This window comes from Apis laboriosa, unplaced genomic scaffold (genome assembly GCF_014066325.1).
Source record: "Apis laboriosa isolate Shangri-la unplaced genomic scaffold, ASM1406632v1 scaffold78_cov150, whole genome shotgun sequence".
NCBI classification, from domain to species: Eukaryota; Metazoa; Arthropoda; class Insecta; order Hymenoptera; family Apidae; genus Apis; species Apis laboriosa.
This window is the reverse complement of record NW_025224442.1, coordinates 463,949-536,037: the sequence shown is the minus strand read 5'-3', so window position 1 is coordinate 536,037 and position 72,089 is coordinate 463,949. Positions and strand designations below refer to the sequence as shown.

At 30.4% G+C, this 72,089-nt stretch overlaps 2 protein-coding genes across 4 annotated transcripts in view; both read left to right on the top strand.

The window, feature by feature from the left end:
* The window catches only part of LOC122719466 (prisilkin-39-like), a 15,948-nt gene extending 9,549 nt beyond the window's left edge, over positions 1–6,399 (top strand). The window contains exon 5 of one of the 2 annotated variants that reach the window (XM_043945287.1): positions 5,164–6,399. In XM_043945287.1, coding sequence (XP_043801222.1) covers positions 5,164–6,206 — 1,043 coding nt within the window. In that variant the 3' untranslated portion in view covers positions 6,207–6,399. Of the gene's footprint in view, positions 1–5,145 lie in introns of both variants that reach the window. The other variant, XM_043945286.1, reaches the window with a different exon arrangement.
* Positions 6,400–11,869: 5,470 nt separating this feature from the next.
* On the top strand, positions 11,870–44,070 carry LOC122719467 (allatostatin-A receptor). 2 transcript variants are annotated; one of them, XM_043945289.1, is made up of 5 exons: positions 11,870–12,593; positions 13,565–13,694; positions 16,444–16,710; positions 19,557–19,805; positions 43,926–44,070. In XM_043945289.1, exons 1-4 carry the CDS (start codon positions 12,154–12,156, stop codon positions 19,803–19,805), a joined length of 1,086 nt encoding a protein of 361 aa, XP_043801224.1. In that variant the 5' UTR covers positions 11,870–12,153; the 3' UTR covers positions 43,926–44,070. The 2 variants fall into 2 exon arrangements, with proteins under 2 accessions (XP_043801224.1, XP_043801223.1); XM_043945288.1 differs by having other exon boundaries at positions 42,478–44,070.
* Positions 44,071–72,089: the final 28,019 nt, after the last annotated feature.

The following is a 72,089-nucleotide window of genomic DNA, read 5'->3' as shown; positions in this document are numbered from 1 at the left end:
AGGAATTCCGCCGTTATGCACTCGCCGTGTTTCGCGATCGTTTATTTGGCGAGTTTAGTTATTGCATTCGCGAACAGATCGTGATCGACGAAATGGATGGATGATACGGTAATGGATCGAGGTCGGACAATCTTTTCCATCGTCTGATGATTCGTAGATAATTTGAAAATTTTAGCGTATCGATTATGCGAAAATTATTAATTGTGTATATTATGTGTATGGTAATTTTTGAGGATTTTTTCTTTAATTTTTTTTTTTTTAAATTATTCGTCTAATCTGTATTTTTGTAATTAGTTAATTGTTAGTCTCTTTGATTAAACGTGTTAAGGGGGAATAATTTTTAAATGTGGAGAAATGTCTTCTTGATCGATATACAAATTTTTCTAATATATTTTATTACTATTTTATTATTGATAGAAATAGATATATATATATATATTTTTATTTTAAAGTCAGTGTAAGAGATATTCTGGACAAATGTTATTTTTCTAATACTCAGTATTTTTCTTTCTGCTTTCATAAAGATTCCATCTATTCTTTAAGATTATAATTATCACACACTTTGTATAATGCATTATACCGTGCCTTCCAACGTGTCTTTCATCGCAGTGATGGTTCTTTTGTATTTATGATTAACAGAGGGGAAATACAAAAAAAAAAAAAAAAAAAGAATTTTTTTCCATAGAAAGTAAGATTTTTTTAAAATATGTTGGATGCTGATTATGCATTTGACCAGCATTTAAAATCGTGCTTCGAGATAAAAGTTCTTCCATTTGATGTTATCTTTACTCGATATTCGATGACGTATATTATTTCATCATAATTTTTACTGCACGACAAAATATTTTACGCTTCTAACAATAAGAATTGAAAATAAGAAATTGGACAGCTTCCTGGAACAAAGACTTATAATTTTTCTTCTTAATTCTTCTTATTAGAATACGCAACGCCATGAATAATGTATGAAAAATATAATTTCACCGACCACTTTCCAGAAAGCTTTTCAATTATACGCAACAAAGGATCATCAAAAACTATCGAGCCTCCTCAAGCGCACTAATTGCGATGAATTGATTAACTTGGGTACCTGAATCGATAAGAAAGATCGTTACTTTATACGTTTCTTTCAAGGAAAAAAAAAAAAAAAATGAAATAAAAAAAATAATACGTGCATGTTTTATCATCCATTTTCAAGCGAGTGCACAATTAAGTATCGCGATGACACATTTTTCGTTGCGAGTAAAAATATTTTCGCCGTCCAAACACAATAATGACAATTATTCTTTAGCGTGAATAAAATGTTATCTATATGCCCATGTACCATATATCTATTCTAGCTATATGGATGTATATTTATATGATGTACGATTATCGTTTCGAAGTATCGTGGATACGAAACGATCGATGCTATTTATTAGGGATCTTGACTCGGAATAAACAAAAAAAAAAAAAAAAATAATATCATTTCTATCCATAGATTTACTGTATAATACCCTGCCTCTTCCGCCCTCGTTACGTTAAGCTACAGCCGCCTGCAAATAACGTTTTAGAATTAATTTCTCGAAGACGTGGCAAACACCGACTGATCTCGTTATCGTTTCGAACCCTGACACCTCTTATCTACTTGAGCGAGCGACGTAGAATTACACTTTGTAGGTCACAGTTTCTTAACTGGTTAATAGTTATTTCCATTTTATTATGGCAGTTTCTTTCCATCACTATTTCTCTTCTTTTTTCTTCTTCTTCTTCTTCTCTTTCGTGATTTATTTCTTTAAACAAAATTATAATTATTAGCTAATTTCAAGATTTCTTTTACCTTTCCTCTTATATTTTGCTTTAACGTAATTTTGCTTTTATCTTATATAATGGGAACTCTAGAAGCCAACCAGCCTTTGAAAATAATTTACATATTTCAATAATGTTTTCATTAATTAAACTTTCAATTGACAAATCAATTATTTCAGTAGTTTAATAGTGAGAGTGAAAAGAAGATTTATTAACATTTTAAAAGATGAATAAATAATCTTTTGCAATAGGTTTAATTCACAAATTGAAGAGTGGAAGTTCAAAGTACAAAAAAATATAATAATATAAAATAATTAACAATTACAGAAATTGCATGCTTATAAAAAGCAAATTTAAGATAACTTTATCTTAACACCAGCTTGTAATAATAATATAAACTAACAATAAACATCTTACTTTCAATAAAAATAAGAATATTTTAATCCACAGAATAATTTAATCCAAAATAATTTATACGTTTCAACAATTCTTAATTCGAGTAGTTTATTCAAAGTTGAATGATAGTTGAATTTCGAGTTTGGTGTAGCTTTTGACTACCACTCTCCAATTTGACAGCAAACCCAACACGAAGACCAGGAAAGATTAGACCAACTCCACCCACACCTCCACCCAGGTCTTCTTCCAATGGATATGGAGGAAAAGTGAGCGGTAACTCAGGATCAAGGAATACTATTGGAAACGGTTCTATTTTTAATCGTTTGTTTGGCAATGATCGTATTTATGGGTCTAATGGTGTGACCACGCCTAAGAGCAGTGTGTATCCAGGTGGCAATGGTTATTACAAGACCCACACCTCTGTAGATGATCAGGGGAACAGAGTTTGGAAATTTTTTGGTTAAATTCATTTGTTGGTTAAGTTAGTTGATGACACAAATGATCTTTGTCAAATTGCAATGGTCAACAATTTTGAATAAATTTATAGTTCTTTTAGAATGTGGTTGAATTGAAGTCATATCTCATCAATTTTTACTTTTCATAAATTTCTGAATTATGAATTTTTGGTGAATATCATTTGTCTTTAATTTTTCAAGAGTCAATTTATTTATTTTATTTATTTATTTTTGTGGGATTAATCGCAAAATTAAATCTTTCCATTGAATAGAAATTAGAGGGACAAAGATTGACGAAGATGGTTTTTGTTATCAGCCTTTCGATTTATAATTTACTTATTATTTTATATATAACTCTAATTTTGGAACCAGAATTAATTTTTTTTAAAAATAGAAACTGCAGTTATTGTAAAGCATGTGTGTTAAGAAAAGCGTGTGTAAATTAGGTCAATCTTCCATTTAATGATATTTCATGATTTGTTTTTATACTTGTTATATTTATCATGAAACTTGATAAATATTTCATTGTTTTATGGATAACTGTGGTTCTTTATAGTGCTATGATACAATTATGAGATACATTTATATAATACTATTAACATATAGATGTATTAAACTCATAGTACTTAATGAACAGTTTAAATATTTTTCTATATAATGAACAAATGTATTAAAAAATATAATATATGCAATTCTTCAGCATTTTCTTGGATTTTCCCAATTTCAATAGATATTTCCTCCACAAATGTTAATTATTAATTAAATAATAAAATAACATCAGAGGAATTACTTTGGATTAAAATAAACTATAACATTAGATACATAATTTTAATAATGGATAAAAGATTATCCATGTGTTTAGAAAAGTATCATACATTTATATGAATCATTTATTGTATCATATAATTATAAACATATATTTTAACATCACTTTTAACAAACAAAAATGAATACACATGAAATAATATGATTACATAACTTCAATGCTATTAACAAAACAACAAAAATAATCTTATCACAGAAATAATATTGACCTTCATACCATTACAAAATTTATTAATGTTGCAAGTTTAATAAAAATGCAGCTTAATTAGAAGAAAATAATTGTCCAATATATATTGGCAATATATACATTATAATTATGGACTATGTTAATTTGATTGAGCAACAGGGAAGCGATAACAATTGAATTGGACTTGGCATGAGATTAAGAACGAATATTTCTGAATAATTATAAGATAGATCAACGAATTGTTCGCAGAATTTGATGGAGATAACAATTTACTGAAGAAAACGAAGAGTTTAAAAATATTAAATCTCCTGAAACCAAGGATCTTCAATACTCATTTGGAAAAAAATTCTGAATCATTATCAGAAAGTTATCATTAGAAGTTCAGAACATATCTATGTTTTTGGATCAGTGTTTATCGTTTTGAAGTGATTATCCTTTTCTTCATCAGATTCTGATGAATCCTACCCATCTGATTCTATCGTAATAAAGAAAGTGTTGAAACAGTGGATTCTAACTATATGAATGATAATACTTGAGTTGATGAGAGGCAGTGATTGAAATAAGAATTCTGGACAATCTGCATAGTCTGCACATTTATTCTTAAACAACTTGAAATTCAGACTTAAATATTGTTGCCTATATTTAGTGATATGTTTATGAGATGGAAAATATTAGACAAAAGATATAGGAAATACTGATTTTATTATGATATTGAACTCTGACACTTCTTATCTATTTCAGCAAGCTATATAGAGTTATATTTTGTAAATTACAATTCCATTGTATCATTTTATCGTTTTCCCTCGATATAATATTTTTCTCCTTTACAATTTTCCTTATTTTATCTTTTTTATTACAAAATTACAATTCACAATCTAAGAACATATCAGGTGATAAAGATAGATGATCAATGGAACAAAATTTGGAAATTTTCTATTTTAAATTCACCAAATAATATACGAAATATTTTTCTATGTAACGAACAAATATATTAAAAGATATAATACAATTTTTTTCGATTTTCCTTAATTTCGGTTAATTCCAAACAAATATAGTTCCACCACAAGAATTACAACGAATAAAACTTAACAATAAACACGAAATCACAAAAATTGCCACGCATACATCATTTATTACACGTACAGCACATCTGTAATACTTTAACATAAACTTTTAACAAATGGAAATAAAAACACAATGAAATTGCATGATTTGAATGCATAGCTTAGCTTCGGTACTACACATAACACAAACGAACAAAGCAATAGAAATAAACCTAATAGTAAACCTCGCGCGAACAAATGCCGGCCATTATAATGTTACAAAATATATTTACATTATTATGTCTATTAGCTTAATAACATACTAATTGGAACAGTATAATTGGGCAATAATAATACAGCGTCAGCTTGATTGAGCAACACAGGAACAATTGGACATTAGGCATGGCATGGAACGTGAGCCGGAAATCGATATTTCTAAACAATTAGGAGGCAGATGACGAATTGTTCGCAGAATTCGATGGAAACAGCAACAGCATACTGAGAAAACGAGAGACCGGCAGTGAAGTGGATTCCACATCGGATGACACGCAATCGATTAAGACCACGGATTCTCGATACCCATCCGGAAGTGGATATCCATCCTCCGAAACTCGACCGAAAGCTGACTCCTCGGTCAAATCATCCGGTTACCCATCCAGTTCCGGTTATCCATCGAACTCTGGTTATCCCTCCAGCGGCTCATCCGGTTATCCATCCAGTTCTGGTTATCCATCCAGATCGTCCGGATATCCTTCAGAATCGGGAAGTTCCGGTTACCCGTCGAGAAGCTCTGGCTATCCTTCTGAGGCTGGATATCCGTCAAGAAGCTCTTCCGGTTACCCATCAGAGTCTGGATATCCTTCGAGAAGCTCTTCCGGTTATCCATCAGAGTCTGGATATCCTTCGAGAAGCTCTTCCGGTTATCCATCAGGATCCGGTTATCCATCTCGTGGTAGTTATCCTAGTGGCTCGTATCCTTCATCAGGTTCAAGGGGATATCCATCGACCTCCGTCGATGAGGAAAGTGTGAAGAGGGTGGATGCAAACTCTGTGAATGCTGCTTATCCCAGCCAAGCTGGTAGAAGTAGTACAGGATATCCCAGCCAGGGTAGCAGTTATCCAAGTCAGAGCTCTGGATATCCTAGCCAAGGTGGTAGTTATCCGAGTCAGAGCTCTGGATATCCTAGCCAAGGTGGCGGTTATCCGAGTCAGAGCTCTGGATATCCTGGTCAATCTGGCAGAAGCAATTATCCATCGCAGTACGGTGGATATCCTTCACAGTCTAATCCATATGGTAACTATTATCCTGGGTATAATCAAGGTTATCAACAGGGGTATCCTGGAGGGTATCAACAAGGATATCCAGGGGGATACCAGCAAGGATATCAAGGGGGTTATTCTCCTCCTTCTACTACTAGGAAACCTAAATTTACAGATCAGTTGGGCAATATAGCCAAAGATCTTGCTGGGAAATATTTGACTCAGGCTATTCTAGATAAAGTTACCAGATATTAGTGTATTACAGATTTTTGAAATAATTTTTAATATAATTATTAATTAATTTATGCTTTCTTCTAATAATCTCTGCTCACTATGAATATCAATTGACATTAATTTTAAGTTATGTTATTAATGAATTTATTCATGAATAAAAGTTATAATTTACTTTGTTTGTTTTTGTTCTTTTAATAAATATATTTTTCTTGCAGCTTGCAGTAATATTATTTGAATCATTGTTTATTTCTATACTTTCTTTCCTTTTCATAATTGAAGAAAAAAAAAAAACAGACTTCTGTCTGTTGTTCTGAATAGAGATGTTTTTTTACAAACAGCCACTTACATCTTGTTTAATTATCATGCAATAGGTGTTCATGACACGTAGCATGAGGACAACTTGTCTAATTAACTAAACTATTTTAGTCATGTTTAACAACTGATCGATCGTTGCTATGAAACTGCTACTGCTTCTATGAAAGTAGCACGAAATTCTGGTACAGAATTCAATAGGAGGATCAGTAGATATATAATTTTTAAATTTTTTAATATTTCTCGATTTGATAATGCTGAAATTTTTAAATTATATCATAATTAACAATTATAAAATAATTTATCTTGGAAAATTAATATAATTTCTAAACTTAATTTAAGTGATTATGAAATATATTTAAAAATTTTGCTTATTTCATATGTTTTAATTTACAGTGTAATACTTATTTATTATAAACAATAAAAAGTTTTTAGATCATATATCAATTATATCATCGATAATCGTAATATAAATAAGCATTTAAGTATAAAACAGATAATAGATTTTATTATAAATAAATTTCCAAATTTTATTTAAATCTAATTATTTCGTATGACTTAAAATTATAGAATTATAAAACTAAACTTAAAATATTATTATTAGAATTGTAAAATTAAAATACAAAGTATAATCAATAAATTTTTCCAATAATTTTTTACTTATCAAATTTAATAAAATTACTTTAACATCAATCATTAAATCTATTACACAATTTATACTTTATTCTCCAACATTACTAGTTGATAAATTACTTATGGTACCATAATTTAAATACCAATTTAATCGATATTCAATTCGAACTTTACCAATCTACTATTACTTTGTTCTCCATTATTACTAGTTGATAAATTAATATGAAAAAATTGTTTCACGAAGGTACAATTAAATTAATCGATATTAAATCCAAACTTTTACTAAACCTATAATTTCTTCGTTCTCCAATATTACTAGTTGGTAATTTACTGTGAAAGAAATTTACTGTATGAAGGTACAATCGTGACTCGATGTTAGCGGCCGAGGAGAACGGATCAATAAGTTCGTGGAGCGAACTACGAAGGGTGGTAGATGCCTCTTGCACCCTTTCCACGAGGATAGTCTTGCATCCCTATTTCAGGTAAACTCGTCGCCGATATTTCTTCGTCTCTGTTTCTGCGATCTGCACAGTCGTGTCGCATCCACCGCTGGTTGCGTACCTCGCGAATCTTCAAAATACTTTAATAGTTACGCTTCCTCCTATAGAAAAGTTCTTTGAATTTTAATTTTATTTTAAATAAAAATACATTTACACGATAGAAGAATTTTTTACCGTAATAATTTTCTCGTTAATCGTGATAAATAAAATTGAAAGAGGGAAGAACGAAATAAAAAGTAACGGTGAAAGCTGTTATCGTGCGAATGAAAAATAAAAACTGATAAATAATTTTCCAGGATGTGAAGTGCTTTTAAAAATTTTTTTCCAATCAAAAAAAAAAAAAAAAAGAAGAAGTATATACATATACATTTTTTTTTCGCTTCGGTATTAAGTTAAACACGTGTGCCGTGTTGCATTGTTTCATCGATCTTTCTTTTCTTTTCCTTTTTTTTTTCTTTCTTTCTTCTTTACTTTTCTTCTTCAAGAAATCACTCGGCAAATTTTAACTTCGAACAATATTTCACACAAGTGACCCGCTTTCGAAAAATCGGGGAACAACATGATTTTCACGAAATTCAAGCGGAAGCTGAACACCCCGGAACCCGAACAACTAACTTTCTGAAAGTTGTTCCCAACTATTTTGTTTATGTGCCAAATCCATCACGAGCCACCAGTGCGTTAAACGCTATTTACCCCGCCGTGTGGATATCTTTCTTGTGTGAAATGTTCTCCAATTGAAAAAAAAAAAAAAAAAAAAAAGAAACTATTATTTCCCAAGATCGCGAGTGAAATAAGGAATAGATTGGTGCAAGGGGGTGTGAATAATTTTCTACGAGAAATATCGAAATAATTATCGGAAACATTACGACGTGATGTTTCTTTTTAATTTCCATATCCATCGTTTGTAACGCAAGAACGATCACGGAACCGTGACCTAGAAAAGTGCGAGATTCAATGCGACTTGCTTGATATTCCCGTGTTTAACGTGCTCATTAAATCCAACCTCTTTATTAACGGAAAAAAAAGAAAATTATCGATCGAAATTTATTACCGATCCCACTACACTTTCATTTAAAATCTTTTAAAAATCAAATATTAAATATCGAAGTTCTAAAAATATCATTAAATCTCGCGCACGTTAAATACACGTGACGAAAATTAAACGCGTACGTCACGATCTCTTCATCTAAATTATTCTCCCTAAAATACATACATATATATATATTTTTTTTTCGTCGTGCGTGAAGAATCGAGTGTTGTGAGTGGGTTGAGAGATCCGTTGGTCCATTTGTGAGATGGAACAGTGTAATAATCGGTTCGCCATGACACCGGTCACAAAGGTTGGCCGGCGACGTTCATCAGCAACACATCTGCGAAACCAGAGTTGCATCAATTAGGAGCCGTTCGACGAGCAATCATGATTCGATCTATCTGCATCAGTTACGCCTTAATCCGGTAAAAGGAAGGGCGGACGATCATTAAATCTCTCCCCATCTCTCTCTCTCTCTCTCTCTCTCTCCGTATCTGGTGGTGGTTCGAGAGGTGGCAGAGGTAATTAAACGAAAATGTTGGTAAATTTTGAAAATAGGCAGGGGGAAGGGGAGAGGGGAGGCTGTTATACAACGTTGTATACCAGGAGAGGAACATCCACGTGTTCCGTCGACCCGATCTCCTTTGGAAAACTTTTGTCTGTCGGCGGTTGACGATTATTTCATCTCGTATCGAATCTTTATTAAATTCCAATTGGACTGAAATTTCTGAAAATTTTGTCGCAAATGAAACGAATTCTCGTTGCGGCTTTATTGAATATGATATTGATCGCGGTTCGACTCGATAAATTGGATACGATCCACGATCGGGAAGGATGATCCTCGATCATCCTTCGAAGTAGAAATGATAATTTTTTTTTTTTTTTTGAAAAGTGGATCGAAAGTGGATCAAATTGGACTTGAGTTTGTTGACGTAGAAATTGAAATTGGGATTTTTCTTTTGGAAAAGTTAGAAGGAATTGTTGAATGATGAAAAAAGAATCTTCGAAGTGATAGAGAGTGGAGGAAATAGTAAAGAGTTTTGCAATTTTTTCATTTATGGGTTTGTGTTAATCGTAACGTGTTGGAAAAATTTATAGATTTTGAGAGATGAATCGAATCTTCGTCCATTGAAAAGGAAGTATCCGTTAATCGTAATTTTTTTTAACGTCAGAATAAAAGATCGTTTCTTCCTTTGGCAAAGTTTAAAATTGACAAAATTATCTAAAATTATTTAAAATAAAAGATAGTAAGTTTTGATAAATTCTGTTGTAACAATAAGCATGTTTAATAATAAAAGAAAAGAAATTTACAAACCTTTGATTCTTTTTATGTAAAATTATCATAATTCATATATCTTATCAATTCACTATTATTAATTCACAAATTATTGTCAAAAAGATTAAAAATTAAAAATTAGATGTTGAATAATATTCGAAAGAACAATGGCATTTCTTAAAACATTTTTCATACACATGTATTCTTATCAGAATAAAAATGAGACATATATCTTAAATAAGAATTAGAATATAAAAGTTTCTCATACTTTTTCCAATATTATCCAAACTCAAAATTATTACAATACAAAAATTTCAATTCACATAAAATATTATATTACGTTCAATTTCTTTTAATAATTTTTTAATAATTATTGGAATCTGAAAGGATAATAATGTTAATATCCTTCACATAAATTAAAAAAAAAAATATCTTGATATCTCTTCATTATCCACACAATGACATTTATCTTATTTTCTTTAATCTTTTAGATCTCTTTTAAGAGATAACATTTCATCTCTTATCTAAGAGCATTTCGATATTACACATAATTGGTTGTTGTGTAAAGTGAATAACTCTCGTCATAAATTTCCAACCACTTTAGAGCACTTAACCTCTCAAATTTAGCCTATAATAATATTTTGAACAACCACTTCTACATATCGAGTTTATATTATTTATATTTCTCTAAAGTAAGAAAAAGGAGGATAAATAGAACGTTCTCCTCTGTCTTTCTCTCTCTCTCTCTCTTTCTCTCTCTTTTTTTCAACGAAGAAAAAAGAGGATACCGCACGTGTTTTCAACGTGACCTGAATTTCGATAAGGCATTGGCTACCAGTCAAACACGAGTCAAAACGTGTCAATTTTTATTTTTATTTTTTATTTTTTTTTTTTGCTTTTTTCATTTTGATCTCCGCTCAGTGATTTATTGACTTTTGTCACGGTTGAAGATTGAAAAAAGCAAGGAAAGAATGAAGAAGAATCAATGGAAAAAGGATCTGTGCTTCATAACAGAATTTATGAAAAATTTGGGAGGAATATGAAATATAATAGCAGTGTATTTTATTTTTAGAATGGGAAAGGAACGAAAAGAACACGTGGAGAGTTATTATCAGAATTGGTGAGATATGAATCCCTGTATAGGGAAGATAAATTTGGAAAAAATATGGAATAAAATGTGCATAATATAATGATTGGTAAAAGAATTAAAAATGGCAAAATTAATTTAACATGGATTTATCACATGTAAATAAATAAAAAGCAATATATACAATGTGAAGATCAAGAATCATTTCATTCAGAAACAAAAGATCTTTATATTATGATACACAATGTAAAAAATTATTTGATATTTCATTCGTATTATACTCAAAATAGCAAAAGTTCAAGCAAGATAATGAAAATAAAGTAAGATGAAGAATGATAAGAATTTGTTAATAACAAATGTGATTCATCGTTTCAATTTGAGATAGAATTTGAGATAGAATATCTTAATGTAATTTAAGCTCCATAGTTCTGATTTAAGCTACCAATTTAATCGCTTCAATTACTAAACATTTCTGCTTTATAATAGGAATTGTTACTTACCAGATTTCAATTTAATCCTTTATAATTGGAATATTCTCCTAGATAGGAAAGAGTGGAATTAACAGTTGTTAACAAGCAGATTAGAATCGATACTAAAAAAAAAAAAAAAATATAACCAACAATACGAATTGTATTATTTTAACTTATACACAGATCCAATACTTCATCTTTATTAGATCAAAAATATTTGTATTTCATCAAAATATGTTTCTTTTTTTTTCAGACGTGCCTGAACCCTCGTCATCCCTACTTTCTCGAGAACGAAGGGAAGAAAAATTTCAACAATCGTATCGATATCCCACGAGCCATCGAGCATCGTGCAACAATAAGAATAATCGAGAATAATTTTTCCACGAAATATTCGAGGATGAATATCGAGGAACACGATGTCTGAAACGATCTTCCCAACCGCTGTGCCACAATTCGCACCGTGAACGAGCGTCGAAAATGCTCGCGAGCTTCCTGTCGAGAACGAGAGCGAAAATTGAAAATGAGAAACTGGTGACTTTGTTGAAAATTTGATATGATTCGGATGAGGGTGGAATCGATGGGCGAAGAAGCAGCGTGAGGAAGAAAACTTTGCTCGTTCCAAGGCAAAGGGAAGGTGTTACAAGTTAGTGCGATCACACGATGCTTCAAGAGATGGAGATCACTTCGGAGAGGGTGATCAAAAATCTGACCAACGTCTCGAACTCGATGAATAACAACGAAACACTGAGGTACAACGAGGAGTTCGATTACAGCTTCGATCGCGACCAAGTGGAGAAGATAGTGGTTGTGGTCGTTCCAATATTTTTCGGCATGATAGGTATATTGGGACTGGTTGGGAATTCGTTGGTGGTGATCGTGGTGGCGGCTAACCCGACCATGAGATCGACCACGAACATCTTGATCATCAATCTGGCCGTGGCAGATCTCTTGTTCGTCATCCTTTGCATACCGTTCACCGCCACGGATTTCGTGCTACCGTTCTGGCCTTTCGGCAATTTTTGGTGCAAGATGGTCCAGTACCTCATCATCGTCACTGCCTACGCCAGTGTTTATACTTTAGTCCTCATGAGCCTTGATAGGTGAGTCAAATGATAAATCGTTTTTTTTTCTTTCGAAGCAAAAGCTAGGATCGTTTGTCGATTTGATAAATTAGAATTATGGAGATACGCTTCATCCTTGGATTATTGCATCGTAGAATATTTCGATTTCAATATTATAAATATTGTAATATCGTAACAATGGAATATCGATTATCAGAATTTTGGTTTTATCCTTTAGATGTAGATGGACGTCCATTATTCGAATTTTATCCTTTAAATATCGTAATCTGTAGAACGTCAAATATTCGAATTTTAATTATCCACCAATCAATTTGATCGCTCCAACACAAAGACACGTATTTTGAAGAATATTTGATATTGCTTAATTTCTTTAATTATTTCGCGATGCATTCACAAATTTTGCATTTGTTCGAACAATCTTTGTTTTATATTATATAAAAAAAAATATATTTAATATATTAATAATATATTAATTATTAATAATTAAATATATTTTTTATATATATATATAAAAAAGAAAAAGAAATCGATAATAATATTGCACGATAAAACACGGTTGTCGATATTTCTCAGATATAATCCATTCAACTATAAATATCAGTTATGTCTCGAGATATCGTATGCAACGATGCACTAACAATGCTCGTTTCTCGAAATGTCACACGTGCGAAAGGATCTTGATTTTCTCACGAAATACGCGATTTTCTATTTCCTCCAAGTTTACGTTACCCTTTTTTTGAGTTATGCGGATTTATACGTGATCGGATTTCCGATTCCATCGATATTGCTTCAGCATTTTTCGAAACTTTTTCGAAATAATTCGCTTCGCAGTATCATCGCGTGGAATTTTCCAATAATTTTTATTCTTCTCGATACTGTTCGAACGGATATTTATATATATAGAAATATATATAGAAGTTTTTTAATCAGTGGGGATAAAAAAATTTTTCAGTTTTTGAATAAGATTGTTGGATTACAAATTGTTACAGATACTTGGCCGTGGTTCATCCTATTTCCTCGATGTCGTGGAGGACCGAGAACCACGCGATCGTCGCCATTTGCATCGCTTGGGCGATGATATTCGCGATATCAACCCCTGCATTCTTCGTCCACGGCGAGGTAAGTCCAAACTCTATAATTGATTAAAACACCTTTCAAAATTGATGATTTTCTTCCTCTCCGATGTATTTTCATTTTCAATTTTTTTCATTTAATTTTTATTTCATCGTGCCCACTCCCCCTTCCTCGAGCTCCTTTGCAATTTTAATTTGCATATTTACACACTTCTTCGATTCAAAATAGCCTGAAATGAAAGATGTTATACATATTTTTCATACAATAAATTATCAGCCTATTAATAAACAGACCGAGAATAAGAGCAATAAGATTCCAAACTTCCTAATAATAATAACAACGAAGCTTCTCCAAAAATTCCTCAAGTTTTTCCCCGAAATTAAGATTGGAAATGAAATATTTTCAGTTTAAAATATATAACAAAAATTCTGATTCCCGTGGATCGGCAGAAATCTAGTTTTCCTTTTGATTTTTTCAACCCGATTTCTCGTTGTCACTCGCATTGTTGTCGCCCCCATTCAATAGGCCAATATCTCGATAAAAATGATCAACACCGGATACACGCATTGCTATCCAGATTATTTACAATTCACTTGCGATTCGCTGTTCACTAGTATTCGAGGGAAGGAGGAGGTGGAGGGGGAGGAGAAAGACGGATAATAGGGGACGTTCGTTCGTGTATTTAGCGGGAGGGGGAGAGGATCAATTCGATTCGAGGCGCGAGAAAAAAAAAAAGATTGAAAAGAAGATAGGGGGCGAGGGGGAGGGGGATCGAAGTTGACAAAAGGGGGTTGATTAACCCTTTTCAAATAATGTACCGGTAATGGTGGTGGAAAATTGAAGTGGGAATGGGAAGGAAAATTCGCCTCATCTATCCGGTAATCTCCCTTTCGAAGTGTTCTCACTCTTAATTAGTTTCGGGTGAAATGAGCGTAATCGGCGGCGTGGCGATTGACGGTACGTTTCCTAAAAAAAAAAAAAAAAAAAAAGAAAGGTGGATAAACGTGACATTACAAGGTGGAGTGTACAGAAAAGTACTTACACGAAGTGGTTCAATTTATCGTGACGTTTGAATGTTTCTGATTGATCGAGGCTCAATTATAATTTATAAGTTTTAATAATGTATTATTTTGATATGGAAATCTTCGTGATATGATGCTTTTTTAAAACTTTGTGTTAGAATTGTCAATGATTGTACAGAGACGAGTATTGTTGTTATGAAAGTAATTACAATCTGTACAATTGTATTTTTATTTTTGAATATAAATTAATATTGAGCCGATATAATTTATTATTTATATGTGTGTATGGGAAAAAATATCTTGAAGTTAATTATCCAAATTGTTTAGAGCGCAAAGGATCAATTTTGTCAAAAGCACTTGCATAAAAATCCATAGCTATTACATAATCAACTTGGTATTAATTATAATTACTAGACATTTGAGAAAAATCTGTGGAACGTGCATGACAAAAAAAAAAAAAAGAAAAAAAACTCTGAACATCCCTTTAGAAGCTAAGATTTCTCCGATTACATTCGCAAACAAATTTTATTATTTTCGCAAAGAAATAAATACGCTTAATTATTTCTATCATTACAGTACAGTATTTATTTTAATCAATTAATCACCAGACATTTCAATGGCAATAATTCAATTCATATTTATCCGTTACTCGAACACACGATAATCTCTTATCAAAATGTAATTGCCGGAAATATATTTTTAAATCACGACCACGCACGATAATCCCATATCGTCAGATTCACACGATATCGACGTGCACACACACCTACACACATACGTGGACACGAGAATTATCCTCAGATACGTTTTGCGCAAATTTCGTTGAATCATTCCAGACACACGTAGAGAGAGCTCATTGTCATGCATTATACGATTTTCCGCGACTCCACCAACGGAAATGGGAGAAATAACCATTCCTCTGTGATCGTTCGATGATTATACACCCCGATTTTAGGTATATAACAGGTGCCATTTGCGAATCATAATATCCGAAAATGTTGTCGTATGGAATAATTGGAATCGAATCGAAGGAGGGAAGGCTCGAGGCAAGGAAGAAATTTGTTGTTGCGTGTTAAATTGTGGCGCAATTGTGCGTCGTTGTATATAGTAATTGCGGTATTTTGCATAATGGAATCGTGGTGGTGAAATTCGAGCTGTCATGTTGTGTCAAAAGTGTACTTTATCTTTGATTGCGATTAATCATTGTAATTATCGTGTAATTGTGGCGTGTGATTATGTGTTTAGAAACAGGAAACAGTCGATTTAATGATTAATTATAATAATAAACGTCGATGAAACGAATTCATGGTTTTTCTTTCTGTTATTTTCGATATTTCATCTTTAATTCGCGATGTTTAAATTTCCATGTTATTATTCAATAATAATTTGATTAATTTTCAGTAATTGCTCGTTCAAATTTTATTGTGCTTATACATGTTTAATATTCATTGATCTGGAAAAGAAGTTGATATATGCGTTAACTCTTTGAGTATTAAACACTGAATACATACCCATATTTGTAACAAAATATCAATCTCTCGATCTTGATAGATGAAGTGGCTATTGAGTTTTCAGTTTCCAGAATGGAAAATTCAACGAGATGACGAAATTTCGTAATATCTTTCTCGCGAAAACTATTTTAAAAAAATTAAAATTTTTGTACATCTTGAAACAATTCGTGTTTCCTCGCGTGTATTTCGTATATATTTTTTCTCTCTCAATACGATATTGCGGCCAAGAACTATTCTCTTACATATGTAGATTCACTTTAGTTTCAGGACATGGATGGCTCGTCGTCGGAGAACCTGACGGCTTGTCGAATCCTACCGCAATATAATTGGCCGTTATTCCAGATGTCGTTTTTCCTGATGAGCTACCTGCTGCCACTGATGCTGATATGCTTCTTTTACATTTGCATGCTCATCAGGCTCTGGCGCACCGATCGCGTCAGTGCCGAAAGCCGTCGTGGAAGAAAACGAGTCACGAGGCTGGTCTTCGTCGTCGTTGGCGTTTTCGCCTTTTGTTGGTGCCCTATACAGGTTAGTGTCACTTCATTTCCCACGACCAGCTCTCCATTCATATTTTCTCTCTCCCTTTCTGGTAGTAGTATTACAGAAAAATTTATTCAATTTGTATAATCAATTTGAATAAAATATCGTACGTTTGATTAGAATGAACAAATGATTCTACGAATTTTTCTTTTAGTAAGTGATCCTTTTCTCGATTGAATCGTTTACGAATAAAATTTTTGTTGAAATTTTGTCTATGTCGATAATTTACAAATGATTTCGTGTTCTTTTTTGCATGTATTTTTGATGTATCTATTTTCAGTAATTTTTGTGATACTTTTTCCAATTGTAAGTTTACAAGTCGTAAAAGAATCATCGTGATTATTCATCGTGAAAGATTGTAATAATTTTTTCTTATCACGAAATTTGTTAAAATATTTTTCAAATTCAACAATTTCTAATATACCTATCGTTATGATTAAAATATCATTATGATGAGAATAAATTACCATGCACAATTATTTTCTTTCTTTCAAATGAAACGAAATAATCAATCCAACAATTGCAAAGAGGAGAAGAAAATCTTTACTTTACTCTCGAACAAATTAATTTATATTTTTCAAATTAAAAACTTTGTAATTTTCAATTAAGAAAAATATGTATGTAAATTACTTCGATTCAATTTATTATATATATATATATATATTCCCAAAAATTGTTATTTTATTATCTACTTTATACACATCAGATTTACATTTATGAAGATAAAAAAAGGAAAGGGGTGTGATTTGTTATAATTTGTCGGAACGTGATTTTGCGCACGGAATGATATCAGTCGTAAATGGTGGCCAGTAGAATTGAATGGTATGTATATTTTGGCACGGCATTTCGGGGCGAGACCCTCGATGGGGAAAAAAATTTACGATCGTTTACAAACGCAATGTAATTAACTGGTACGTGGGTATTCGTGGTAATGGAGATGGAAGATAAATCGCGAAAGGAAATTGTGCGGTGGAATTTGGCAATTTCGTGTGGATAATTGGGAATATCGAGATGAGGTTTATCGATCGATGATATGGATGATATGGATTCATTTTTTTATTATTACTGTTATTATTTTATTTATCATTACGAGATAGGTAAAGTCGAAATATATCTTTTTAAAATTATTAATCGTATGTTTTCTAAATTGGCAATAATATTGCCATCATTACATAATAATTATATCATTTTATAAGATATTTATTTGTTAAAATTTTTTTCTTAGTGTTTCTTTTCTATTCCGCTGTATTTTTAAGTTAGAAGAATTTGTTCGTGAATTATTCTCGTGGTTTGTACAAGGATATTTTGCACTTGATAACGTAGCGAAATTTATAACAAAAATATTGGAATAATCATGGAGTATTTGTCGTGTGAGTTAAAACTTTGAGAGAAAGTTATTGGAATTATAAATCTACCATGTTGAAAGTTACACGTATGCTCTACTTTTAGATAATTTATTAATCAATTTGTTCTGAATGAAATTTGAATAACTTTTGCTTCTTGATTCTTCTCAATTTATGAAATAGTAATACCGTTTAATCGTTGGAACAAATCTATTTTATTAATTAATATTAGTCTTATTTCATACACGCAACCCTTTCGAATATAAAAATAAAACAAATAAAACAAAATAAAAATAAAAAAAAAAATAAAACAAATTTTCTTTATTTTCTTTATTCTTCTTATTTCTGTTTCACCATGGATTATTGCAGATTGGAAATAGCAAAGCAATGCAAAAAAAAAAAAAAAAATTGCAAAGCTGTGCCATTCGTATATCGAAGTTTTTAAGACCGAATAGCACGTCGATGGTTCTTTTGTGTTTTGTGAATTTTTACCTTTCTCGCTTTTCTTCCATTCCATGGACATTGGGGGAGGGGACGATGTGTCCCTCGCTTCGTTGAAGATATATCGGACACACACGCATGCGTTTATTGAATTTCTGGTGCAAAATATTCTTCTTTGAAAATGTGTCGGTTGTGTATCGAAACGTAACAGAAAATTGTGACTGTGCTGTTGCGGGACGAAAAATTTTATTCGATCATGATACGACCATTTTATGCGAGAAATATTCCATAGAGATGTTTCATAGAAAATTTACTTAACGTTTATTTGTTGATTCAATTATTTATCCATTTTATGTATTAAAATCACGACGAATATCAATTGTGAATTAAATTCGCATATTTTAATGCCAATATCGATATAATATTGATTAGTTGTATTAATATTTGCAAGAAATTGACGCAATAATTATTTATTTTGATTTTTTTGATAATTTTATTTTATTTGAAGGTATTTGGTTATAGAATAATTTAGAATTGTAATTTAATAAAAGGATTGATTTCTCCTTACAATAACAAGTATCTTTAAAATTTAAAATCCAAGCATTTCGATAATTGAATTCCATTTCAATCTCGAAATTATTGAAAGAAAAATATTTTTAAAAAAATGAATCTCGAATTTTTCTCTCTCTTTTTTTTTTTTTAATTTTTCATAAAATATAGCGAATATTTAACGCGCGTATTTTTATGTAAGTTTTTTATTCGGATATAAAATCAGTGAACTGAAAATTCATTCAAAAAGTTGATAGACTGTTACATCAATCTTTTTAAAACTCTCAGTGGTGATATAGCCATTAATGGAATAAGCCATTGACGGCACGCTTTCTTTTCTGGTTCGTCCTTAATTCCTATTTCCGCATGGGATGATCGATTATCGATCAAACAAAACAAATTTTTTACTCCGTTTTATTTTTACCGAAAAAAATTTTTTTTTTCTCAATTTCGATTCTAATAACGATTTCTTTTTTTTTTTTTCCTTTCTTTCTTTCAAAGGTAATACTAGTGACGAAATCGTTGGACGTGTATCCATTGACATCAGCGACGATAATGGTGCAAATAGCGAGCCACATTTTGGCATACACGAACAGCTGTGTCAATCCTATTCTTTACGCCTTCCTCAGCGATAGTTTTCGAAAAGCTTTTCGAAAAATTATTTACTGCAGACCTCGATCGGATCAAAACAGACAATTGGGACCATTGACGAAGACTACGAGAGCTGCCAGTACCGGTGACATCATTTAGGTGAGTTTCTTTTTTTCCTTCGAGTTTAATCATCTTAAAACTCTTTATTTTTATCATGGTAATTTTATAAATTTCCAATTCTAATCGTTTAAAGACTATTATCTAAATAAATTATTAGACTATTATCTAAATAAAAGTAATAAGGATTAATTTAATAGGAAAATAATATTTAACGAATTAGCTTGTTCGAATCTACGATCATTCTTTTATTCGATTAAATGTCATTTCGAAAATACTTTCGTTCGGTTATATTCGGCATATGTCGGCAACTTCGATCGGCAATATTCGGTAATATTCGGCACGTTCCGGCGATTCCGATTAGAGCCGAATTTGCGCGGCGGTTTTTATGAAAATAACTTTTATAAAATGATATTGATAAAACGAAATTCATAATTTTTTCGATTACAAAAAAATTATAGCTTCCTTTTTTTATATTTTTTCATTCGTAATAAAAATTTCGATAGAAATTTGTCTCCGTGCAAGTTTGCGATCTGTGAAATGAGTAATCAAAATGTAAATGTATTTTCTTTCGTTCTCGTTTAAAATTTCACGATAGAATTAATTACCTCATAAACAATTGGCTCTTCATAATAGGGAGAGAGTGAAACCCATTTTTTGCTTTCGTCACTTCTCGACCTCTGGGAAAACTTTCTTTGTTTAAAACAAAGACACGGCTTTGAAAACACATTCACTTCTTCAGGTACCACTTGTGTCGCTGTAGGCGTAGATCTTCAAGTTGAAAATGCATCAAGGTTTTCCGTATTCGTGGGAGGCTTCTAGGTAGTTACACTGACCTCGCTTCCATATCCATTTTTCTCTCCATTTTACGAGAGATGTATTTCGAATGAATTCGCGCGATCAAAAGTTATAATCGAATATCGAGGGGGAGGGGAAAAAAAATTTTCAAAAACCACCTTGCAAAAGTTCATCACGCCAATTAATTCTTCAATTAATTATTTTTCATCGAATTCAATTTTCGATTCCAAATTTAATTTCTTCTCTCCCGCTTGTTTTTAAACATCGTTTTTTTTTTCTCGAAGGGAAAGATTAATTTTTAAAATAACAAAATTTTGCCGAATTCGAGAAACCACTTTTACCCCTCGCATAACGTGATATTCAATTTACCCTATTTCATTATATCTCATTTGCATTGTTCGTCGCGCAACGGACATATGATCGATTCAACCAATAGTGACAATACACACGTGACTGGAGGCGGTCCAATTAATTTGATTCGTTGACAATTTACGATAACTTCATCACGGTGCATGATGTCGATCGCATCTATATATTCAAGAACACGAATGAGATACAGTGAAACAACGATATTAAAGTAGAGAAATAACAAATATAACGAGAGCGTTCGTTAGATAAAATAAATGGGCGTTGACGTTAGATAAAATAAAGATCGTTACTTGACTGGCCTGCATGCACGAGTGATGCGATAATCTTATTATTATGCGATATGGTCGTCGAAAACGTCCAATAGGAAAGTATTTAAACCCTTGTGATTAACGATCGAGGAATACAACCTGACCTTTCTTCGAGCCAAATATAGATCGCTTCGTTAACGAAACTTTTCCCCTTCTAATCTCCGCACGAAAGAATGCTAGAAAAAAAAAAAAAAATCCATCCAGTTTTAAAAATTACCTCGAAAATATATTTCCAAACGAAATAACGAAATACTCGAGTTTCCTTTTTCTTTTTCTCGAATCTTCAAAGATTTCCACCAAATACCGTATCCTTTAATTAATCCTCCTGCAGGAGTTTCGTTTCATTCGATTCGAAATAAAGTGAAACGAGACTTCCCCAGTGCTCCTTTTTCTCTCTCCACCTTCTTGTTGCTCGCTACACGCACACCCCATAACACCACCTACACCTATGGAACAATGAATGTAGACACACCGTGTCTGGCGCGGACGTATAAATCACTGGAACATCCGTGGAATCGTGGGTTTTCGAGTAGATAAGAGGAGAGGGAGAGGGTTGGAAGGGGTTGGAAGGGGATTGGCGCTAACTTTCCTTCGATGACACCCGTGAAACGCTGCTTGTGGAACATGTGAACGATGCTCCCTTCTTCGTTCGTGTTACATCCATTTTGCGCCTCGCATTCGACACTTTTCAACCGACGTTGGAGACAGTTTCGTTTCTTACACCCCCGTCTCGTTTCCGCCGACTTCCACTCCCAGTCGGCACGGATACAATTTCCTTATTTTGTCCCCTTATGTCGGATAAGGGGATAGGAATTGTTCTCGGGGGAGAGAGAGAGAGAGAGAGAGAGAGAGAGAGAGAGAGAGAGAGAGAGAGAGAGAGAAAAGTGTTAATTTTGTTGGAATTTTGAACGAGTTTTCGCTACTCTTGAAATGCATTTATTGGTATATTTTTCGATAATTTTGTTAATTCGAGGGAATTTTCTTCAAGTCTTTAGAGAGTCTTTGAAAAAAAAAAAAATAATATTGTTTTCGAAGATTTTGATGGTTTTCTTTTTAATCCGCTCAATTTATCAAAAACATTAAGTTGAATTTCGGGAAATTTATTCACGTTCGAGCGAACTTATTAGAAGATTATTTTCATAATCCGATTTCATTTCTATGAAACGTAATTTCCGCCGAGTTCGTTCTGAAAAATTTCTAATCGAGTTACCAAATTGGATTCTTCTTACAGATCAGTGAGAATATTTGGCGAAATGATATGTATAAAAGGGGATATCCGAATATGGATCGTTCCCACGTTATCAGTGCTAATGCACTATTTTCAAATTAGGGAGATTGGAACCTTTTTTTTTTTTTTTTTTTTTTTTCATTCAGACCGAATCGTTTATGGGACGCGTAACTTTGAGGAACGGAAATGGAAAAATGCTGCCACTGTGCTGACTTCGTTAATGTCTCGTTAAGCGAAGATGAAAACGTGCGTTTTGTTACATACATAGGGGATTGGGAATTGGAGAGATCTGAATAAAAAAGAAATAATAATAATAATAATAATAATAATAAACAATGAAATTAAACGAAAGATCAAGATCAAGAGGAATAAAAATTCCAGGAACAAAAATACATCGTGTTATTCAAATAATATTATTCGAGATAGAATGAAAAATAAAATATTTAAATTACTTTATCGAATATTGAATTCGATACTTTGTAACTTCTGGGACGAATTAGATAGAAGGATAATAATCGTGCGTGGGTATGCAAGATCAGATCAGATCTCCTTAAAACGTTTTCTTAGGATGAGATGCATCTCCTCTCCCTTCTACGTATATCTGAATATAATCGATAGAATCGTGAAACGGGAATTTTTCAAATATTTTGCTTTCGGGAAGAAACAGTGGAGGAAATTTGAAAGTAATATAGTGGAAATATTGTTTGAAGGGGGTTGCGTTTAAATCAAGGATAAGTGGTTGAAAATTAGATTCCATTGGAAAGCGTGTAGATTGAAAAGCGATTGTTTTGAAAATACCGATGAAACGTTTTATTCGCGAGGAAACTCGCGTTTCGACTCGCCGCTGTTAAATTTTTATTATTTCCCTTCATATTTTTCGAGGACTTGGCACGGCATTCTTTCAGGGGATGATATTGTGTGTATGAACCAGAGTTGGACACATTTCTATTTTAAAGAAAATAAGAAACGTGATTTACGAGACGATGAATCGTTTTAAACAGTTTGTCATTTCTTTATTCTGACGAGAATTATATTTGAATAATAGTAACTTTTTATTCAGTTGAATGATTAAACGATCAATAACGAATAATTTATCTATTAGTTTATTTGAATGAATTAATTATTAAATACAGGGAACACAAAAAAATATGTATTTTCCAACAATTCTCCATATTTCATTCTCATACTTTTGCAGTTATAGAATGTTTCATTATTTTTATTTAAATAATGTAAAAAAATAAATTAATTTTTCCTTTGAATCAAAAAATTTACATAAAAAGTTATGATGATTCAAATTGCACGAAATGGAATTACTTTTTATCGATATCAAGTTTAATCGATTTTTTCTGAAACTGTTAGAATGAAATTAATACTTCTCGATTTTTCATCATCTCATTGTAACGAGATTGATATTTGTTCAGATTCAATAATATACTAATTATAAGTATAGCAGATATCGATTTTAAAAGCGATATTGTTGTTTCCACGTTTCGTTCATGAAGAGCTATTAAATTGCATTGGAACAACGAAACATTGAATTTTGTTTGTAAAAACTTCTATATTATTTTCTACAAAATCGAAGATTTAAAATTTATTTTAGGAAATGGAACTTTAAAAAAAATTAAATTCCTTAATATTCCGTACCTTATATTTCTAAAAATCAATATTTTTATTTCAAATATTCTCTAAATTTTCCACCAATGAACGGTCAAACGAAAATTGCCATTGCGTTTTAAAATTAAAAAAATGAATGAGAAAATTAAATCAATACCATGTGCACCATGTTTTTCATTTCAATCCAATTAATCAATTGATTAATTTTAATCAATGGAAATTTCACTCTCACATCCCTATCATCCTTGCTTCAACACGGACTCAACAATGTGTTATTTCACAATATATGCACAATATTTCCACCAGCGGAAATTTCACTGTACGCATCATATCAATACGTTTGCACGTGACATGACGAAATCGAGTTTCACCGAAACTAAAGAAAATTTCAATGGACGAAAGAAAAGATTCGCCGGATAACTGAAAATAAGATACGAGTCAGGAGTAGTAGGGGATAAAAGAATGGAGGGAAATGAAATACAATGATGAGACGGATACGTACAACGAGTTTTAGAGGTTAGATGAAAAAATTTAGCGAAAAGATCGCTGGTTTGATTATTCTTGAAATTCTTCCTTAGGTATGTTCGTCTTGAATTCATTTTTAAATTGCATGGATTGAAATGTTTTTTTCTCGAATGAAAGGATTAATCAAAGGATGAGTTTGTTCGAGATAATGTATAGGAGAATGTTTAGTTGGTTTCTTTTTTGTAGAGTAAATAAACAAAAATTCCAATTTTCCAGAGACATTCTGTAACAACATAAAAATATGAAAATTATTATGAAAATAATTTCTACATTGTTATGGATTTATAAGAATTACTGGAATTTAAAGGATCTTAGAGTGCTATATTTCTATATATCTTGCTATAGCTTCTTCACTTTATAGATCAATTCATTTATTCCTCACTTAGAAAACAAACTTTGAATGGATAATAATTTAAAAAAAAACGTAGATTAAAATCAATCTTGAAGAATATTTAATCTCTGATAAAAAATCAACATAATTTGATGAAAAAAAAAAAGAATTCTTCATTGGATCAGTTTAAAAACAGAAATATAGGGAAACGTGTCATCAACTCAAATTTAGAAAACACTTTGAATGGATAATAATTTAAAAAAAACGTAGATTAAAATCAATCTTGAAGGATATTTAATCTCTGATAAAAAATCAACATAATTTGATGAAAAAAAAAAAAAAAGAATTCTTCATTGGATCAGTTTAAAAACAGAAATATAGGGAAACGTGTCATCAACTCAAACTTAGAAAACACTTTGAATGGATAATAATTTTAAAAAAACGTAGATTAAAATCAATCTTAAAGGATATTTAATCTCTGATAAAAAATCAACATAATTTGATGAAAAAAAAAAAGAATTCTTCATTGGATCAGTTTAAAAACAGAAATATAGGGAAACGTGTCATAAAAAGATATATATCGAGGACACACCATGAATACGTAATTCCTTGATTTCGATTTGCCTAAATCGATTCCTTCCAATCCCCAATGTTAATATCCCCTCGTACATCACTCACAATCTTTCGAGATTGGAAAAAATAAAATACAATACTTTGATATCGTTATTTATGCATCTCGATCCATATCAAATCTTGTTGATCAATCGTGTAGATAAAACGATTGATATACGAAATTCTTGTGTGTGTATATATATATATATATATATATATACATACTAAGCGCACGTTGAATAAAAGAAGAAGAATTTTGGGATATCAGGTCAACCTTTGCAATCCCTACTTTTGAATCCACGGCTAAGAGATAATAAGTCGGGTTGTGAAGAGGGATGAATCCGGGGGAGAATGGTGCTAATTTTAGAAGTACTGTTCGCTGGGATTCTTAGACTTTTCACGAAAGGAACGCGGGAGAATGGAGATCCACCTATTCGTGTCTTATCTGTTTTGTACTGTGGCTTCTTTCGTTTCTAACTTTTCATCATTTCCAGTTCATCGCGCCTCTCTTTTTTTTGTTGCGCGTGTTCGAATGGTTTCGAGTCGAGATTGATTTTGATTTATTTCTACGATGAAGACGCGAATTGCGCGTTAATGCGGCGCTTCATTTTAATAATTATTTCTCCAGTATCTTTTAAATAATTAAACGAATTTAAAGAACTTGCTTAATGTTCTTTCCATTCGTCCCAATTTCTTCTTTCTGATATTTTTCCCCCCTCTTCTTCGTTTTTTTGTGGAGAAAAAGAAAGATAAAAGAAATGTAAGAATATTTATCCATAGAACAATATCGAGTAAATTATAATAATTACTTATCTCGTAAAAAAAAAAAAAAATGAAAAAGGAACGACAAAGCTTTTTTAATTACCTGATAATTGGATTGCGGATTTTTATATAGTTAAAACGCGTTCAATTAACGTACAGAAAATATGTCATAATATATAAAAAACATATGCTAAATTATGCTAAATTATGCATATCCTTCTACCGAAACAATAGACAACTAAGATTCGCAAAAAATTATAAACGAAACTTTTAATTTTTATCAAAGTCCACTCGGGATGTAGAGAAAAGCATGCCATTGAATTCCTTTTTTGTTTCATCTCGATATCTCGATCGGTTGCCGAGATATAAGAGCTCAAAGTGATCACAGTGTTTAACGCAGTGCACAAATTATGAATGAATCCGCGACCTATTGACCTGTATATTTTCCTGGAAATGCTACGTTCTTCCAAGAATCGCGTACGTTTTTCCAGGAATCGCGTCTGTCGCTTGTCTGGAATTTGAAATAGGTCAGTGAAAGGAAGAGCGAGCGAGAGGACCGAGTAAGGGACAAGGACGAAGATAATAAATGATTAAAAATTACCGTTTTCTTTACACGACGATATCTCGGCAACCGGAAGTCGTATAGGGATGAACGAAAAATCGTTTTAAAGGGGAAGGTTCCGCGCTTCTAACGATCGCTCATTCGTTGACCGGAAGTTATTATCTTCGAAGCTATAGCGGTTCGAATTTTTTCTAATTTCAATAGGGTTTAATCAGGTTTAAAGTAAATGAGTTAGAAATGACTTTTTCTTTACACGAAGATATCTCGGGGACCGGAAGTCCTATCGAGATAAATCAAAAATACGTTTTAAAGAGGAAGGTTTTAAGCTTTTAATGATCTCTTATCCATTGACAGTGAATTATTATCCTCGGTGTTATAGCTGTTCATATTTTTCGTAATTTTAATAAAGTTTAATCGAGTTTTAAGGTTAAATTACGCGATAAATTTATTTGTGAAAGAATAATTGCTTACAACGATCTCGCTAATGGTAAATTAATGGAAAAGATTCTAAATTGTTTTCAAAAATTCCTGTAATTGATTAAATCTTTAATTAATCGATTAGTTTAATTAAATTGATTGAAACGAGTTCAATTTCTCTAAATTATCTATAATCAAAAATTCTCTATTTATATTTAACACATTTAACATATATAATATGAAACGTACGTAAATTTGCATGAAAATCCACAATCTAATGATAATTATTATTCCATATAACGTAATTCACGCAAAATTCAAACAAATTCAAACCAAATGTATCGCGTAAATATATTTATCTTTGCATCGATATTAATCCAATATATGTTATATATATATATTCGTTTTCAATTTTGATTGAAAATCGTTTTCATGTTTTCATCATATTTTCGTAATTATATCAGAACCATTAAAAATTCCTCTCTAATTCCTCCAGCAATCGACAAAATGTAACCCTCGTTTAATCGGTCGAATTACCTGTATCGTTTGTGGAAACGACTGTTTCTTCTTTCACCTTCTTTCCTCGAGCGAAACACGGTTCTCGGAGAAAGATCGAGTTAAGGGGGACGAGGAAGGGAAAAAATGAAAGAAACAGAGAGGAGGAATAAATAGACGCCGGGAGCATCAGATCCTCCGCCGCTTTAATTTCTCTCGAGTTATTTCCACGATCATCGCTCGAACTCCATTTACTTATTTATGAAACAAATTTTCGAGCCTCGAATAGACGATATTATGCTTGTGAATCTTTCACACTTCTGTTGCTCGTTGTTTTTGCCGTGAAAATAACTTTCACCAAACGCATTCATACATTTGCAAAATTTTTGCAAGGAGAATTTTCATTTATCTTACACAAAATCTTTTTAATTATTTCGCGTTATCTTAATTGCTGAAACTATTTCAATTTGTTTTTCTTTCCTTCTTTCTTTCTTTCTTTGCGTAATTTCGTTCGAAAGTTTAATTTTTTTTCCCTCGATTTTTTAATGTACAGGGATAAAGAGATATATAATCTTTCGTTTATTTTTCAAGAAGAGGAGACTTTTTTTTTAAATTATATTCCATTATCGTATTATGTTGTATTCCGATCTATATCCTTTTATATGAAATGTAAAATATAAAAACCTTTTATACAAATAATTCCTTTTCACAAAGGAAAATTCATTAACTTTATAAAATTAGTTATACTTATACCAATCGATCTTGTGGATACTTCGTTACCGCAAAGTTATTAATCTGAAAAAAAAGAAAAAAAAGAAAAATATTTATTTATTTTCCCTCCTCTTTCAAACTAATCGATTTCGCGTGGAAAAGAGACGCGCTAGTTTTGCATAAGTCCTCCACTAGGGATCTCTACGATCGCTATTAGAAGAAGGTCTATAAATTATCTCCCCCATTTCGAAACCGTTTAAAGGAGGAGACGAAATCGCGCGGAGTTAGACAACATCCTCTCTCGTAATATCTCTATTTTTAGTTTTTAGCCGAGAGAAATTTGTCGCAAGCTGTGTGGTAACGGGTGAACACGTGTAATGTGACTCGAGCAAAAGACGATGTAAAATGTTTTCTATGTCTCTGCGTTCCTTCTTTTCAGGCGCACACCGGTGGAAAATTTTTAATCTCGCGTGCTACTTTTCAAATATTTCCTTCCAAGCAACGTACGAGAATCGTAATGGCGCGAGTCACGTACGAATTAAGAAATTCATATTCATACGGGTCGTCGTGTTTAAGGAGGGAATAATTTTTCTTCTTCTTCCGTCGTTCGCGTTCAATGTAAAATTGTAATTCGAAACGATTCAAATGATTCTTCTTTAATTTGATAAATTACGGAGTTAATAATAATCCAATGTCCTTTTGCTCTGAAAAAAAAAAAATAATTTAATTCGGTATCGATTTTTAAATTGACGTTACATTATTGCGACGTGCAATAATTTATTTTTTTTTTTTTTTGTGAAAGTGGTCATTTCGTATGCGACGATAGAGGAGAACATTTCTTTTTTTTCTGAATGAAATTCATCGATCTTCTATCTCCTCAGCTTGTCCAAGTACTGTTACAGATAATAATTGTATGATCTATCGAAGCTTTTATTAGATAATTACGAGATCTCCTCCTTTGTTGCAAATAAGATTTATAGATAAGATGAAAATGAAATGAGGAAATGAAGGGATTTCTTAATCCATTAAACCTCACTGTTCTCGATCAAAGACACCACATTACCCGCCTCTTGACAAAGAAGAGCTTTTTTTCTCCCCCCCTGTTCGTGCATCTTTTTAGAGTTTAACAGAGAGAGCAGAGAGGAATTTAATATTAAAAGCGTAATGGAAGATGCGATGATTTCGAGAGAGTGGACAAATAAATCAAAGATTTAATTCTTTCTCGGGAAATTAAATAATATCATCAAAATTTAGATTATAAATTAAAATGGCATTGTCTATTTTAATTTACAAGAATTTATTATCAATATATTTATTGTACAACTAATTTCTTTTCTCTCTAAATAATCGTATCGAAATTATCCCGACAATTTCACCCAATTCCAATCAAAAAAATTTATTCTCTCCAACTCAATGCCAGTTTCTTTTTCCCCTCTGAAAAATATCAATTCCACTCATCGACCCTTATTTCATAAAAATCAAGATCACAAATCACCCGAAAAACCTCAAATTTTTCTCTGCCATCGACAGTTGTCATCACGTTTGTTGACTGAAATGACACGCAACCATGAGATACGTTTCCATTTTTATCGATAATCCATAAATTAGCTCGAAAACCTTTGTCCATTCTCCATCGTGCATTTTCATCTCGGAGGAGCATTTTCATATCGTTGTTGGAAAACGTAAATTCGCCCTCGTTACGGATCCGAATATCCGTTTCGCATAGACTATCGTACAGATAACGCGGATGTTCTCTAATTCCGCCTTCCGATAAACGATTGTTCTCCGGCTAAACAATCGGCAAACTTCGCGGAATGTTCGAACCTTGGCTCGAATATCACGAACTTGCTCCTCTGTTTCCATTCTGCAAACGCGAGCATCCTCTCAAACTCTCTTCCCACGTTCCTCTGTTGTTTTATACAAAGTGTTAATGTATTCACGAATATTCGGATGATCGGATCCAAAAACACTGTGATGAAGGTGTTGGCGCGCGAAAATATCGATCGAAAATATCTGTTCTGATATTGCATTCTTATATTTTGAGTATTGTCTTTTTTTTTGATTTCTTTCAAAGTCTTTCCAAGATACATCTATTCCAAGTTTATATAAATTTGTACCATGACGAGGGTTAAAATTATCTTATTATAGTAAATTGGTTTAATTTGCTGTTTAATTTGACGAGCAAGTGTGTGATGAGTGAGTTTTGTTGAGAATATTATTGATGCATGGCATGCATTGCTAGAAGGAAATTTGAGATGATAGTAGATATTAGTAGTTTTTCTTGTTTATTTTTCTTATTATGATTTTATTTGTATGTGATATTAAGAGGATATAATACGTTCCAAAGTAAAATTTTTAAGAGGATTAATTCTAAAGGATTCTATCAGATGTTGAACATTTTATTATATGTATCTTTTTTTTTATTAATTAAATAAATAGAATCAAGAAAAGATTTAAAGGATCATTAGTTATTGTAAGATTAAAAAATCAATCAATATAAAATTTTCTTGGCAATGAATTAAATAAACTGAACTATTGAAATAGTCATTTAATTAATTTCTTTCTAACAGAAAGTTTAAGAAATGTGACTTATACTAATTGTTAGGTACATTTATGAATAAAAGATGATCCTTGACCTATTGTAGTGTTCCTACCTTGTCTTTTAAAAATTAAATTACCCCAGAAGAATAAAAAAAATCTGAAGAAAGAGAAATATTCGTTACAAATTATACACACGATTTATATTTTAAGAAAATATTGTTAATATATTTTCTTTTATATATTTTCACCCCTTCAGCGCAATCTAATGACAGATAATAGTTGTTGAAATATTGTAGAACATTTTTAGTGCAATGTATGTGAATTATTCGATAACAACGGTTGAGAAACGGATACGTGAAACGCAAGTGGCGAGTCGGAATACTCTATTATGGGAAAAGTTATTTCGAGAGAGAGAGAAAGAGAGAGAGAGAGAGAGAGAAAGAGAGACGATAAATTTAGAAAGAGGGACGAAAGTAGGCGTGAGATACGAATATGGAACTCTCACCGTGATTTATTGTTATTTCACTGTTTTGAATAATACGAAAATTGAACGATATAACCGTGGAAATAACCGCGACGAGATTTACATGATTTTTTTTTTCATACGAGAGATAAAAGTCCTGTCAAATTAATTTTTCCATAATTTATCATTTTTCTTCTCACAGAAATATCGTCAATTTTAAATACAAATATTAGATATCTAAGACAATCCTTTAGTGAGACAATACCTATATATTTTTCTCTTCATCTAACTTTAATTTAATCTTTATTTTATTGATTGAAATATAATTTAAAATATTATTCATTTTTACACGTGTATATATAACAAATTAAATCCCGATAATTCAAATTAACATTGGATATAATATATTCCAAATGACCAATTTCTAATAATCAAAGTTCATTAGCGTAACAATCAAAATATAATTATCGCATAATTTACGTAATTAAAATTATCACACAATTAAAATAATTTCGTTTATTTATTTCCAATATTCCAATAACTAAATAAATTATTAAATTTTCGAATAATTCAACGATCGAAGCATAAACGATCATTCGAAATACAGCTATCACATTTACATTAATTAAAATTATCAGAATTAATTTCATTTATTTATTTCCAATATTGTAAAATTTTTCCTTCTTCTTTATTAAATTCGAATACTAGTAACAAGTTTAATTCGGTTTGACAGACGAACGATATTTCGAGCGATATTTCAATAACCGAGCGATTTCTATTTAATCGAAGCTCGATACGAACGTTCAACGGGTGTAATCGTCCAAGATATAATTATTACAGTTACCAACAGTTTCACGTTATTGCCCTATCGTTTCGGTTTTACGTTCACGCGACCGCTAAGGACAAAGTTCCCGCGAGAATTGAGAGATGGGAATAGATTCACGTATTGCTATATCATCTTCTTCGAATTGCCGATAAAGCTCTATATATATATATATATACACGAATCGGTCGTTTCTCGTGTTTTTACGAGTCTCACGCCTTTCCCCAAATTACACGGCTAAACAGACAACGCGCTTTAATCAAACCCGCATCGAGTGAGTAACGTAGACTAGATACGTGTCATGGATCGATATCCTGGCTGTGTGAAAATTCTGGCTTTCTATCGTGATATTTTTTTTTTTTTATTGGAAAAGCAAAAGTAAATTAAGGTTTTTCTTTTTCCATTTTAGTAATTTTATCGTTCGAGAATTTTTCTTTTAGGGATAAAAGAGGAAAATTCTTTTTTCTGTTATTTTGTGATAGAGATTTGTTTTTTTTTTTTTCTTTTTGCTGTTTTTTGTTGTTTTTGTAAGGAAGATTTTATTGTTTTGTCGTTTTTATACGTCTGTACAGAGAGGAAAAGGTAAATTAATATCGTATTGAGGTATAGATATTGGATGGCGAAGAATTTTTTTTTTTTTTTTTTTGAGAAAATAATGAAATTTTTTCTCAATTTGGAAATCATTTTTTTTTTTACAAGGAGTAACAAAAAATTTCTTTTTTGTAACGTTTTTGTGTGAAGAAGTTGTAGAAAACTTACTGTCCATTTTTTGTGAAATTTAAGATTTTTTACATATGCTGTACAATAATCTTCTTTATAATTCTTTTATTTATAAATTTTCGTTTTTAAACATGCATGCTTGTTTTTAAACCTTGCACCTATAATATATCTCAATGTTTTTTCTATAAAATGGAAAAAAATAAATAAAATTTCGTGAAAATGTTATTATTATTTCGTAATTCTGGATTCTAAAGAATAAAAGAACGAGAATCATTAATTCCATAAATTTTTCGTACTTCATTTCTTTTTTGTTGTCCACTGAGTCAGCATTTTGATCCTTTTGTTGTTCTGATTTCTATTATACTTTGCGAAAGCACATTGTATGGACTGTCGACTGAAAAAGAAAGAAAAAAAAAGTTAGAGAGGAAAAGAGAGGAAAAATTGAAAATACAAGAGAATGTTCGAGAAATTTTGAATAAACATGGATTGAAAAATTAATATTTTCTGTGTCATCAACAATTTTTTCCAGTTGAAACGAATCCTTCATTATTTATTTTGTAATTTTCTATGTTATGAAGATATATGCATTCAGTCTTAACGATAGAAAATTATGAAAATTGAATTTTTATTTTTGCATTTGTTAAAAATATGCAAGAATTATCGAATTTCAGATTTTTCTGACAATTTTTAAAAATATAAAAAAATCATCACAAAATATAACATTCTAGTTACAAAATCTAAATGAAATACAAATTTCTGTTTCTGTTTCCCTCATCTATATTCATAAAAAATATAATTTTCCATAAACATCCAGGCTCTACTGATCATTTTCATCGCAACACTTTCATTCCATTTCATTTGTCGTAATAAATTTAATAATCACAATATAATTTCTAACTTCTTTAACAAATTCCTTCAAATATTTCTCACACCCTTAATTCGTCGAGACTTGAACACTCGTTTTCGATGGAATTGCAGCAAACTGGAGGCCATGGAAAAATCCACGTATCGTCTAATTCTTCTCCCTCAATTTCAATTCAACCTTCTTGACTCTTCGTTAAAATGCAAAGATCGTTAAAAAAAAAAAGGAAAAGAGAAAGAGAAAGGAAAAGAAAAATCGCAACGCGATCTTCTCGATTTGAACATATTACGCAGCAATACTAAAGTTGCTTCTTCCAAAACAAACATCTTACTTTTTATGGTTTATTTCCACTACGACCACGAGGCATTTGCTGAATGGAATTGTAATAATAAACTTGCTCGAAGAGAGATGTTCCATTGCATGCTCGGATTGCAAATCATAGGGTAAATGTTCTTCGTCTATCCTCGGCTTTCGTCGTCCCCCATTTTATATATCCGAACTGGAACAAAGGTTTTTGGATCATGAAGTATTTTTGTAAAAATACCCAGTGTTTCTTTTTGTAAGTTTGAAGTTTGAAGTTTAAATTAGGAGATTGTTAAAATCGTTGTAAAGTATTGGACTCGAAGGAAAATGAATCAAAAATATCATAAGTTACTTAATTATTCTTATTCACAATTATTTATTAATTACAAAACAAAAATGATCAATATGATTATAAATAATACATATCAATTGATTAATCAAATTCTTCGATTCATTTTTTCAAAATATTTATTTTACCATAAATTGAATTAAAATATTTATTTTAAAATTTTTATGAACAAACGATTAAAGAAATAGATTTGCTTCGTTCTTCAAACTTCATATTATTTTGGATACTTGAAATTTTTCTTCAAATTTTCCAAAATAAAATTATCAAATGATAAATAATTATCAAATAACAAAATAATTATAAATTACCATTTAAAATAAATATATTCCAGATCTTAGCCAATATTTTGCTAGATAAAATTGCACGAGCTTCGTCGCAAACTCTTCCCTCGTTCGTTGTAAAATCCCTGCTTTATTCCCGCTTCGCGTCCACGCAATATTTTCGCAAGATCCACACGTTTCCTAGCGTTGAATCGAAAACTTTCGTGTTTGATGGTTTGGGGTGTGGCTTGGTTCCAATTTCACGGCGTGATTGCGGATATATAAGGGAAACCGAATGGTGCGTTTATCTTCTAAATTGCAGTTCGAACGGTAAGAAAATGGAATCAATTTCGACGAATGTTTTTCATTAATAAAAAAGTTGCGAGGTGGACGGTGGACGCAGAGTGGCAGGATTAATTGCGCCCATTTCTTTTCGAACGATATCGAATTACGTATTCATTCTTCCTTGTTTAATTCCACTTTTCCACGTTGTTTTTCTTTTTTTTGACGTGATGAAATTTGAACGAAACTGCGTTCGATTTATAAAGAACTGATCGAGATAATTGGAGAAGAGAAAAGAAATTGGAAATGTTTGTGAAACGATTCGACGAGTCGAATTAGAATATGATTTATTTTTATTAACGATTTGTATTTTTTTCAAAGGAAGAATGAAAATATGAGATTTTTATCGTTAATGTGATATCTAAAAAAAAAGGAAAAAAAAAAAATTTCAGAGAGTTTTGCTCTGAAATGTAATAAGAGCATGGACGCATTTGGAGAGAGTAGAAAGTTTTCCAGAGTATATTGTTTTCGAGAGTTATTTTTCACGAGTGGATATTGTGTTGTGAGAGTGACACTGTTATGCAAAGTTGAAATTTATAAATACAGTGAATTCTTCTTTAAATTATTTTTTTTTTTTTTTTTTTTTGCTCTCGAAATTAGTATTCGTGTGTAATAACGTTCAAAGAAACGAAGAAATTACTTTGGAACGAAGGCGTTTACAATTAGGTTTATCCATTTATTTTTGTTTAATTAACTCCTAATGTTATTTTTATACTTGAGCAGCATTTTATTTCCATGTCTCTCGATTCTGTTACAAATTGAATTGAAGAAAGTAAATTGTAAGAGAAAGCAATTTTTCACAGATCGTTTCGTTAAGTGGTGGTGATTGAAGTTTGAGGTCTGAACAAGAAGGTAGCACTAGGATATAGCTCATTGATTATTGATTCCTTTTATTCCCCTTTCCATTCTACTTTTTGAATATTTACCTCTTATTCGATAACTCATATAGAGAAATACGTATTGAAAGAAATTATATTATATTTTCGATAGTATTTAATGTTTTGATATCTGAAAAAAAAAATATTATTATACTTTTGTAATTTTAATATAATAAATTTTTTAATCAAAGTTAAACTTTAATCACAATTTGTTTTGATCTATATCCACACTCGTATTTCAGTCAGTTATCAGGAATAATTTTTACGTTATTAAAAATGTTTAATATAAATGGTAATTTTCGAGGCCAATGATAATATATAATTTATAATCGTAAAAAAGTTCATTTCCTTTCCAAAGTAATCGTGGAAATGCGAGTATTAAGTATAAGTATAATGCATCGTTTGAATACAAAAGTATCTTTATATCGCGGATGCATCCGCTCTTTTTTAAGTCGTAACTTTTCATGGTGCAATTGAAATTTCTTTGAAAAATTATTTTCCACCATTTATTGGAATTAAATTTAAATTTTAAAACAGATTGATCAAAATATCGATGACTCGTGATTGGTCAAATTATACTACAAAATGAAATTTAGATAAACGCGTATAAATAAATTTAATTTATAAAATTCAAAGGTGAATTTCATTTTTAAAATTCTTTCTCATTTAAAAATTAATTCAGATTGTATAATAATAATTAAATTTTCTTTTTGAGAATGAAATTCCAATTTCCAATTAGCTTTTCAATCGTTCCTTGCTCGAAGTAAAAAGTAACAAACAAAAGTTTATTAAGCAGATTTTTCAATGGGGGCTGTCATTCGATGTATATAGATTAAATATTGATCCGATAAACCACCGATAACGAAATTATTATTTTCGTAGGAAAAAGTTATATCGGATTCTTGGTGGATTCGATTCTGTCTGCTTCCTTGCATTGATTCGTGTCAATGATAACTCGATATTCCACGAAACACTCGAATTAAATTATAATACACTTTGGGAAAAAGTGTATTCAAATTTAAATGAAATACACGACTAGTATTTTAAACTTGGTTGCATTTCAATAACGGATTTTGGAAAAAGCGATAAATTATTTTTTATTTAATATTTAATTATTTCCATGGTACGTTGATCAATAATATTTTTAAAAAATAATAAATTTTTCGTGGAAAAATAAAAAGAGACGATTTAACAATTTTTTTAATCGTTCGTTGAATGGAATAAAATTTTATTTGAAAATAATTGTTCATAGATTTTCGAAAATTGAAATACGAGAATTCTCGTCGTTTTTAAAAATATTATATACAATGTAAATTTATTACTTAATGAATTTTCACGATAATGAAATTGTTAATTTGGAAAAAAAAGTATTAAATATCTTGAGATTTTCATTAACTGTAAATTTATGATTTTATAAGTTACGTAATAAACATAAGTATCTTTTTACGATTTTATAAAATCGTTTCATCATTATTTTTTCACGATGATAAAGCAGCCACAATAAAAAAACGCTATTCTGTCTTATCAGGTAAGAGAAAGTTGAAATATTAAAGTGTTTCAAAATTTTTTAAATATTATCACGATAAATTTATTATTCTATAAATCTTCATCAGCGTAATAAATTTCTCATTTACTTGTTCTTTTTTTTTTTTTTTTTTATCGCGATAAATTCATTACTGTCAAAAAGTAACTCTCCCAGGTAAAAAATTGAGAATATTAGAATTTTACGAATATTTATTAATTTCACATTTGTTTCAAACGTTGTAAATATAAAAATTCTATTAATTTTCACCATGTCATACAGTTACTACCGTTTTTTCCCTTTTTTTTTTCTTTTCTTTTTTTTTGAAACGATAAATTCATTATTGCAAGAAAGTAACCTTCTCCTCTTTTATGGATAGATCTTCATCGCCTCGCTATATTTCACGATGATTGACGTAAACAGAAATGCAATTAACCCTCATCCGGTGATGTTGCACTTATCTACGGATACATTCGTATCGACGTTGCTATCTGATTTTTTTTCTTATGAAAGCACAATCTGTTTACCTCTTGTGCAGCAAAGAAAATTTATATTTCGTCCGGACAAATTGAAATTTATCAAATTATATTAACGATCGATGCTTTATGATTTAAGAAAGAAACTTTTATATCATCCCTTCTTTCTTTTTTCTTTTTTTTTTTTTTTTTTTTTCACGCCACGAACGATCGAACCATTTCGATTGAAATTAACTCCTTCTTTTCAGTTTCTTCAGTCAATGACTTCAGTATATTCGAATATACACGACAATCAAATGATTTTCAGGATGATCTCGAAAATCATTAAATTCAATTGCTGGGATGAGCAGCAACCCTTGTTTTCATTATTATTTTATTATTAACAGGTTCACGACGAATATCGCAGGGGGTGAGATAAATGGTCGGCGATATTTCACGTATTTTTATTTCCTTCTTTTCCTGTCCCGAATTGTTATGCGATCGGTTATCTCACCGCCGGGGTCAATTTCGCTATCTCTCAATAGGACCATTCTCCTTGCTCTACGAAAACGTTTCCCGCGCGCGGTTCCACGCAATCGGCGATATAATTTCACTACGGGGAACCGTTTCGAAAATTTCCTCCACGGAGGAATCGAAATATTCGTAACGTGTAAAATGCATAATTCGACACGAAAATGGGATATGCGAAAATTGGCGCATTCGGAACGTTAAACAAATTTTCGTCCATAATTTTCATCGCTCGACGAAATTCGATCAATTCGATTTCGAAAGAATGAGATTAAAATTTTTATTTTCACATCGAATGTAAAAAAGTTTTGAAATTATTCACGCTTCGTATCGTTCAGATATCATCTTTTTATGTAAAACCTGAATATCAGCGAAAGCCTAAAAAAAAAGAAAATATCGTTATTGAAGAATATTCCATAATGATCGATAAAAGAAAAAAAAAAATAATAATTCAGAATAACAATAAAAAACTTACTTTTGATCGGAAATTCTCATTACCATTTCTCCATTTCGTTGTAACGAAATTATTATTTAAAAAAAAAAATGCGATATCGGTTTTTTTTTCACGGTTCGATGAGCCGCATCGCAGGACGCGAATCGCTCGACGAAAAATTATTTCCAGATTTTACAGCAGGCGGGTGTTGAAATTCTATTACAATTGTAAAAGCCGTATCGTGTACGCGGTGTAAACGCGTGTTGTAAATGATAAATCAAGCTTTCACAGGGGTTGAATAAATGGCTAATTCACGTGTTTCGGGTATCAGCGCAATTCGGATCCTGTGTGCGGATGCATCTTCGGCTTTATGGAAATACTAATTTATCTTACAGCTATGCGCTCGAATTATCGGCTCTATCCATTCCCCCAAACAAATCCACGAATCACATCTCTCACGTTGAATTTGGTTTGGCCAGATGAGAATATTATGCCGGATAAAAGAAGAATTGTTGAAAATTCTTCCGTGCCTCGAATCAAGTTGAGATTTACATCCGATTCCGTGATGATTACTTTCAAGAAGTTAATTCTTAAAATTACTCAAAGAATATCTTCTCGTCAAACGAGAAAAATCTTCGATGCGATAATTGATTCAAATTTTTCCCGCCAAAACGAGAAATTAATACAACGTGCAAACTTTTTAGAGAAATTCAATCTCTCGATCGAATTGGTTAAGAATAAATGATCCATAAAAGGGAGTTTTGCGTTGGAAACTTATCTTTATACTTTCTCTCTCTCTCTCTCTCTCTCTCTCTCTCTCTCTCTCTCTCTGTCTGTCTCTCTCTCTCTGTCTCTCTCTCTGTCTCTCTCTCTGTCTCTCTCTGTCTCTCTCTCTCTGTCTCTCTCTCTCTCTCTCTGTCTCTGTCTCTGTCTCTGTCTCTCTCTGAAAAGAGAAAAACGAATTATTCTCGAATTACTTTCGATTTCGTGATACGATTTGATCCGTGAAAGTGTGTTTAGCCGATAGTAAGTAGAATCGAAAGGGAAAACGGGGTGGTCGGGGAATCGTAAAAGGAGAGTAAACGAATTCCCATGGAATTAACTAAGGGTTGAATGGGGAAGCTAAGGTAGGGTGACGGCTAATGGAAAGTACTTGTACTTAGGCATGGCGTGAGTCATCGACAACCGTCTAAAAATAGATTAAAACTACGTTCAACTTGGCTTCCCAACTTCCGGGAAACATTGTTGCCACGCAACAATTCGACTTCCACGTGTATTTTAAATGAATAAATAAATGTATCCCCTACATTGTGCAGCGTCGATTGTTTTTGGTAAGAGAAGAATGGAATGGCGAAGAACGATAAAAAAAATATTTAATCGAGGGATATTTTAGGATGAGGATAATTAATTTTGGGAATAGGATTATTTTTTGATTTGCGATCGTGATTTGTGAGGTAAATAAAGTTTTGAAAAAAATTTATCATTTTTCTTCTTCGATACGTTCGAACGAAATTCTTGGACCGAATTGATGTTTTTTGAAATTGAAAAATTTTTAGAAAAATTTATTATATTAAAGAATTGCCTAACAAGTTAAAAAATCTTTAAAAAATCAACGTATCAATCATCTCTGAACACAAAGTGTGACAAAGTCGACAATGGAAAACTTTTTATATTTCCTCCCAGTAACAGTAACATTTGCTTAAGCAGCATGAAATATTGACACGAGTGTCGTAAAGTTCCCCTATTCGGGATTAAAAACCAACAGACCCTTTCGAAACGACTCTTTCTCCTGCACAACTTGTATAGAGGCGCACTCTCTTTTTCCTCCAAAATTAATTTCAAATATGTTTGCGAATACTCGCATATCTTCCCCTCTCCAAAAAAATCCCCGTCAAAAAAATCTTCGAACACAGCTTCAGTTCCTTGAAGACACTCATATTTCTTCACATTCACTCTCTAAACTTTACGATAAACGAAAACTTAAAATTTATTTAAAAAAGAGAAAGAAAGAAAGAAAGAAAGAAAGAAAGAAAGAAAGATTATTCCCTTATTTAATTCATCGTGATTCAACGTCGCATCGAGAAAGATTCATCTCCATCGGATCGGATAGCAAATAAATGTTACGATTTATCACGCGAGAGAGGAGAGTGCCATTTACCAATGATCAGAACGAATATACTCTCTGGTCGACTCGTGCGCCGCAATAACCATTCCCATCTCATCCGAGCGAGATTTCGCGATGTTTCCACGTCATAATTCTAGGTTAGAAGGCTTACCAAACTAGGCCGAGCCGTGAAACCGGCGGAAAACTTCACTCGTCAAGCCAGAGAGAGAGAGAGAGAGAGAGAGAGAGAGAGAGAGAGTTTGTGCGCCATCACTGCCACTCTCTTTCAAACTTCTCGTCTCTGTCGTATCCTTTCCTCCACTTTCCACTTTTTTTCCACTTCTCTCTCTCTCTCTTTCGCGTCTTTTACACACACATCTCGCCCTCGGCTTGTCTTTCTTCCACTTTAACCGGCATCGATCTGTGTACTCATCATTGAGCCCCGTACCACTCTCCCGTCCACGACACTTAACGGACTACTTTCGCGATACGCGTTCTCACGAGGCTCGCCGTTTTCGAAATTTTCAATCGTCTCCATCTCCCGCCCCCCTTTTTTCTTTTCTTTTCTTTTTTTTCATTGTCAGCAATTGTACATAACGCGGATATAACTCGAAGCTCAACGGATTTGTCGTGTGAGTTCGTCCTTGGAGTTGATCCATCCTAGGAGGAGGAGGAGGAGGAAAAGAAGTGAGCTGTTGGTTTTTCGAGTCTTTCCTTTTTCTTTCTTTCTTTCTTTCTTTTTTTTTTTTTTTTTTTTNTTTTTTTTTTTTTTTTTTTTTTTGAGAAAGCTTTCGAAGTATCGATGATGGTGTCGTGAACGAAGCGTTAATTTTTTTTGGAGGGGGAGAGGGAGAGTTTGAAATAATTGTGATGGTTAATTAGTGTGTTTGGCAGGGAATTTTTGCAGGTTGGGTTAGGTTTATTGCTCGTATTGAATGTATAAGATGACACCACTTTAAGGAAGTGGTTCAGTACTTTAAAATAATGAATAAGAAGATTCGTGTAAATATATACGTGTTATTCATAGTGTTTCATTAGCAATTTGGACTTTGATATCTCATATTGTTGAATTTACATTTACATTGTGAAATTTTATGTAAGTCAAATGAATTATGAATATTTAATGTTGCATTAGATTTTTTTGGATTTACGAGAAATTTATTGTATATGAAACGATACACCAAGATTTTCAAAGTTAAATATTCGTTATAATATTCTATACGCAGTTCCAATTCTAATTTTCTATTGGAATCTTTTTTTTTTTTTTTTCGTTTTCGATTAATTGGATACTGATAGATAATAAAAATGTATGATCTAAGTAGCTCGAATTACACCCTCGTCTTCATTAAACTCGTCTCTCATCCTCTTTTTTTCCTCTCTTATATCACGATTGTTTCAGGTCACAAATACTCCGACGCCGGATTCGTCCAGTTAACAAGCACTGATTGCGCCGATTTTACGTCTAAATTAGAGTGTATTCGCCGGGTATTCGATATTCGTTGTAACATGGAACAGTTATCATGTGAACTCGAGCGTGCATTTGTGCCGTTTAACCGTGACAAATCGTTTTACGAAACAATTTATACCGATATATATATATATATATCTATATATATATATCTTTGATTTTCCTAATTAAACGAATCTCGAATTTTTGCTCGATTTTTGGAGCAAAACCCATCTCTGATCGAGATTAATCCCATCGGATCGTAAATAAGCGTCTTTTCTCGCTTGCGTGTGCGTGTGTTTGCGTGTGTGCGTGTCGAAAGGTAATAAAAAAAAAGAAAAAAAAGAAAAAAAAAAGCATTTTATACGTGTAAAACCTCTATCCGTAATACGTGAGATTTACATCCGTGAATAAAAATTGTGTACATATATATATACATATAAAATAACGCTTGTTGAGTGATGGACTGCGGATTTTTATGGAAATTTTTCATGTGTGTTGTGTTTTGTGTAAAGTGATATAATAATAAACGCGTCTTCTTATATCTTATGTTTTGTTTGGACTCTTAATTGATGCGATGTTTGTTCGAAGAAAGAAAATTGTGACAGGAATTAATCATTTATTCAACGATTAAGCGTTATACATATATATATATACAAATTTAATCGAATGAAAAAGAATGAATAGAGAGATAAAAGTGTTAAGAGTGTAAGGAAAAATTTAATAGAAATATGTGATGACAAAAAAAAAATATTTACAAACGATTTAGAGAAAAGAATTATCAAAAAAAAAAAAAAAAAAAAACTATCGTCGTCACGTATTTTATAACGAAGATTTGCGAAAAGTATATGTATATAATAAAATTATTATCTTATAAGTGTACATATTATATCCTATATAATTTTTTTAGAATATAATTGATATTTTTACATATATTAGTTGAATATACGAGCACGTTTTAGCTGCATAAAAATTCGCAGTCTATAAATACAAATAAACAATAAGTGAATAAAAGTTAAATAAATATAGGTTGAATCATGGTTACTATATACATATATATATAGTTATAGAGGAAGAAAGAAACAATTTTATCGTTTGTTCGGCGAAAAAATAAAAATAAAAATTCGAGGAAAAAAAAAGAAAAAAAGAAAAGAAAAAAAGAAAATATTGAAAGAGCTTAATAAACTCGATCAAGAGATTTCACATTTAAATTAGAATTTTAATATTGTTTTGAGAAGAGATTTCGCGAGGATTCATGGATTGTGGTAGATGAGCCCCTGCCCTTTCCGTGAATCACGTATAGGGGAGAAAAGTAAAATTTTTTACTTTTAGAATGTAAAAAAAAAAAAAAAAAGAAAAATTTGATTTTTCTCTCCTTCCCTTTTTTTTTTCTTTTTCAGCTGAAGAGGCGTAGATTTTAAAAGTTTTAGAGTTAAGACTTTGTCGAGAACTTGGCGAAGAATTGTCCTGATACAAATTGTAAAGTATATATATAATATATATATACATATATCAATAAAGATGATGATATAATTACAAATTAAATTTTGGAATTATTTAATTTCTATTCTGTTCTTTATATTTTCTAGCCTCTTTTATCCTGTGCATATATCCAGATCCTGTGATTGGGGAGGATCCTGTGTCTTGTGGAGTTGGAGATATTTAAGAATTTATCTTCAACATCTACTTTTGAGAATACGAAAATACGAAGAAAGGAGAACACGATTCAATCACAATTCAATTATCAATGGAAACGTTTAATAGAAATTTTGTTGATTTTGGACAATCTATTTTCCGGATATTTTAAAACTTGGAAATTTGGAATTTTTCCCCAAAATTTTATGGAAAGCTTTAATAGAAATATTTTATGCATAAGCTATTTCCCAGATCTTCTATACCCTTTCGCGGTAAAAATTTTTGTCGAAATTTTTATGTGGAAAGCTCAATGTAAAATTCAACAGCGCGTTTGTTCCATCAAACTAACTACAACAAAGCATCATCGATATATTGCGTACGTGTCGAAAAATAAAAAAGAAAAAAAAAAAAAAAGAAAAAGAAAAACATTCAATTTTTCGAATATTCGATTCCTTTCAACGGAATGAAATCGAGATTTTACACTTATTTATTTTTTTTTTTTCTTGTATCTTTTAATAATTTCTTAATAATTCGTTTAATTTCACAGTGGAAAAAGTCAAGTAATTTCATTTCTCAACCAAGTTAATTCACTTCACTTTCCTCTTTATTTTACAATTCAAGTGAATTTTTACCGTTGCCAATTTGACTCCAACAAAAGGTTCCCTCTTCAACAAAGGAGACGTTGTAAATTTTAAGATCTGAACGGCAAGTTTATTCGACAAAGGAGGTGGCGAAATAAAACTTGCGAAAAGGTTTATTACAGTGGCAACGATTCCAGCCAACGCAATCGACATTTAAATGACGAATGACAGTTTCCATTTCATCCAAGGTATAACACTTATTTTGCCATTCAATTTTTTCACAAGAATTTCTTTTCATATTTTTTTTTCAGGGATCATCGTTTTTTAATTTTCCGATAAAAATATTCGATGGAGAATTCTTGGAAAATTAAGTAGATCGAGTCAACGATTAACGAACTTGTATTCTTCGGGATAGAATTTCAATCTTAATCTTAGCTTTTCTCAATTTGTTAACATCCCCTTTCACTTTCTTGAAGTTTTTCTCCATGCAACCAATAATTATTCATAATAATGAAATTGATATCACAACCTTTTCATCGTAAACTTTTCTAACTTTTCATCGCATTGAAACGTGACAAACGATTCGAAAGGAAATTATGAAAGATATTTCCAAAAATACCAACATCCGTGTAACCGCGTTTCTGCAACAAAAATCCAAAAGTTTTTAAACCCCCCCCCCCCCGTATTTTCAATATCGTCCCGTTTCAACAAATTTTCCACCAACTCAAACACACCCCGTACATTTAAACGTATCACGTGAAAAACGAAATCACAAAAAACATTTTCAAACGCCTCTTTTTCCTCCCTTCCTCCCTCCCTCCCTTCCTTTCTTTTTTTTAAACAGCAAACTTCACTCCTATATTACTCCACGTTTCAATATTACCTCTCGTTCCCCCCGATGTTTCAAATTAAAAAACACGTCCTGCAAGGATTATTATGAAACACCCGATTACACATCCCCTTTTTCGCGACTCGCCAAAAAGGGAAAATTCATTTCCCTACCCGGCGAAAGTCGAATCGAATGTTCTCCCATCCGAGGGTGGGGAAGATTCATACGCATAATCCGCGTAGGTACACACGAAGGTACACCCCTTCGAAATGACAGGAGTGGAACAGGATTGGCGATGATATCCCGGGGCGATGCATCGTTACGCGAAAGTAATATCTATGATCTGAAATTGTGGGTCGACTCGACCGGGGGACTAATGATCGGGAAAGTGGAAATTTATTTGGTAAGAAAGTTTAACGTTCTGGAAGAAGAGATATCTGTTCCAGCATATTTTGGATGTTGGGAAACCGTAAGTTGAATTACCTAGCGCGGGTCGTTCCACGTCAGAATGGAAACGAAGTTTTTCTATTTTATGTCGTTTTTTAGGAATAAATAAATTCGAACGCGAGATTCTAGATTTCCAAGGATAAATCGAATTTGAAACCGATGTTTCTCGTTGCTTTTGAGATATATCCTTGTTGTTTAGGGAAGGATTCTCGTTCGAAGGCGAGGTAAAAGGCTTTATATTATTTTTTTTTTTTTTTTGAAATTGAAGAACGGAATTATATTTTGAGAAATATAAAGAAGAGAATTTTTTGAATAGCACATTCATTAAAACATTAAATAAATTTATATTTATAAAAAGATTATTTCTTTGAATTCTTATATATAAGTAAAAAAAAAATTCAAGAACAACATGTAGAAAATAATTATAATTCAATTTCAACTATTTAAGAATAAAATCATTCTTTGAAATAAATTCTTGTAATAAATATGCCAAAATTTACAATATATATATATATATATATATATATATATATATATATATGACATTTTTAATGCAAAATGTCAAACAGAACAAAAGATTATAGTAGAAAGTTACTTGATTTTTTTGAAGTCGAAATAATAGAATATGAGAGAAAGGACAGTATTAGAGTTTTCATGATATTTCGTCTTCTGTTTCTTCCACGGGGGTGGAAAGATAAATGATCTCGATAGGATCGAAAAGATCGAACATTGGCAAGGAAACTTGTATCCCACTTGAATCATGCTTGGAAAATGTTAAAGGATCTCGAGATTATGGATTCGGGTCGGAGAGATTCGATCAAGATCAATGATCGATCTTAATATCTTAGATTCAGATATTAAAGTTCAAAATAACAAGTTCGTTTTAATTTCTTCTTTCCCTATGAAAATATTATTAAAACAAACGTATAAAAGAAGGTATCAATTACGTTCTGGATGAATCGAGAAGGATAGTTCTTCGATATATTTATTCTTTTTATGTTAAACTCGCGATTATCTAACTTCAATCGAGCTAACTAACGTGTGCAAAAAAAAAAAAAAAGAAAAAAAAAAGACGTCATTAGTCGGTTAATCCTCAACCTCGCCAACATTCGCCCATTGTTCGGCACGGAAAGAAGGGATGGTTTAAAAAAAGCGGATGAGACAGCCGGGTTATTGCAATAGCTCGAATTAGCCCTTGTGCAGTCGCGACGAGAAAATATAATGTACGATTGAATATGCATCAGGGGTATGAATATTAATGGCTCGTGATAACCGAATTTCTTCGATGTAATAAACAATATAGCATTTAATATTCGTAATAAAAAAAAAAAAAAAAGAAAAATTTCTGGGGGATTATTTCGAATCGCAGCGATTGTTGGGGATGGAAGTTTAAAAAATCGTAAATTTTATTATTTGTTGGCATTTACGAGTTTTGATCGGTGATACTTGTTGGTTTGTAGAACAGACTGATAAAAAAAAATGGATGGTTATTTTATTCATAGGTTTTGGAAGAAACAGCTTGTACGAACCTTTTTTTTTCTGACGTATAATTTAAGACGTAAGTTAGTTTCTTTTTGGATTCAGGATCCAAGCAGAAATGATAGTGGAGATTTTTTTATCTAGGAAGAATAAAAAAAATATTTAAAAATTTTATTTCTCTTGGATTAATTTTAATCTTTCTTTAATCAAATATTCGTTGCACGTTATTAAACGCTGTAATTATATCGCAAAAGAATTGTATCAATGCATCAAATTGAAATTGATCTTGTGATTGGAAATGGTCAACGAAGATTATTTTTAAAATATATGTTATTTTTATTCGATTAAAAAGAAATTTTCGACGATTCATTTATTAATTAACATCGACTGTCTCGTTTTTTTTTTTAGGGGAATCGAAATGGAGAGCATCAAGTGTAATTTGTTGTGGGAATCGTGCATATTTGATTCACATTGATATTTCTGCGAACGTATCATTCTGCAAGTGTATAATAACAAATGTTATACGCGAAAAACAAATAACAATTTCCATAATAAATTTTCAAGATTTAATTGAATTCAATCATAAATTATAACAAGCGTTATCTACAAACGATTTTCCAGAATTTAATCCAATTTATACATTTAAAAATTATAATTCACAATTAAGATAAAACAGAAATTAATGGAAATATACATTATTAACATACATAACAATAAAAAAGAATAAAAAATATTTCATATACAATATCACAAAAAGTCATCACACTTTCAATGATACATGGAATTATTAATTACAATAGATAAAAATCATAATGTATAATTCGATCCAAAATTGCGATATCAAATATTTCAAAAATATCGTTACCAAAAACATTTTACCAAAATTACGAAAAATTATTATTATTATTTCGAAAGGACACAAATATAATATTCCATCGTACTAATGATACCTGATCGTAGAATCTACGTTCTAACTCGAATATGAGATCGAAGGGTATCTTTGTCGATATTCCTTATCCTTGCATGTAACTTGCATGCATTCGAAAACCACAAGTCCGAGGACAGGGACGTGGCCTCATCCATTACAAGGTTAGCCCATCGACAGGAATTTTGAAGCGTTGCGGTAAACCGGTCGTGAGTCGTCCGTCGAATCGCAGAATACTAATGAGGATCTACGATCTACCTCGATGTCTTTTTCCCCAAAGACACGACTCCACTACCTATAACAAATCGTACGAGATTTGAAATCAATCCTGCTGAGGGAGGGGGCGAAAAAAGGAGTAAGTATTTCATTCAATTATTCCATCTTACTCTTACTTCTTTTTCTTAGGAAACGATTCTTTCTTTCTCCAAGCTCACTTTTCTTTCACTTTCTTCATATCGATATTTTGAATAGCTTTTTTTTTTGCGGATAAATATTTGCCTTTGCAACTGTTTTTATTATTTATTCCTTAAAGATTTGTCGAATGTTTGAAGGTTTGAAATTTTTCTTATTTTTATTATTAATTTTTATTATTTATTCCTTAAAGATTTGTCGAATGCTTGAAGGTTTGAAATTTTTCTTTCTTCGAAAAGAGATTGAAACTTGCAACGAGGAATTCCTTCGATTCTTCTTTTTTTTTGTATTCCGTTTTTAAAATTTGTATTTTGTTGGTGAAAGAAAGAGAATCCAATGCGCTTTTATTTTTTATTTATTGAGAGAGAAAATGAAGAGAGATCACGTGATATTCCATTTTTATTTTTATCCTCGCTTCTAAATAATTTTACAAGCTTAACTTTAACGCGTGCTTAAATTTATCTCGATTTTCTTCTTCCACCACCTGGCAAAATAATAATTAAATTCACGATCCATATCTTAACTTAGTTCCATTCAAATTCCATGTTTCTCACCAGAAGCCACGAGTTAACCGAGGCAAACGATCCGAAACATGCATCTTCATCCATTCAAACAATAAACTCAATTACTTTCAGCAACGAAGAAAGCAGCTTTCGGCCAACATCTCACCCGTAATGGAAAGGGGAAAACCGCTAATGGCCGCTTACATAGTGTACAATCTATACATACATATATATATACATCGATCCTATTAATTAAATTACCAATGAAACTGTATGCTGAATGAAACTGTATGCTGAATGAAACGCGGTAAACGGAGGCCTAGCGTTAACAGTTGATAAGCCTACATCCATTATTAATTCTCGATACGCGTACGGAGTTTGGAGAACCGCGAATAATCCATTCCAAACGAAAAATCAAAGGAGACCATCGTTCGATCGATATCCTATCGAATCACCTGAACCCAGTGCACGTGGATTCCGCCAAACGTAATCTCTTTATCCTTTACCCGTTTTACGCGGGTCCCACGGTTCGTGAATCGGTGGGTAAGCGGTGTGGCCAGTGCGTGCACGTGTGCGTGCGTGTGTGTGGAACAATTTCGGTCGACCGCTCCACGGGAAATGGAGTTACAAATAATAGTGGGATCGAGTCGAAATGGAGGATTATGATGTCGATGCGTGACGAATTGTTTCTTTTTTCCCCCGCCTTGGAAGTTTGTTGACAAAGTTCGAGGATTTTTGGGAATGGAATTTAGAGGGATTTGAAGTTATTATCATTTGGTATTTGCTCGAGTGATTGATGTTTGAAAGATGTGAAGATGATCGGTAATTTTTTTTTACGATTCTCGAATCGTTTCTTTCGCGATTTGGAGATTTCGAAGAAGCGTTTTTTGACGAAAAAAGATGTTGTTGCGTTATTTGAATAGAAAGGGTTTCTAGAATTGTTTCTTCTCGTGGCAAGATCGATCGGTGGGGATAGGAAGTTTTTAGGGTGTGCGAGGAGAAAGGAATAATTGGTTCAGATAAGATTTGGAGATACTTAAAGGTATTGCGAAAGATATATTTGATTGATTTGGCGATAAATATTCTGAAATATATTTAATTTTAGGAATAACGAGTTTTATAAATTGAAATCCCAAAATCTCTTAAAAAAACCTAAGATTAATCGCGCGATATTATAAAACAAGTTCGAGATCATTCAAAAACCAGCCCACGCGCTCTCTAAACGTACCATATCGCGTCGATTGCTTCGTAATAATAACGGTATCGTAAAAACCGTGCACACCATCGGATATTAAATCTTAATGACACGCCATCCCATAAATTCGTGCCAGCCGATGCGAAAAACGTTGTCCCCGTTTACTTTAATACCGATCCATGCACGTACAGGGTGTCCCCCGATTCGTGAAGTGATTCCAGTAAAAAAAAAAGATCGAAAATATACACGAATATAAATTTTGTTCACTTCGTTCTCGAGCTAGAGCAAATTTTCGAGTGAAAACTCAGGACATAACCTCGAAAATGGTAAAGAATTTCAATCAATATTGAATTAAAAGTCACGATATAATGAAATTTATATATCACGATCGAATTTTTATGTAATAATAATATCCAACACCTCGCATATTCTAATCAAAAGAATCGAATTCTTCTCCAAATGACCAACGAACGAAAGAGAGAGAGAGAAAGAGAGAAAAAAAAAGATGGAAGAGATCGAGACAACGAAAGGAAGAAAGAGAGAGAAAGAGAGAGAAAAAAGAAGGAAGAGATCGAGACAACGCGTGTTCTGAAAAAGAGTGAAAAACAAAAAAAAAAAAAAAAAAAAGATAGGAGAAAAGGGGTGGCGTCGTTGAGGTGGTTGAAATACCCGGAAGCGTTTTTCCCCACGAAAAGAAAAGAGCGGCGCACTCAGGTGGTGGTGGTGGTGGTAGGACATTTCTCGCTTTGTCGAAAGATCGATGAACTTTGTCCTTATAACGGCAACAAAAGGGTGGAACAGAGAGGGACACGTGGGTGGATGCTGGGCTTCGAGGGTGGAAAGCAACAAGCGGGACTCGGAAACGGAAAGGAACACAACGAGTTGGGTGTAGTGGTGGTGTGTACACTCGTATCGAGGCTTGTATTAGGTCATTAGAGGGCTGCCTTGCTTCCTGGACGAAGATTTTCTACCAAGGATGGATGGGATGGGATAGAGTGAGACAGCACTTATTTGCGTTCCTTTTGTTTTTGTTAGAATTTTGTTTTGTTGTTGGATCCTTGCCGGAAGAGGAGCGTTTAATTTATTTAGATTTTATTTAAATAAATTCATCTTTTAATTTTAATTATTCTTATTCGATTGTATTATATATGAAAATTTGAATTATTAATCAAATTGATAAGATGTAGTGCATTAAACTGCATTAAAATTGTTGCATGGAAATTTGTATTTTGGGGATGGAGAAATTCTGTGAATATATTTATAAATAGTCTAGCCTTTTCTAATCTATTTTTCCTTTTATTTTATACATTTAACATTAATTCATAAAATAATGAATCAACGAAAGGAGTTAAATTTTGCATATATCGTATAAATAAAATTCTATATAAAATTTAACTCGAATTTAATCTTAAACGTGTTCTTTGTACGTCTATTGAGCGATGAAATTAATTGAGTAAAGGTTAATGTATTCTACAAAAAAAAAAAAAAAAAAAATAGAAAAAAAAGAGGATAAAGGGGATAAAGATAAGAGCTTGTATGAAGGAAGAAAAAGTTCGTTTCTAATAATTTTGAAGCGAAAAATGCTTGGGATTGAACGAAACAATTTCACAGTATAATGTGTAGGCGAGAAAAAAAAATGGATGGCACTTGTGCATCCATTGAAGAGTGGCATCATTTCGTATGCACTGGTAATTGCAAGCTGTAAAAAAGAATGGTTGTAAAACCGTTATGGATCAAAGGTGAACGGTTTAATATCTGTCACAACTGCCGTGAATTTTCAGTAAAAGAATGGTAACGTATGTTAATAAATTCGACAATAACATTTTAATGTTACCCTTTTTTATCAAAATGCGTTGAACGATGAAAATCGTTTTTATAAATTCTATATATAGTTATTATATCGTATTTATAATTCTATTATTTTATATGTATGTATTATTTGAAGAAAAAAAAATTAATTAAAAATAGATCATATATATATGAAGGAATGTAGGGGTTGAATTGTTACATTTTTTTGCTGAGAAGGAAAATTAATTAAAATTTTTTCAATATAGCATATGTATACGTATCTATTACGATTTAATATTATTACTATATAATTCATCATTACATATGCTTATTTATTTTTTTTTATATAATTATATATATACTTTTTGTAATACAATTTTTTTTATGATATCAGTATATGTATTATTCAATATATAAGAAATCATGATTTAAATCATCTCTTAATTGAAAATTTAATTTGATTTTTTGAAAAAAGTAATCCATCTCTTTTTGAAATCTTAATTAATCTTAAATCTTATTTTAAAATTTGTAAACTATTCTCATATAAAATGATGAAAGATTTTATTGTTAAAAGTAATTTAGAATCTTTCTTCTTAAATTCTCACACATTATTATTTAGAAGTACATTTGAAACTGTTACGTCAATTATTTCCTAATTTTCCTCTTGGAGGTGCAGAGCTAGTACGTAATGATGAATTTAACCATGAATGTCGAATGAAAATGAGTTTTCATTTAAGTTAACTGAGATAATAAACGAAAGACGTAGAAGATTACTTATGTAACGTCTAATTCTCGTATTTGCATGTATGGAATGTGATTAGTCATTTACATGTTTTATAATTCGATGATGTAGTTCTAATTCATAATTATAATAAGGATTTTCTATGACAAAGTAAATAGAATTTTTTATTTTTAATATATAAGTTATCAAAATTTTTCAAATTATAAATTGATAATTCTAGGAATTAAAATTATATAAATTTCTTGATATTGATTTTTTAATTATACATAATAATCAATGATCAATATATATTTAATACACGTAAATTACTTACAATAAATTTTTTTATCTCCAATATAGTTATTTATCAATTGACAATAGAATAAAATTCAGTGAATGATACTGGTTTATGATATTTAAACTTTTTACGATATTCAATAACTGGATTTTTATCGAAACGCAAACAGAAAACGTATTGCAAAAATTTGACAAGAAACAAGAAATATTGTATTATATTTTTCCATTTCATTTTTCGTTCTATTTTTTTGTGTTATCGCATTTCCAATTCGTTTTATACAATATCCTTGGGATAACAAAAATTTTTATTCGTTGCAAATCTTTTTTTTTCAATTTCGCCAATATAAAATAATAAATACTTTATTTTTTTTTTATTATTTTTTTTTTTTATTTGCACAAAGTAAAACTCAATCATCCAGAGACAATGTGAAATTAAAGAAGCATTTTTCAAAGGAAAAAGCTTGTTTTTTTCAGATAACGTATAAAGTCAGTAGAATATTTTGAAAGAAAATTATTTATAAATCGCGAAGAAAGTTTTCATTTGTACTAGAAGTTTTCCAGTGTACAAGGAGAAACAATTTCACTCTGTTTCTGACGATAAATTATTTTTTTTCAAAAATATTTTTTACTCACCGTCATATACGTATAATTTAATTACACAGAATGAGCATATTTTAAATTCATATTTATATACTGGCAAACTTTACTACTAATGCTACTTTCTTTATATTCATATGAAGTTTTATATTCACGGCATAGAATAATATACATATATATTTTTTTTTTAATAAAATACACATGATATCATGTTATTATTATATTATACAAACCGAAACAATTAAATCTTGATTTTTGAAAGAAACCATATCCTATTCCATACTATAATGACAATTATTGTAATATTTATAAATTATATATGATAAAATGAACTCTTTTTCGTTGAAATTCTTCTTTCATATTTAAAAAAATAAAAGAAGAAATTGGAAGAGAAAGATCATTAAATTTTAAAATGAAGAAAATCATTTTCTTTTTTTAAATTCTCTGATTCTCTGATACGCTCTTCAAAAAATAATCTTTCACGTCAAAGAGGGTCGACCACAAAAACGTAATCCAGGCGACAATAACGAGAACCACGAAACTTCCACTTCAAGTTAGAAGTAAAATCTTGGTGAATCTGTGAGGTTAGGGCATTCTCTCGCGTTTCCACGCGAGATATGAAGCAGGTGGGTCTCGTTTCGTCGAATGATACCCACCTTGTGGTAAAAGCTAGGTATTATATCTAGTCGCGGCCGACTATAACCTTTCATTGCACCGCTCGCCTCTTAAGCGTTTTACTCCCTTTTTTACAATCCACGTTTCTTCATCTCTTGCGAAATGGGCAACTCATATACTTCTACCCGTTCGACAATCGTATTCCCCCGCTTCGAGGAAAAACGCAACCTGTTCTTTACCTTTTCGATCCGGTTTTTTACCGATCGAACCGGACAAAAGACTGGGATTTAACGATTTATCGATCGTTGGAAAAGAAGATTCGATCACGTGATTTTTGCTCTATTTATTTAATGGAATGGCGCGAATTTTTCTTGTTGAAATTGTTCTTGGTTCTTCTGAAAAAAATTGTGAACGTGAAAAAAATTTAAATGAAGTTTTTAGTTAATAATATTGATAATAATATTATTGGAAATATCGATAATAATTAGATTTTAGTTTATTTGATTAATTTAAATTTACAGAACTGTTCTAATTTTTTATATAAATTTTATATAAATTGAATTGAAATAAAGATTTGTTTTATTATTTTAATATAATATATACTTACTTTGCTGGATATTTTTAGGTTTTTTTGCTAGATCCTTGTACAAATTTACAAAATATTTGCAATATGTTTATATTTTAAATATAAATGTAAAATGTAAAATTTCGCAATGTAGTAATAATATTTTCGACAATGTTTTACAATGATATTTTAAATTTTGCTTCCATATTTTTCAAATCAATAATACTGTTAATAATGCATTAGTAGAATGTTCATGCATTTATGAAAAATATACAAAAAAACCTACAAAAAATATAACATATAATTATAATAGAAAATATGTAAAATTAAATAAAACTAGAGCAAAATATTTATTATGATGTTTAAAGCATTAGATAAATTCGTAATTTGTGACGAAAATATGAATTTGCAAACATCCTAGCCAGAAATTGGATATTTTTCCAATAATCTTGATTGCAACGTTTGCGAAACTTCAGAATTTTTGCTTCAAAAATGACATGGCTCGCATCCAAAAATCTTATACGAAGTTTCTTGTAAGCTATTTGGAAATAATCGATGAATCAACTTTGAAATTTAAATCTAGGAACTTGTGACGAAAGAATCTTCAAGTATACTCTCTCTTCCTCTAATGATATCCTATTTGTAACTTTGTTGAAAAGTTAAAGCATTATAATTTCTTTTGCATCGTTTATTGTTAGAAAAAATAAATTTTAAATTCTTACAAAATACATAAAACTTCTTAACATTATTTCAACAACAAACACATAGAACTTCAAATAATCTTTTCTATAATATATCTTGTATCGTACAACAAATTTTAAATAAAATATTTTAATTAGATAGAAACAAAATACTCAAATTATTTTTTTAAAATAAAAAATAATTTTTTTTTTATTAGCTCAATTATCATCGTAGAAACATTTTTGAGGCGAGCCACAATTATTCTGGCTTTAAACAATGTAAATGACTTACCATATTCCCTATCAGATATCTGGCTCAAGTTCAAGTACAAATTACTCAGGAAGGCGTAATTCATGTTATGCTCGAATATGGGTTCCAGGAAGACGTGTCACGCGAGGATGGCTTTGAAATTCCAATCGAATTTCAATATCCAGAAGAAATATCACGGAAGAAAGGTAAATTGCATAATTATGTGAAACGATCGATTATTTCAGGATCATTGCATCATACGAGTCACGACATCTGGATTATTCTTTCCATTTTATGCTGATCGAAGTCGTCAAAGGGTAATATTACAAGGTAACTCACGTTTCGTTCGATTGATTTTTCAAGATGAATGAGATGTAATTGTGCATATAATATATATATAAAATTAACAATTTTTATATATATATATATATGAAATTTATAACATCTTCAAATACTATTTGAAAATGACTAAGAATTTATATATTTTTAAAATAAATTATAACAATTTGAATTCTTCGATTTAAAAGTGATTAAAAGTATTTATTTATTAACGTGATTAATTCTCAGATGAATCTTTATTCAATTTTTTACGAAAAAAACTGAACCTTAATTAATTAATCGATCCAACGAAATCTGTGCATTTTTACACTTTGTTGACGTGTTATATGCGCGTGAATGATTTGCTTTAATGAATGAAGATAGGTTAAACTGGTATAGGCAGATGTCCATAGATCATTCGTAATTGTGCAATCAAATCACAGTATATCATAGCTGTGCTTATGCAGCGTCGATGAACAGACACCTTCATTCAACTAGAAATTATTAATTACGCGGTGGCGATAATTACTCAAACTTTCTCAAAATTACTTTCCAAAATTGCTGAATTATACAATTTCTTTCATCTTTTCCTAGAACTCGATAATTTTTGCAAAACGATTCGATAAGATTTTTCAATGGATACGATTAAAATTAAAAAATATATATATAAAAAATAATAAACAATTATAAATCGAGTGGTGAGTGATAAAGTGATAGCGTTAAATTTGTAAAAACCTTTTTTTTCTTTTCACATAACACAAGTCCCACACGTTGAAATAACAGGGAGAGTATGTACTATATATTTTCTTAATCATTGGAAAGAATTTTGGGAACAGAAACAATTGAGAGAACGGTGTTAACAAAGGGCACAGAAGAGGGTGATAAAGAGTTAAATCAACAACGACGAGACTGTTTTACGGAACAGGACGGCGTATGGATGATGGAATGCTCTTGCGACCTCTACATCTCCTCCGTTGGATAAATTCGAACACGAAGTGTTGTTAGTGTTGGCAAATAAGAAATGAAATGGCGCGTCCTCCCTGAAAGGATAATTAAATAAATGAAATGCAATTGTTTGCCAGTCGATGTTTCGAACAAACATATTTCGAGTGCTATTAATCTGCATTGCGTTGCTTCGATGATATTAAAGAATAATATTTACTGTTATCCCATTAAATTTATCACTGTCGTAAAATGGCGCGTGAAAAGTGTTATGTTTGATTCTTGGATTTAGTTCAAAGTCACACGGTTTGATTAATTAAGTATCTTGGTATACATACATATATAAAGAGAGAGAGAGAGAGAAAGAGAAATAAAATGATAAAACAAATTAAAAATATTTGTACATGATCGTGTTTATTATGGCATTCAAAGTGATGGCTTTAAAATTTATTATTTATTATTTTTGTTATTTATTATTATTTATTTATTATTATTTATTTATTTATTTATTATTATTTATTATTTTTTGGAAAATTATATTATATTTATAAAAATTTATAAACTTTATTCTTAATTTTTGAAAGAAAAATTTTTACAATCATCACTCATAGATTCAATTCAATTTTGACGTTTACTAATCTATGTAAATAGAAATAATTTATTTTGATTTAAATGAATAACTTTTTGATAAAAAAAAATGAAGTAATACAACGAATAATAATTAAAATAAATATTTTTATTTACCTTTTTTAATCATTTGATTAATTAATTATTCAATTGGAGGAAGAGTATTATGTCATTTCAAAATAAATATATATCAATCAATCGATATTTTCTTCTTACATTAGTCATGTGTATCGGAATCAGTTGAGTAGTTATTATTCCTGAAACATGAAAACGAACACGAGTCAATATTAATATTTGGAAAATTGTTCACCGTATAATATAACAATTACCATTGACCAAATATCATTAATATCTGGTTTCGTTGATAACAAATCCCATGAGGATGCATCAATCGCCGTGAATCGATGTGTTGACAATATCGTAGAAATTCATGTTGTGATAAAATTACGGTTATCGATAGGCGGATACACTGTTCGTTGCGGTATTTATACCGTCGAGTGGTTTATATCCTATATGCAGTTATTTTATGCAATAAACGATATCTAAAAAAAAAAAAAATCTGCTTTAAAAATGCTAAATTTAATTTAAATTTAATCTTAAGACTGTTTAATGATCGATACTTAAAATAATTATTACGATAAATTATTTATTTATTTATCAACTTTAAATGTATCTTTGTTAATCTTATGAATCAACAAAATAATTTGTTTATTCGAAAATTTCAACTGTTAGTAAGAAAAAATAAAATAATATATCTAATCGTCTGACTGTTATCGACATTACGAATTCTAGTTATCCCTAGATTTTACTCTAGATTTAACGAAGTTACTCGAGCTTGATTGGATTAAGGCAATATCAGGATAATGAATGAAGTTAAAGTAATGTGATGCAATACAAAGATAATTTTAAATGGGAACAAAGACAATGAAAGATATAAATATTTATGAGCGATGCAATTATTAAAACATGTAAAACAATTATTAATTTATAAAATCGAGAGTATAATCGTGTTATTTAGTAACATTTCTGATGCAAACGTGTTGATATTATTGTTACGTGTCATGCTTTCCAGCAAACGGATTATTTAGTATCAAGAGGATACTAATGTATTACTAATGTACAATGTTGCTTTCTGCACCTGTATTATTCCTCTGAGAAACGTAAACGTATTTGATGAATGATACATTTGCGTGAGAAACGTGTAATAAATATAATGACGAGAAATGAAAGAACAACTTTCAAAATTATCAATATTTCTAAATTGAAACAAGATTATAATTAATTTATTAATTCTTAATTTGTTATAGATAAAAAAAATATCATTTTTAATTGTGTAACATGTGGCAGAGATTCAAATGAGATTCGTCACTTGGATTTTATAAAAATTATGAATTAAAATTTAAGATTTAAAATTTTTTATATTAAATAAATAAAATACAAAATAAAATATTTAAAATTTCAAAAAAAAAATTAAGAAAAGAGATTGAATTAGGTTTTGCAAATTTTTTAAAATTTATATCGAAAACTTAAAATATTTAAACTTTTACGTATTTGGAATAATCTTTGAACTTTCAAAAATATCAACTTTAAAAAATTTTAACTTCCAAATGATTTTAAATTTCAAATATTCAACGTTTGCAGACGTTTTAAAAGATCTACTTGAATTTACTATTTAAACTTTAAAAAAAAAAAATGAAATATGAAATGGAAACTTTAAATATTTTAAAATTGAATTTTTTTAAATTTTAAAGGAATTACAAGTTTTAACAATTCTGGTAATTAATTTTTATACATAAATGATTCTATCCAATAGAATTTTTCATCCTATCAAATGTAATTCATGTAAATTTTGTTCGAAGAATTAAAATCAGAAATTGCACTTTATTCATAAAGGAATTAACAATAAAAAATTGTTCCACGAAAATTCAATTTAATATCTAATTATATATATATATTCTTTTTAATTTTAATATAGATATAAAATATATTAAATTTTAGTTTCCCAAGAGGCAATCACAAGGTAATTTCTCGAAAACGTACTCACTTGAATTTAATAAATTCATTTTTTCGTTCTTTTAAATTCAGTTATAATAAAATCCATTTATTCCATGTAATGGAAAAATGTTACGTGGAAAATTACCTTTTAACGTTTAAAAAAATTCCTACGTTAATCGAAAGGCGAAGTTCGTAACGTGAAATTTATACATTCAGAACAATTCAAAATTGTTAGTAATAGGAATAATATAAAGTTAAAAACTTCCTATTACGGAAGGCCAATTATCGAATACATGAACTTCGTGAAATTGAATTATTATAAAAAGTTAAAGTGTCATTAATATTGATGTAATTAAACAAGACAAATTTTATATAACATTTTTACATTTGTATTTTATTATACCATATAATATGATATAATAATTATACTATTATTAAAATAAATATTTTCTTAACATATAAGTTTCCTCGTCAATTAACAAAATATTAATGTTTTCTATGTTTGTAAAAAAATATAATAATTCGAAAAATAATAAAAAAAAAAAAATAAAAGTAATGAATGAACAAAAGAAATGCATAAATTGATGAAACATATAAGTATATAATTATAGTTAATGGTTACATGGTGCTAGTGACAATCGCATCCTCGATTGTCAGTGTTAATAACAATTTTTATTTCAATAATTCGTGTTTACATTTTCAAAAAATGTTGTTGATTTTTTATATAATTTTAAATTAAGATTTATGAATTTTTAAAATATTTAAAACAATATCTTAGTTATTAAATCTTTCTAGAAAAAACCACATCTTACCATCTTACCATCTTACATCTTACCAAATGGGTATCGATCGATATGCTTACAATCAATCAAATCAATATGCTTGGAAAAAGCGTCGAATCAAAAGTTAAGCCGATATTTTTACGATAATCAAAGGAAATTTTTTTCAAATTGGACTATTGTAACGAAAATTGTTGATAGACCTAATTTTTTGAATATTCTGAAAGCCGCAAGTTCTCTAGGAATGATCGAAATAGTCAACGATAAATTAGGAATGATCGAAATAGTGAATGATAAATTAGGATCGAGTAATTTACGTCATCTGTAAGCTCCTTTCAAAAGATTTATACGTTATATACGTTTCTAGATTTATACGTCAAACTTGTCACCGATAAAAGAGGCAACCTGTGAAATTTATTTCTGCTCTCGAACTCTACGTCATGAACTCGATATTTTTTTTAACTTGAAATATCCACCAATTTCATCATTTTTTTGGAAATTTTTCTATTGTATATATCAATAATTATTTATATATGATACAGTATAAAGTGTATCATTTTGTTCAATCAATCGAGAATATATTATTTAAAAAAGAAAAAAAAATGGAAAGATTATATATTATTTTGGAAATAAAAAGATTCTGAAACAATAATATATGCAAATTATATCTATTTCAGTCAAATGTATAAATTTTCAATTATTTTTACATTATTTGAGAATTATAGTGAAATCCATCAAAGTAATATTTAACATCCACCAAATGATAAATTAATTTTGATATAATTAATGAACAATAACTGTTAAATATTTCAAAGTTAGGTGGTAATAAATTAATTTCAATGTATACACTATTTTTCACGTATTTCCAAATGTATTTAGGATATAAAAATAAATAATTAAATTAACATTTATGATTACATTATACATTTTGAGGATTATGTTTAATCATATTATGGAATAAAATTATTAGATACTACATTATTGTGTAATGTAATTGAAAATGATTCTTGATAAAATTTATATGATTGTTTATTGTATTATTGTTTAATGATCTGTTTAATTGAATGGAATTTATTATTTATAAAGTATTTTTACACAATGAATTGAAAAACAGTTTCGTAATTCGATAATTAGAAAGTGTAGAAACATTATTCATGTGGAAACAAAATACGAAGGATACGGATGGAAAAAAATTTTCTCCCAAATGCAAAATGCATATGCAGTGGTTAAAATTAACATTTTTATCATGCTCGTGATGGAATACTATGATTTTTCTGCAAATGTCAGTGAAAAATATACGATTCTGGTTTCATAAATATATACCATGAGTATAATTTCTTTGAAAAAAAAAAAAATTGAATCTCGTCAAAGTTAAAAATCCTTCTATTTACGTAACAAGTGCAATTCCATTGTACAAAAATGGAAAAAATAAACATCATAAACATTGTTGAACGTGCAATGTAAAAATTTCCCCTCTACATTTTTGATCTCATTCCTGGAACAGAATCGTAGCCAGTATGATTTATTAGAACTACTGAGAGAGTATTTCAGTAGTAATATTTAAAATAATAGTATTCAAAAATTTTATTTTTCATTCAAACGAACATTTTCTTTTTCTTTTTCTTTTTGTGTTATTTCAATTAAAATAAATACGTTTGAAAGATAAATAAATTAATATAATATTTGTTTTTATTTCATTTAATGGATAAATATTCGTTATTTTAACTTCACTATTTTAAATATAAAAATATTTTTCTGAAATAATGAAATGTACATAGAATATGATAGAATGTTTTTCCAAAATCAATTTTCTCTTCTCTAAATTTTACATAAAAATATACTTTACAACATACTTTCTCTTGCAAATGAAAGAAAAATAATTATATTATATTTGCCAATTTTTCATTATTCTTCGAAATAATTCAACATTTGATGTAATAATCATAAGAAAAATAAACAAAATTCTAAAATTTTATTCTCAAACACTTTAACGTACAAAAAAATTCAATTATTCTATTTATTATTTTATTATGTGCCCATTTCTGTCCTCGAATAAAAGATTCGATTCGAAGTTTCAGACAAATGTGTCCCAAGTGTGAAATATTAACAACGAAATCCTTCTTCCCCATTAAAAAGTATTGTTGTCGACTTCGCAACCCTGAACCAGATAGCTAACGCCCATTACGATACCGTTCTGCTACACAAGGGATGAGATTGAATTACTCGGTTGGTAGAAGTGACATCTATTCTTGATCATTAGTGGGTGATTGAATGACTTCTACTCGATTGAGCATTCGACGTCCACCAGTTCCTGTTTCGGGATCAAGGGAAGGGCCTGTTCGGATCGAAATAGAACCGATGAAAAATGGCGGGTTGCACAAGCGTTTCACAGTGACGTATTTAGGATGTCTCGTGGAACGTGGCTCATTTCCGTGGTGAATTTGAATCGATTTTTACGATTTTTTTTTTTTTTTTACCGTGCACGAATGAACGAGAAAGAATTGAAGTTTAACGAGATCCAGAAAATTGAATTTGAGAAAATTTTTCGTTCGAGGTAGTAGAGAAATTTGATAAATGATAAAACTTATTAATGACAATGATTAAGAAAAAGAAAATGAAGAAATTTGAGAAAATTTGGAGGGAAAATTTGGTGGGATGCTTAAAATTAAAATTAAATTATTAACACTGATGAAAGAATAATTTAGGAAGTTAGAAAAAGAGAATGAATTTAATATTTTGAAATTTTGAGATATTGAAATATTATTTTTTGTAGAAAAGTTAATTAAAATTATGTAATTGCAATATCATTTACTTCAAAGTATTTTAAAATAAATGTATTTCTAGAATTCTTGGAGAAGAAACAAGCAATGTAATAAGAAACAAGTTTGAGTACTTTTCTTGTTTAATAAGTAATTAATTGTCCAGATTTGTTTCTTTGATATATTCTTTGATATTTATGTGACAGTTCCATTTTGTTGATGAAAGTTTTTGCTTCGTTTCGATGAGATTTATGTATATAATGCTCGTAAATTTTATATAATTAAAAGTACGAGAATTTAACAACATACCTTTCTGTCTATTATCCATTCTGTCTTTTTACATCTTCTCCTCGTTCGTGATTTAATTTATTCCACGAGATCAGCTTTTGAAGAAATACAATTAATGTACCATTTCTAAAAAAATTAATATTCCAATAAAATGACATAAAGTTAATAAAGTTAATAGATATGCCATTTATTATTTATTTATTAAATTCAAAAATTATACAATAGAAATATCAAAGTATTTTAACATATTGAAATATTTATAATATATTAATTTTTAATAACACAACATTTACACTAACTTACTTCTCCACACTAAATATCTATTAAATACTTAAAAAAAAAAAAAAAAAATTATTTCAAGCAAATAAACAGGTAATTTTCAAGAATCTATTTTCTTTTTTTTTCTATGTCGAGATATCGTGTTTTTATTATCAATTAATGCGTGCTAACTATCATTGAAACTATATTTTGTAATTAGTCGCTAAATTAAGATTGGAACACTCATAGAATTGCGTATAACGATCTAGCACGTGATGTTGAAACGAATATTTATCAATTGTTCACTAAGAAACTTCATAAGTTTGATGTATATTGTTTAAAAATTTCGATATTCATTTGCATAAGTGAGAAATTAATGAAAAATGACGTTATTGGAAATTTGGTGATTTTTTATTTTTTATTTAAGTAAAAATATAGAATTGTCAATTTAACCAATTTTTTCAATTGGTTTTTAATTTTTTTCTATTGATTCTAATTTATATATCTCTTTTTAAATTAATTATTTAAATTCTCATTGGCTATTATAATAAATTATAATCAATACGTTCATTATTACTTGAATTTTTAGCTCAAATTTCATACAAAATTAATTTATTGTAAAAATTCTATCAATTATATTCCTTATAAATGCTAATTTAGAGAACTTTAAATTAACCATTAAATAATACTCAACTTATACTTTCAATTAAAATCATTAAACAATCTATAATCGTTGACAATAAATAAAAAACAAACAGAAGATAAAAATAAAAGAAGAATAAGAGAAAATTTATCTCAGTATATGATAAGCTACCTGTTACGGAATAAGATACAGTAAAATTATTATGATAATGTGGTAGTAGTAATAATGTTCCTTCCATCACTTGAATATTTTCAGCGAAAACCAACTCCACTTATCAGGAAACTAGAACAACAGTGGAGGAACAGAAGTCTACACAGTTACATAAGTTATATACACACCAATGCACTCATTTCTCAGACGTAAAAGTCGTGCCACCTCTTTTCATCATACGTCTCTGTTACTTGTGCTTCTCTTGTAGTAAAAATACAAAATAATAACGAAGATGAACGTTGAACTATTAAAAAGAGAATTCTATAGAAGGACAGAGATACGATTTACCAACTCTAATTATAATTTTCTGATACATTTCTCCGTCACTGAATGAGAATACAATATCATAACGAAACTATTGGATAGCGAAAGTATTGCTTTCAATTATAAGTTCCTAATAAATTTGCTTCGATATTATTAGGAGTTCAGAATGATAGTAGGAATTTTTGTAGAGGAGGAAAACTGAAGATCGGAGAAGAATAAAGATTATTTATAATTTCAAAAGGATTGTTCCATGAGAGAAGATTGATGGATTATTAGTCAATTATATCTTTTAAAGTTTCATTATCTCGTAATAAGCTATAAATTATTTTTATTGATTTATATTATGATTGAATACAAGAAGAGAAGATTATAAAAATGATTAATGATATTGTTTATTAAATATTATTAAAAAAAAAATTATATCTAATAAAATTGTAGAATAATTATTTTTTAAAATAAAGCTTAAAATCATGGATAATTTATGTAAAAAATAAATTATCTTTTAGCTCAGCATAGATTTAATTTAAATTTTAATTTCGCTTTTTATTTTAATTTCAACTCTCTCATTTTTGGTTTCAATTTTAATCCTTTAATTTTCCTTTGAGTTTCACTAAAAACACTTTTGTCATTTGTTTCAGATTTAATTTCAAATTTTTATTTTTTTTATTCTGATATCTCGTAACTTCATTAATGATATATGAATTTTGATTTCACTCTAAAGTATTTGCATATAATATCAAATTATTTAAAAAAAACTGATAGAAAATAATCAATATTAATAACAGTATTGATTATTTTATTAAAAATTATATAAATCAGATTTATACATCTATTCAATGTATCTACATCGATATTTATCTAAATGATCTGTCTTTTCGATGAAATAACATTATGAAAAATATGTAAAATATAGAAAGAATAATAAAATGAATGAACAAGTTGCCTCTAAAAATGCATATATATATAATGTATCAAAGGTACTTATTATTTCGAGTCACGTACTAATGAACAAGCATCGTTAAATTACTTCCTCTCAATTGTATTGGAATAAACAGCAAAAATGTAATTAGTTACATTAAAATAGTACCACCTTCGGGCATATAAACTTTTATTCGTCTTGCATGTTAATTAACATTTTCAGAAATGCTTCTGATAAACGTTTGAAATTATAAACTTTTGTTAATTAGTTACGGAGGTTCGTTTGAAAATTTCACGCCACATTTGTTTCCTAAAATTCTAAAAGGGAGATCTTGATCTCGAGATTTTAGAATCTCCTTTTATTTAAAGTTGTTAGAATATTTATAAATCTAAATATTATAAAGTAAAATTATTGTATAATTGTATAAAGTAAAATAATTAAAGTAAAATATTTTTTTTATATTAATTTATAAATTTTAATAAGAAGTATTGAATTTTTTAAATTGCAAATAAAAATCTATTATTTTTAACAGGTTTGTCCAATGTTTAGTACTATGTAACGATATTAAACAATGTAAGAAATTATTAAAAATTAATTTTAAATTTAATTAAACTGGAACATATTTCCTTACAATAACTTCCAAGTTAATTAGTTTTTTTTTTAATAAAAATTGGCATTTTTTGCCAATTTTAAACATTTCTTAAAATATTCATTTGAAAAATCTACATAAATTATAATAAATTCAATATTAATAATAATCATAAATCAATTTTAAACCTCTTAATAGAGAATCTTCATTTGAAATTCTTCTACGATCAAACATTAAATTATTCAAATTCTCCAAGAATCTTTTCAACAAATATATGTATATTAAAGAAGCACTTTTAGTGTGAATTCAGAAAAATTTATCGAAAAATACTCTTGAAAAATTTAAATACACCTCGTTATCAATATCTTCGTTAAAAACTCTTTCCAAACCTTTTCAAAATATCCATTATCTGTTCAAAGATAACACTGTATTGCGATAAAACGAAAATTCTTCGTGATCACAATGATCAAGAAACGAATATCCAGCACGAATAATGTTCAAAAATTTATTATACAACGAGAAACGAAATTTCGAAAGAAGGGGGAGATAAGTTTCAGATTTATCGTTGGCCAACGAATCAAGGCAAACAAATCTGTCCAAGCAAAAATGGAATGGTATATTTTCGCAGATTCCTCGTTCATCCTCACCCTTTGAGGCCATTCTATGTCGGCGAAGAAACAAGGGGACGAAGATAGCTTAATCTTATACATAAAACTTATTTCGTTCGCGCATGTATTTGAGTGTTTTCCATGAAAAAATTCTATGAATATAATATGCATTTTTGCGTATGAAAGGATATTCGAAAAATATTGAAACACAATAAATCTGTTACTTTAAATCTGAAACTGTACGAAAGAGTTATTTCGCAAACTGTTATATTATAATATAACAAGATATATACAACAAATATATCGTTTAATTTTCAATACAACGTATCATTAAAGATTAAATTAAATTGGAAATTAAATTGCTCTGTGAAATAAAAAAAAATTAATACTTCGTATGATATATATCATCAAAAATGTTATTAAATATTACAAAAAAAAAAAAAAAGAAAAAGAAGAAAAATCGTTTAACTAAAAAAAAATTTCCAATTTCACGATCGCCAAGAATACCCTATTATTCTTGGAGAGCAGAGGGATGTGTCAGAAATTGAGCACACTCGGATAGCCTTTCGCGTAAAGTCACGTTCAAACAGCTTTTGTGACCAACAATATACTGTATAGAAGGAAAAATTTTCTCGCCTCTGAGAAGGACAAGGGGCTGGTTTGCATGGAACGAAATCCAATTTCGAAGCGGGGAAAAAAAGAAAAAAAGAAAAAAAAAAAAAAAAGGAACGGGCAGAATCCTATTCCGCAAACAGCGAATTGGTAACGCGATGATGGGTGGGTCTCTCTGGCCATCGCCACGTATTTCGATAATATATTCGAAAGAAATGGATTTTCTGGAATGGAAAATGGAAAGAAGATGATTAAGCTTGATAAAGAATTAGTATTTTTACCATGATTGTTGTATATAATGTTTAAATCGTGATTTGAACAAGTTTGAACGTGTTTCTATCGAATTTATGTTTTTACTGTAATAAAATTTAAGTGGTTTGGATAAATTTGAGCATATTTTCATTGGTTTCTACACGGTTTGACGAAAACGATTATGCATCCTTGGGAAATTTTTAATTCCCAATTCGATTCACAAAAATGATAATCAGCTACGAAAAGAAAAAGAGTTATCTTAATTTAAATCTTCCATCTTCATTCTGTTTAGATCCGTATCGTTGAAATATTTGATCTTCCATTGCAAAAACAAAATTAAACAAAAACCTTATAAAAACTTTTAAGAGTCTTATTAAAATTCACGTAATCTATAAAATGCCCTAATTTAATTGGGGTTGAAATTACACTACAGACCTTTTTACAGACTTTTTTACAACCAACCACTTACTTATCCCAAAGGCAAACCTAAACTTAGCAAATCTTTCCACACCAAATATTCACATGCAACAAGAAAAAAAGAAAAATTATACACAAACGTCTTATTGATCTCTCTCCAAAAAGGAAAGTTTTTTTTTTGCAATTAGATTTAGAAAACGATCCGACTTATTTATTCCCAAGATGTGTCCAAACAAGGTAATAAATTCTTTACATTTTTGCAGACGATTCAGATAGAGTAGGAAGGTGATGCTCAAATAACTTGGAGTGTTTGGCTTCCCCGTGTCGTTGGTCAATAAGAAATTCATGAAGTGCACCAGTAAACAGGCTGAGTTGGGAACTGGGAAGAGGTGGGAGGGGAGGACTAAAGGGAGAGAGAGAGAGCGACAAAGGAATCGCAAGATTGCATGTATCCTCCGAAGAGGGAGGATAGAGAAGGGAAGAAAATTGGTGGGGACAAGTTTGGTCGGTTGGTAAGAAGGCACGATTCTTGGAATAACGGATTCGGGAAGTTCTGAAATTCCGACAGGGTTTAAGTTGGCCGAGATTCGGCCAGATTCGAGGAGAATTTTGATTTCGACGAATTCAAAGGAAAGACATTCGAGTTTCCCCTCGAAAGGAGAGGGAAGGAGTTGATTGAAGAAGAGGGGTGGAAAAATATCTTGCTAATCCGTGTAACTTTCAATTGAATATACCTTTTTTTTTTCTTTTTTCTGATTACAGGTTGGGAAAGATGGATGGATGAAGCGATACGTTATACGTTTTTTTTTTATTTTTTTCTTAACTTTTTTAACTTCGTTGAAGAAATAGGGAGAAAGAGATTCGCGTGTCTTTTGGTTCATCTAGATTGTAACTTTTTTTTTTTTGTGGTTGTGGAGATAAAGTGATTGTAGGTGTTTTTCTTTCTTTCTTTTCTTTATTTCTTTCTTGTTAGAAAGATTCGTGTAACTTTTTTGTTGATCGGTGAAAATTCAGCGAAATTGGAAGGGTGGATTTATTTGGAAGTATAGACACATTCTTTTCGTTTATTTCTCTTACTTTTTAACTTTGCCATCTCGTTTATTAGTTTCTTCTAGTAATGTAAACACTGAAAGTTTCTTTTTAGATTTGGTTAATAAAAAATTTTGATTCGCCTTCTTTGATTTGATAATTCATCTATCACAAGTTCCAAATTCCGTATCATTGAATTTCCTCCTGAAGATAAGATGCAAAACTTTCTATGGGGAATTTTGATTTAACGGAGGTAAAAGGAAGGCGAACCCTTTCCCGATGGAATGGAAACAACTCTGGCAAGTTTCTCTTGTTATGAGAATAGGGGAAGGGAAGAAACGTATCTAATTAATACAACTAATTAATACACCTAACTCAGAGCAAGAGCACGCCGCTACAAGCATAAGATAAATAAATATATCTCGACAATTTGCATCCCTCAGATAGATAAACATAGAATTCTAAAAACCGATCGAGGAATAAATAACTTGAAACAATCCCATAGGGATAAAATCAAGCTTGATCGATAAAACAATAATTACAGGTTGCACGATAAATTTATCGGCTTGTCAAATTTATCTTAAATTTACATCGTTCCCATATAGTTAATATAATTCGGTGTACCGTGACGAGCAATCGCGACTACCTAGCCTCGAAATTACAACCGAAATGGCTGGTAATTAATTAATCTAAACGAGGCAACAAACGGAATAATTCATGGCGAATCGAAATTAATCAACGAGAGACGTCCAAACCCTAAACCGCGAAACTTCATTCGCAACATGGCGACATAGGTCGCCTAGAATTTTCATACAGTAGTATGGATCTAATTCCGCGCCCTTCAACCGCAGATCAGTGGAAAATCCTCGTCCGTATAATAAAATCCGTTGTGGTTGTCGATTAATTCGCATCTCTCGAACACGAGACCCCGAAAACTTGGAGAAACTCGTCGATCACGATCGGGATTGGGATTGGGATCGCTTCAACGACTGGGATCGAATCGTGGAGAGATTCTTGAATAATTGTCGGTCGCCTCGAATTCTCGCCCCCAGGAATTAGAATTTAAAATAAGACGAGTCGACGAGAGGTGTCGTAATTGCGTAAACTTGCGGGGAGAAGGAGGAGTGTAAGGATGGTGGAAGATGTTCCATCGTTTCTCTCTCACGTAGATGTAGCGAAATATTTCCTAATTCCAATTTTCTTAGCATTAGAGTTGTGTGGTTGGAATACTGAAAAAAAAAAAGAATATTATTTTCGATTATTTCTAATAATATTTCTAATAATAATTATTGATTATTATATATATACAGGGAGTTAATAAAAACGTAGGACACTTTTAGAGGGTGGATTCTAGATACCGAAAGGATAAAAAAAGTTCAATATACACGATAAAACTTAATTAACATTAGTTGATTAAAATTTCAAGAATAAAATTTATTTCAGAATACGAGCTGGGCGCGCCTCAGTATCGTATTATAATGTCGTAGCGGAGGTAAGTTTCTGTTAAATACATAATTACATAGATTTTAATTTGCATAATTAAAATTTTTTTAAACGATGTAAAAATGTTGCATTACACGATATTTATGTATATTGTATATTATATTGATATTCATTTGAAATAATCAATTGTGTATAAAAAAGTATCAGTAGATTTATTTTCATTGAGGAGCTCTACTATGCAAGCGACATTGCAATACGGTACTGCGGTGTTTTCGCTCTTTCGCCATCTCACTCTATCTAAAATCTACAAATTTAAAATGTTTAATTATATAAATGTAACTCGTTAATTAAGCCTTATCGGATATACGTGTATATAAACTTTTTTCATCGTTTCGATGTCTACAATCCATCCTCCAAAAGTGTCTCACATTTTTATTAACATTCTGTATATATATATATATATTAATTTTATTTATATATTATAATTATATTTTTGCAATTATGTCTAACGTAAGTCTTCGCATATTTATTCGTTTCTTTGGATACCAAAGTTATTGGCGAGGAATTACAGCGTAACTCATTCGATGATATCCTTTATGCGATAAGATATGGTCATCGGCTTTGCGTTGTGGCTAACAGGATTCTGGTTTTGACAAGGCAGATTTGCTCTGTATTGGTCTATGAAGTTGTCAGTGGAGTTGAGAAACTTGGTAGATGGAGATATTCGGGTAGATATTCAAATGGAAATGAAAAATTTCAAATATTTGAATAGATCATAAAGTTTGGATTAACGAGATCGATAAAAAATGTTTAAAAAACATTTTATTTGTTACTTACGATGATAAAATAGCTTGATGAAAGTTGGAACGAAATTAACTATTTCTTCGTATTTTTATCAATATATTATCAATAAATTATGAATAACAAGATCATAAATATAGAAAAAAAAAATCAAATTTTATTGAATTCTTGAATAGATAGGTTCATAGGTTAACAGATATCAGATGTAATAAAATGTAAGACAGAGATTTCGATTAAAAGTCAAGAGGACTTTTTCTCTATTTCCCAATGTTAATTTTTTTCCAATTTTTTAA

Coding starts and splice junctions, on each gene's coding strand:
- LOC122719467 (XM_043945289.1), top strand. CDS start 12,154: ATGCTTCAAGAGATGGAGATCACTTCGGAGAGGGTGATCAAAAATCTG. Junction 12,594..13,564: donor GTCCTCATGAGCCTTGATAG/GTGAGTCAAATG, acceptor AAATTGTTACAG/ATACTTGGCCGTGGTTCATC. Junction 16,711..19,556: donor TTTGTTGGTGCCCTATACAG/GTTAGTGTCACT, acceptor TTTCTTTCAAAG/GTAATACTAGTGACGAAATC.